The following is a 72,089-nucleotide window of genomic DNA, read 5'->3' as shown; positions in this document are numbered from 1 at the left end:
TCCTTTCTTAGGTGGCACTCCCCCACACCCCTTTCAGACAGGCTTTCTTGCTGACCTGGGATAGACTAGGCTGGGATAGACAAGGCTGTTTGGCCAGCAGCTCCCTAGATCTGCCTGTCTCTGTTTCCTCAGTGCTGAGATTACAGTGTGGGCCTCCATGTGCTGCTTTTATTTTTAAAAATTCATCTTGTTATTGTTTATGTATATGTGCTTATGCCTATGAATGTGTTTATGCATGCAGCTGCAGGTGTCTCCAGAGGCCGGAAGGAGGCATCAGGTCTCCCGTAGCTGGAGTCACAGGTGGTTGTAAGCCACTGGTTATCAGTGTTTGTGTTAGTCAGGGTTTCTATTCCTGCACAAACATCATGACCAAAAGCAAGTTAGGGAGGAAAGGGTTTATTCAGCTTACACTTCCACACTGTTGTTCGTCCAAAGGAAGTCAGGACTGGAACTCAAGCAGGTCGGGAAGCAGGAGCTGATGCAGAGGTCATGGAGGGATGTTTCTTACTGGCTTGCTTCCCCTGGCTTGCTCAGCCTGCTCTCTTATAGAACCCAAGACTACCAGCCCAGGGATGGTACCACCCACAAGGGGCCCTCCCCACTTGATCACTAATTGAGAAAATGCCTTACAGCTGGATCTCATGGAGGCATTTCCTCAACTGAAGCTCCTTTCTCTGTGATAACTCCAGCTTGTGTCAAGTTGACACAAAACCGGCCAGTATACTGCTGGGAGCTAAACTCCCATCTTCTAAAAGAGCATTGAGTACTCTTAACCATCAAGCTATTTTGTTTTATTAAGTCTCACGACAAGGTTTTTTTAGAACATGAATTCTGGGGATAGCACTGGGTTCTTGTGCTTACACTTTACCAACTGACCTATGTCTCAAATCCTTCAGTATTTTAGAGAAAATCTTGGATGAATAATTATTTCTGAGGAAGTGGCCATATGTGCTGCAGGAGTGGGATAGAGAAATAACCTTTATATATTGTTGATAGGAATGCAGAATAACCAGGTTTTGATGAAAATCAGCATGGGGATTCCTTAAAATATTAAAAAGAGAACCTCCATATGATCTGGTCATATCACTTCTGGTTATAGATCCCTTAAGAATCAAAGCTAGTATACTAAAGAGACATCTGTATATTACATTTACTATGACAATATTTATAAGAGCCAACTATAAATCAGCTTAGTTAATGTCAACAGAGGGGTAGGCAAAAAAAACATGATATCTGTACACAATGGAGATTTCTCAAGAAATAAGAAATAACATTGTATATTATATAAGAAATCATACTGAAATAATGCATTTAATGAAGTTATTTAAAAAAGAATGATAAATGGGTTGGGGTTGATAAAGGAGGGAAGCTTACTCACATGAGGCTTGGAAAATAGGCAGGGCCAGACCACACCCTAACTTCTCATCTTTACATGCTGTGCTGACTTTGAGCTCTGTTGGTTAATTCTGAGATGTTTTATGGAAAAGCTGGATGGCAGAAGCGAGTGAGGAGCTGCTTTCTGTATGTTCTGAGTACTGGTGGTGGGCTCCAGGGCCTGGGACAGCCAGAGATGTGTCTGGGATCTGCTCATTCTCTTTGAAGGTGTAGAATAACCCCCAGGTCTGTGGATCCTCCAGCTTCCACCAGATCTCAGTTCTTTCAAGATGGGCTAAGTACATCTCCAGGGCATCTCCAGGGCTATGGGTGGACCTGAAGCTAGGAAGAGACAGACTTAGCCCATCCATCCTTGGAGGCCCCGATTTATTCTCACAGACTCTTGCCCACCTTTGGCTTGCCTTCTGCTCATCAGCTAAAGGGACTTACAGAATTTTAGGAGGCAGCAGTTACTGTTTGTGGTTCTATCACAGTTGTGTGACGTCTGTCCTTTTAACAACTCCTTTATCCTCTGGTGTCATGGTTTTACTTCTCATACCCAGCCCTAACTGGTACACCACAAAAAGGATTCAATCAGCAGCGATGACAACTGAAGGGCTCTATGTGGGAGGTAGTCGCTCAGTACTTTTCCCCCATCCTGTCTGCAGCATGGAGAAAGGCTTTGCAGGGGCCAGTTAGGTCAAGAGCAGATGAGAGGAGATTTATAGTTGAGAAGGCTGATGCCAAGCATAACCAGGCTTCCGTTTTCTTCCTGACCCAGGAGTTAGATTAATTCTCTAGCCTCATTACAATTGGGAGAGGCAGCACAGTGGAGTCCTGGCCAACAGTATGAGTACTGATGTGATGTTTACAGCTTCTGCTCCTGGTAAGCCTCCTGATCTGCAGGATTGAGGCAGTGCATGCAGCAGAGGATTCCAAAGTCCTCTGTAGGAAATGGCACTGGATAGCATGGTCGCCTTCTCTGAGTAGGAGTCTATTCACCAACCCTCCTTGAACTCTGCTGGATGGAGAAATAAATTGTTACTCTGTCCAATCACGCAGACTTCGGGCTTTCAGTAGTAGCGCTCACTATCTAACTAGGATAATATAGAATGTGGACCACGGGTAATACAAGCAGGTACTGACAATGGGAACCAAGGGAGATATTTAAAAGTAGAATCCGTAGTTCTTATTGATCAACTCAGAGGGCTAGCGACAGGGAAGGATGCATTAATGAATTAAGAATGAGGGCAGATTTTTGGTTTAATAACACTGAAGACTAGGACCATTTCTGAGGATAACAGATGCTGACAGAAAAGCAGGTTTGGCAGGAGAATGAAGAATTCAGTCTTGTAGGTGGAGATGTTTCTGTTTTTCACCATATGATTCCTTCTGGGAAACAGATATTAGCTCTGCCTGATAAGAACCTTGCTGAGCATCGCAGTCAGTCTGACATTCGATGTTGTTTCTCTTGAACTTCTTAAAGCCTCCCCAGGATGATGGGGATTCATACAGGTTCACCGTACCAATTTCTAGTTTATAGATGCAGGGCTTCCCCCCAGAGATGGAAGAAGGCGCCCTGTGGCCTCGGTTAGGCTGCCTGCCTCACTACACCCTTTCTAACTCAACCTTTTATTTATTTGATTTATTCATGCATGCAATGTGAACACACCATCCCATTACCCGCTTATCCCCTACCCCCACAGAAGACCCTCTTCTTCCCACTGGTTCCCTCCTACTCTAGTGTTTTATTTTTGTATGTGCAGCTCTTGTGCAGATAGCCACACATGCCATGTGTTCATGGGTCCATTAGCCAGGCCATGTGCACAAGACCGAATTCCACAGAGCTCCTCTCCTGTTCACCCTTCAGTTCTTAAAAAATTTTCTGCTCCCTCTTTCTGTGATGGGGAGGTGGGTAGTACAGACGTCCTGTTTAGGACCGAGCACTCAGTAGTCATTTACTCTCAGCCTTTGACCAGCTGGATCTTTATATTAGCTGCTGCCCACTGCAAAACAAGGCTTCTCTGGCCTGAGAGGATGGCTGTGCTGGTGTAAGCTTACCCGGCTTTCTGGACAGAAGATAAAAGACAGCAAGGTCGAGTAGCCCAGGGTTCTGTCTGTTTGAGTCTCATTGATTGTTAGTGCCAAGAGGGTCTTAGGCTATCTCTAGAGGAAGGGTGATTGCTAACTTGTATGGTCTGACTAATTCCTCATGTCTTTGAGGTTATTGATAATTAAAGTGGACAATAATGATTTCTCATTTATTCTGGCTTTGGATGTTGGCTCGTGGAAGTACGCTAGTGTCCCTGGCCAAATTGGTATTAATTGATTTCAGTTTTTATAAGTGGCCTATCAAGTCTGGATGTAAACCAGAAACTCAGATACGGGAGATCTAAGACTCCATGGCTAACTTCTGGAGCTCTATCTTCCTTTCCTCTTCATGCCTCACCTTCTCTTCTCTGGATTACAGCCCAGGTGGCCGGAGCACACACATTCCTTTATGTCCCCAGTTTGTTCCTACTGTGCTGGTAATGGGAACAATAGTCATCTCTCTCTATTTTCCCTACAAATTAAGCAGCTTAAGGTATATGTGTGTGTGTGTGTGTGTGTGTGTACACCTAGCTCCCTACTTCTTTTAAAATATTTGTGCTCTAGTCCTAATGAATCAGACAGGGTACCACACTATTATGACTCAGTGCGTATTATTTTCATCCCTTTGCAAGCCATCAAATACGGCATATGGAAGAAAAGGTTACAAACCCAGGCAAACAAACCTGTGTTTTCAAGCATAAACTCAAGGGCAAGGATGCTGGAAACTAGTAATTCACAAAACATGGCTCTGGGGGTGCATGGCAGCTGTAGCTGGCAAGAACACGACAGAGATGTTTGTGTCAAAGTAGAGTAAGGGGGGCACTGACCCAGAAAGGACCTTGTATGAAATATCTCTAAGACTTCCAGGGAAATCCCAGCTGAGTCAGGTTCACGAATCACAAATGTAAGAAGCTGTTCTAAAAAAATGTAAAATTTGAGGTTTATTTCACCCCCACCCCATTGAATTATTTTCTATTCTTTTGGCTTTTCCAGGGAAGTCATTTCCATACACACTATAGGGAGAACACGCTTACAGAGCACACTCGGGGTGGTGAGAGGTAATGAAATCTGAAGTGTCAGCAGTTTGCAAGAGGAAGCCCCCACCCCCACTTTCCAAGCTCCATTATTACCTTATTCAATTTGCACTTTATTTTAAAGCAGATGTATAGAAATAAGCAAATTATTAATTCAAGCTTGTCTTCAATTTTGTGCTTGGCCTGCAAACCTCTACCATCTCTTCTTAGTTCCCCAGGCAGACGGCTGAGGGCCCGGTGATAGGCAAAGGTGGGCATATTCATTATTCAATATGAGCTGCAAGCAATTTGATATTTCACAAAAGTGCGTGGCAGAGCTGGGCTTGGGGGAGGTGTCACTCAAGGGAATGTAGTCTCAACTGCTCCCGTTGTCACGCTGAGCGCTGACATTAACCATGTTCGTGTGCTTCCAACAAGAGGCGCGTTCTGCTGAGAGTCCTGGTTTCAGCCAGCTGTTTTTGTCTCTGGGACATGTTCTGTGCTTTGTGTAGGTGAGCACTTCTTGAGCCAGGCCATATGCTCAGCACCACAGGGACTTCATGTGTTCCGTCTGGAGCCCTGGGAATAATGAGACCCCCGAACAGCGAAAGGTCAGAGTCTTCCCGGATAGCAGCCATGTTGGGTGAAGGTGCGGTATGCATGGGCCCAGATCTTGAGGGCTCTGCAACTTCTTAATGAAAAAGTCCTTGGGGTTCATTTGTCTTAATGTTTTCACTTTTCCTGAGTAGAAGCTTAGAACTGGAGAGGTGGGTTGATTTGGCCAGGATCACACAGCTAGCTCGATGCAGCCCGGCGACTATATTGCAAATATTCATATCTTTCTACTGGGTACCCTTCCTGCTAGGACATCAAACACCTGCAGTGGACCTGGGATCTAGGGACTGCTCAGTTTAGAAATTGAAATGACAGTGGTTTGTGAGCCAGAATATTTTTTCAAGGGATCAGTCCACGACATATTTGCTCTTACTATTTCTTCTCTCATATCAGCACAAAGTCTGAGAAACACTTTCCCAACATGAGAGAACATATCTCATGTCTGCAGTGTGTGAAGTCTTGGGGTCTAAGCTGCTCCCTTCCTACCTGGAAACTATCCAAACAGGAGCAGAGAGATTCTACATTGTCTTTTTTTTTTTAAAGATATATTTATTTTATGTATGTGAGTACACTGTAGCTGTCTTCAGATACACCAGAAGAGGGCATTGGATCTCATTACAGATGGTTGTGAGCCACCCTGTGGTTGCTGAATTGAACTCAGGTCCTCTGGAAGAGCAGACAGTGCTCTTAATTGCTGTGCCATCTCTCCAACCCCTCTACACTGTCTTTTGAGGACGTATCTTACTAAATAGCACTGTTTAACCTGGAAATTGGTGTGTAGAAAAGGCTGTCCTTAGACTTGCAGCCATCGTCCTGCCTCTATCTCCCAAGTATTAGGATAACAGACATGTGTCTAGCTAGGAGTGAAGATGTTCCAAAAGGAAATACTTGTGTCTCCCCTTCAGTTATTACGCTTTAAAGACAACGGACTCCAAGAAATTAGAATTACATGTTAGGAGAAGAGAATGTTGGAATCCTGGTACCAGCCTGCAGAGAGACTTGTCTCTGAGGAAGAGCTTTTGTGCACCACCTTGTTGGAGACACTTAGAACTGAACCGATGGTGGGTCAGGGATGGCAGGACCTTGACCAGGGCTGCTTAGGTATCCAACCCCTTACCTTCTAGTTAAATCCAGCCTCATATTAGACACAGCAGGATGCTGACATTGGCCCTTTTATTTGTTCCTTTTCCCAATGTGCCCACATTGAACAAATATCGTTCCTCTGGGTTTTATTATCCCTTGTCTCTTGACTTGGTGTATTAGGGACAGGTGGGGAAGCCTCCTTTGTAAGGGTTGCCTGGGCCCATGCTTTGGCCCAAATAACTGGTAACAATCCCATCAACCAGTGCTTCTTTTGTGTTTTGTAAGACTCTCTTGCCATGGCCTGTTCTTACTAGGTAATAGCTGTGGCCACTTATGGCTGAGAACAGTCCACGTGAACAATGAACAGATTTGGGTGGATCTAGGAGACAAAATATGAAACTCTGGGATACACTCACCACTAAAACTCTGGGATACCCTTACCACCAAAACTCTGCTAGACACCGTCATTTTAAATCATGTTCTTCAGCAGCTAGGGCTGTCTGGGCTGCTGCTGTGACTCATTTTCTTGCCCTAGACAGAAGTACTTAATTAGTAGACAAAGATATAGTCAATTCCCAGGAAGGAATGGTAGATTTACTGGGCTACAGGGGGAGGTTAGCATACTGCCCTGGTAGGGCAGAAAAGGAAATTAAGGCTATGAAGATGGTGGTCCTCTCACAATAGCAGATAGCACATCAGTCTCATAATCTGAAAAAAATGTGGAGACTTAAAAAACCCACTTCCCTGGGGCACCCACAGTCTCTTGTTGTATTTGCTTTGGCTCTCAGTTTTTAGACACATGCACACGTTCTGTGCTTATTGCACACACTTGGTTGTGATTCCAAACGGTGTTCTCCCCAGTGTGGTAGGAGAGACTTTGGACAGTTCAAAGTCCATAAGGAGTCTGTCAGTTAAATTGTCTTCACAGCTACACCAAGATGTTTCCCCCTTTCCTTCTGTCATGGTGCAAGTGGAGATTTCCATTCATAGGTCATGTGACATGCAGCAGATTGGATGTTGAAGCAGGTGTGAGATGCTTTTTTATGAAGACCTTCCCCCGCTAAAGAGTTTGCAAAGATAATGATGCCATTATTCATGCTAAATTTTGTTTTGTTTTGTAAAATGTAGTTATTTTATATAATATGTTACTTATATTACTTATATTAATATGTAGTTTATTACTGTTATTTTTAAATGAACCAACCAACATTTTATACATTTTTGTTTTAATTTCTAATTTGGTAAATATCAGTGAATATAACTTACATATGCAAAAAAATTCTTTGCAGGTCCTCGATATTTCAAAAGTGTACTGAGGCCAAATATATATAAATAGTGTGTGTGTGTGTGTGGTCATATGTATGTCAGTGTATGTACATGTATATGCAGAGAGGTCTCAGATCAACCATGGTGGTATTCCTCAAGAGCTGTCCCCTGTGTTTCTCTGCGACAGAGTCTCTCCCTGGGATTGGGAGTTCACAGGCTATTGAGCTCCAGGAGTCTATTCATACCCACCTCCCCATGTTTGGATGTAGCCACTAAGCCTAGCTCTTCACATGGGTTCTGAGACTAGATGTTTACTAACTGGATTTTCTCCCTATCTCAAAATCATTCTAAATTAACGAGATGTCTTTCTGTCTGTCTCTGTTTCTCTTTCAGACAGATGCTGGGCGTACATCAATTGAGGTTTCTTCCTCTCATGGGAATCACATTGAAAGTATGTATTTCTATTCTAGTAATGTCCTTATTCAGCCCTTCAAACATCTCCTCTACCAGAGCTGTCTACAGACCTCCAGAATTTTGACTTATGCTGGATTTCTACTGATAACCTACACTGTGACTCAACCCAGACTTCAGCAATTTGGGGTTTTTTGTTTAGCTTTCGGGACAGCATTTTTATTCCCTATCATAGGTGTGCCTTGAGTCTGCAGTAGTCTTCCCACCCTGTCTCCTAGGCACAAGGGTTAAAGGGAGAGCTACTGTGCCCAATTGATTTTGTAGTCTTTAACAAAATCCATCACTCAGGGGAATGAAATCTATAACTCACAGTTTTGCAGTAGAACATTCTTGTGTCCAGAATATAGGTCTTAAGAAGGAATTTAGAAAGTAGTTTTTGTAGCTGGCAAGATAGTGCAATTGTTAAGAACAGTGGCTGCTCTTCCAAAGGACCTGGGTTCAATTCCCAGCACCCACATGGCAGCTCATGACTGTTTGTAATACCAGGGGATCCTCATGGAGACATAAATAAAAATAAATAAATCATTAAAAAAGATAAGAGGCAGGCAGTGGTGGGTGTATACTCTTAATCCCAGCATTTGGCAGAGGCAGGTGGATCTCTCTGAGTTCAAGGACAGCCTAGTCTACAGGGTAAGTTCCAGGACAGCCAGAGCTACACAGTATAACTGTCTCAAAAAACAAACATAAAGCCAAGATAATAAATAAAGTAAAATAAGTATTTTTGAATAAAAGACGTACCATGGGAAATAGCATGGTGATTAGATTTTAGAAGAATTTGTACATTTTTTGAGGGGAAAAAAAAGACATAGGACTTTAAAACTCTCTTAAGAAAGAACATTCAACACTCCCTGTTAGAACTCCTTTGGCTAGGCTGTGGAGCAGCCTCTGCAGGAGAATTCCTGCTGGTGTCCATATCAGGACTAAAGGAAAAATGTAGCCATCGGTCTGAACAACAGAAGATTACCTTTTCTGTCTTCTAGGGAGATTCAAGGTATTGATCCAGTTCTGCTGGAAGGCTCTTTGCTTTTTTTTTTTTACCAATGAATTTTAAACAGAAGGCATCATGGTGATTCAAAGGCCAGTGAATTACAAAGAGCCAGGCATTTGGACAAGCATCAGGTGTAGGAAAGTTTCCAAGTTTATGACAGTGGAGCCAGCTCTTTACGACACTGGTCGCAGTGCTATTCAATGTCAGTGCTTTCTTTAAATTGACTACTCTGTGGGTAGCTATAGATCGCCTCTCCCATCTGTCCGCCTGTTCCTCTTCCATGTTGCTTCTGCTGCACAGGAGGTTTGCCGGGAGGTGCAAGTTCAGTGTGCTCATAGACATCGCCAAGAGTAAAAGAGAATGGCTTGTCAATTTTCCCAGTGTTTGCTATCTTGAAAATATTATAAACATTGCAATTCTTACTTTCCATCTGAGTATAACTGTATATTTTGTATTTTGTGCACAATTATTATTTTACTACTAAATCTGGTCAAGGATGATGAAGTAAAAGTGACTGGTGCAAAACTGGAATGGGGAGATAAATTCAAAGCTAGCCTGGGCTACATAGTGAGTATTAAGTCAGCCTGGGCTACAGAGTGAGACTATGTCTCAAACAACAACAACAAAAACAACAACAACAACAGCAACAGAGGAAAGGGGAGGAGAGGAGAGGAAGGGGGGAGGAGAGGAAAGGAAGGGAGGAGAGGAAATGGGGGGAGGACCATAAGCTTGCATAAGGGCATCTGAACCTGCTTGGTAGGTTATAGCTCCGATTAACTGTTTAAAACAGTTAACTCATGCAGTGTGGTGTCAGACTGTGGTTTTAGTATTTTAGTAATAATGATGATGTTGGTTTGTTTAATCATGTATTCTTTGGGATATGCCAAGGGCAATGCTGCCTTGGAAATTATGTAATGAAGATAAGCAAAGAATCTGCTCTTTTACTTACAGTTATGAAAAAAATTGCTTGGGTGGTTGTCTGAGTTAGGGTTTTACTGCTGTGAGCAGACTCCATGACCAAGGCAACTCTTTTTTTTTTTTTTTTTAATTTATTTATTTATTATATGTAAGTACACTGTAGCTGTCTTCAGACACACCAGAAGAGGGCATCAGATGTCATTACGGGTGGCTGTGAGTCACCATGTGGTTGCTGGGATTTGAACTCATGACCTTCTGAAGAGCAGTCGGTGCTCTTCCCCACTGAGCCATCTCACCAGCCCCCAAGGCAACTCTTATAAGGATAACATTTAATTGGGGCTGGCTTACAGGTTCTGAGATACAGTCTATTATCATCAAGGTGGGAGCATGGCAGCATCCAGACAGGCATGGTGCAGGTGGAGCTGAGAGTTCTACATCTTCATCTGAAGGCTGCTAGCAGAATACTGACTTCTAGGCAGCTAGGATGAGGGTCTTAAAGCCCACCCCCACAGTGACACACCTACTCCAACAGGGCCACACCTTCTAATAGTGCCACTCCCTGGGCCACGTGATACATACCATCACAGGTGGGAGGTCATAAAAAAATCCTTTCAATTCCCCCAGTGTATAACTTTATCTTCAAATAAAGTTTAAACCTCTCTTCATTGTTCAGGTGTATACTTCTTGAAAAAATCAGATGTAGGTAAATGCTTTTTTTTTTTTTTTTTTTTTTTTTTTATTTCACATCAAGGAATATTCTTTTGGTTTCAAAGCAATGGAGTCTCCGTTTGTTCTTTTAGAGTAGCTGGATCACAGTAATTGAAAATGAAGTATGATTTGGTTTGCTAGAATATAAATTTTCAGCAAATGCATCTTTCAGCAAAAAAGAGACAGATTGTTATTAATAACACTTGTAATAATGAGTAGTATTTAGGATGAGACTCTAAGGTTGGAAGAGTCCTTGAGGGTATAAGTTATAGCCACTCAATACTTGAATCCCCTCTTCCAACCCTTCAAGGGTCATCCAAGTGGTGCTTAACCATCTTTGGCTATCTGGAAACTCACTGACATTATTTCTTCAACAAATATCAGTTGTCATGGTTCAGATGATCAGAGTCTTAATTTATCATCATAATGTGTCTAATTGCATTATAATTATCTATTATTGAGATAGGAATTTACTGTGATATAAAAATACCCCCTTAAATCAATCACACTTGAACCATAGCATCCTCATTTGCATCCAACATCTTTAATTGGAGAGGACTGGCTGAATTGAGACCAAAGTGTTGAAAGAGACCTTGAGACATCCAGGGGCCTAAATGTGTCACTTTCAGCAGGTTAAGTGCTATGATGGCCCTTTTGTAGATGTTAAGAGAGGCTCCCTTGACAGGGAGAGCTGCTGAGTTGGAGCAAGAACCTAATTTCAGAGAAGTGGGGAGATGGCTCAGTCAGTAGAGTTCTTGCCACACAAATCTGAGGATCTGAGTTTAGATCCTCAGAACCCATGTAAAGAGGGGAGAAAAACGTTGAGCTCGATAGCTTATCTATGACCTCAGTACAAGTGTGGCAGAAAAAAAAAAACAACCGTGGATCCTGAGAGTTTGCTGGCCAGCCTTCCTAGCCAAGTAGGTGGTTTACAGGCCAACTGGGTTTAGGAGATGGCTGGTGTTCACTCTCATTTCTGGGGAAAGAAAGAAAAGGCCAATATGCACACCTATAAATCTGCCTTTTATAATAATGAAGAAACTAAAAAGAACCAATGCCATTTTCTTTCTTGATACAATTAGCTGATCAAACATCTTAATTTGGAGGGATCAGCTGATTGAGTTGAAGACAGCATAGTGAAATCTATGGCCATGGCTAATACCATGGATTGATTTTCTCTGTCATGAACATGTTCTTACGGATTCTACCTATTCTAGGAAATTAACCCCTCCAGTTCCCATTCCATGCATCAAAAACTTTGTGGTGTTTGGGAAGAATCTTACATGGGAGACTGTGGGATGATCCCAGAGGCCTTGACCATCCCTGGTTGGTGGTGATAAATCACAGGGGCAGAATCTTGCTGCTCTCCAGGAACCCAAACTCTGTGGCAGACCCTAGAGTTGATATATGCAACAGGCTTCTAGATAATTCTGAGATTCTTTTAAGTTCAGGGATTAATAATGAAAGACTGTCTCCAGGAGCTTGAAATTCCAACGACCATCTTCTCTCCAGTCTCTAAGAATCCTGGATAGGGAAAAACCATGGTCCAGTGGGTGGATAGTGGTGAGCAGGAGTTAGGGGTAGGGTGGGAGATGGTGGTGGGGAAGCCTGATGGATGTTAGCTCAGTCAGCAAGAGGGAGGGCAGAAGAATCAAAGAGAAACTTTGTGCGTTTAACAATGGAGCTTGGAGCTAGCTCTGCATGAGTGGACTCAGCCTGGAAGCCAGCCATCTCACTTCCCCAGAGATGAAGACGATGATAGTGAGTGTGGTAGAGGATTGTTGGGTTTCAAGAATGTATATGGTATGATGGTTTTTATCCTCTCCCCAATCCAAGAAACAAAACAAAATCCAACCGCTTTGTAAACTAACTGTCAAGTCTGAATGCCGAGTCTTTACTGGAATTTATTAGATGTGAAAATAGCGTGGCTTCGCTTGAGGGGAGGCTGCGTTGGTAATCTGATGGTGGAAAGGTGAATGCTCCAGTTGGGGAGAATTATTTGAATGGACGAACATCAGTCTTAAAGGGAACAGGATTCTAGAGTTGTGCATAATATTGTTTGTGCACTCTCTGTCAGACCTGGGCTTCTTGAGGCTAAAGCTACAGGGATGAGGGAGAGGCCAGCATTGTTCCTTCCCTGGCACATGACCCACAGTCATGAAACTCAGTAAAAACCAATTCAGTTAACTGAAAACACTGGGTATGAAAATGATTATGGATATTCTTTTTCTAGAATTAGGAAGAAAGAAAAAAAAGACTCCATTTTTTTAAAAGTATTTCAACAGTTCTTCAGTTAGATTAGATTTCTCTGAAGCTTAGGATGTTAGCTTCTCCTTGAATTGTGCCTTGCTCCTTTTTCTTAAGATTATGACATGTTAAATGGTGATTTACTCATTTCTGTAATTAGATGTAGAGATTAGAATCCCCTTTATCTTACTCTGCAGTTTTCCTTTATGGGAAATTATGAAAGAATAATAGGTAAAAAGTTCAGAATGGGAGAAAGAATAAACAGAATGCTGAATGGATAATAAAATATTTAGTGCTTTTCAATTAACTGTTCTCACGATTAGTACACTAGTATATTATATCATAAAAATCATGTCTATTAATTTTTTGCAGCCATTATCTTGACTGTGATTTACTCCCGTCAAATCATTAACAATGCCATTAAAAAGGTGGATGGAGATGAATGTCCTGGAGAGAGTTCAGGGATGTAATAGGATGATTGTTCAGGGTCACATGGAGATTGAAAAGCAGAGAATGGAGGGGAAGCGATTGGAGAGAGAGGTGCTGAGAGCAGGGAGAAAAGATGGAGGAGGAGGATACGCACAGCCCATGGAGCAGAGTCAAGTTGGTCCCTCCATGAGAACGTGGGCCTTAGCTGAGCTGCACTGCTTCAAGTGGAAGAAGATGCCGTGTATAAAAAGCTCAGTGACTTGAGGGTGTGGGCTGTAGAGTTTCATTGCTCAGGGAGGGGAAGAGACATCTATGTAAGGAGGAGAGTCCTTAGCATCCTCCCTCTCCCCTCCCCCAACAGTGAAGCGTTTATATTCCAGGTGATGCTCATATGCCTCAAGGGCAGCACTTCTATCCAGCCAGAGAAAGACCCCTGACTCTTCATGAATAGTTCTCTTTTTTTGGGAGAGTGAGGTAAGCTGCATAAGCAGAGGAGTGTTAACCAGGTGAGACTGGGGCACTCTGGTGTTGTAGCTGTGCTGTGTGCTGACAACCTGCAGACCCCATTTCTTCACTTCCTTTTGTTTTGGCTAATCAGCTAGCCAGTCTTGAAGGCTGATGCACCATTAACATCCCATATGTATTTTGCCTATGCATGGCAAACAAGGTTTATTACTATAGAGAACCATGCTTTGGTTATTGTTCTCTAGCTTTCTGTTCCTCTTGCTGGTGACAACTCTAAGGCCTCAGTAGGAACAGAGCCAGTTTGAATTCCAGGCCTGAGGTCTTGATTTCCTGTCTTAGCTGCTGTGAGTGCATTTGGAGATGACCAAAGAGTGTCCTCTTATTTAAATACTGTACAACTTGATGGCGAAAGCCAGAGGGAGACGTCTCTGGTTTTAAACTTTTATAGAAGACTTTTCCCCATGAAAGCTGGTCCCGGGGATACATCTTCATAAAGCATATCATTTGTCCTACTTTTGTAGGCCAGAAATAGAAAAGTGAAACCAACTAATCCATCAGACTGAATTTCTAGCAGCCCAGTTTGCTTGTGAGAATGATTTTTGGCTTGGACATTTTAACCAGGAAACATAACATTTTTCTATCCTATTAATACCAGCTGTGGGTAGTTAGCCAGCACTGATGTTTACTGCCAGATGTTAGCTGAAGCTTCAAAAAAAAAAAAATCTCCTTTAAAAAAAGTTGTAATGGGGGCTGGAGAGATGGCTCAGCGGGTAAGAGCAGTGACTACTCTTCCTAAGGTCCTGAGTTCAAATCCCAGTAACCACATGGTGGCTCACAACTATCTGTACAGCTACAGTGTACTAATATACATAAAATAAATAAGTGTCTTTTAAAAAAAAGTTGTAATGACAACATTTTATAAGCCAGAGTCCATGTGTTTTTTTTTATTATTTTTTCTAGACTACTGCATTTCTGATAATAGTTCCAATTATGAAACTTTATGATATGGAGACCCATTTATTTATGCAGATATTAAGTGTATGTAGAAACATTATAGATAGTACCTAGTATCCATACATCCATTTAATTACTCTGAACTTAGCCATGTAAGTGGATGAATGGGTGATGTCCTGACCACACACATTGCTACCACTTTCTTGGTCATTTTGGATCCTTCCAATGGAATCAGATCATGTCCATTGTTTGGTTTTAGAATCAACAATGAATGACTGTATTGTCATGTTTTGACCATTGGTGCAACTCAGCTCAAATGATGGAGGCCCAAAGGCCTGTCTTCCTTTTCTTATATACCTATTTTTGTTGTTCTTTGTTTTGAGATAGAGTTTCTCTGAGTAGCTCTGGCTGTCCTGGAACTCACTCTGTAGACCAGGCTGGCCTTGAACTTGGAGATTCATCTGCTTCCCCTTTCTTTTTCCTCCCTCCAGTCCCTCTCTCTATACCTATTCTTAAAATGGTATGAGATCTTTCTAGAAATGGGAACTCTTCTTGGTGGAAACTGAGCAGGCTGCCATTAGACAAATTGTAAGACATGTTTACAGGAACGAATGCTTCAGGAAATCAGAGTCCTACCGTGTCCAGAGAGAGGTTGCCTACAACAGAACTTCTCAAAAATCCTTTACTGCTGGAGCCACTGGGCATTTGTGAAGCATCGCTTGCCTCAGTAGCTGCTGACCAGGGGCTCCCACCTCAGCTGTGTGTTGGGACTTTCAGCATAAGAACTGCTTATCTCTAACACTGAAGATTCTGACCTAGTCCTTTTGTGCTGGCATTTGAGTAGCAAATTCTCTTGTTTTTAGATTTTTTTTTTTTTTAATTTGAGGCATGGTCTGGCTCTGTAGCTGAAGCTGGCCTTGAACTTGTGTTCAAGCTTCCTGTGTGCTGGGATTGCAGCCCATGCCATCATACACTGCGGCCTTTGCATTTTTAAAAGATTTGCAATTGGTCATGTTAGTATTTAGAGAGAGTTAAGTATAATTGTCTCCTGTAGTTTGAAGGCAAGCTTAATATTACCTTATTTACATCAGGGTAGGAGACTACAATGAGGGGGGACAGTTGCATTGTTCAGACAAGCATGGGGGGGGGCCTTTCTTCCCAGTTTTGGTGTCCTACTTAATCTCCTAGTAATCTACCAGTGTCCAGCTGCCTTAGTCTGGAGATGGTCAGAGTGGCCTCTAGTGTATGGTAATTTGTCAGCACTCCCAGTGACGAGATCCTGGTTGTTATCCCTATGCCAGGAGGACCATCTGTGGGGACAATCCCTCTTAAGCTCCTTGATCTTTTTTTTTCTGTAGCTAAGAACTGCTAAGCTCAGGATTCACACTCCGCTCCAGGGACAGGGATTACCTCAGTGTGCTGGCTAGTTCTTATTCAACTTCACACACGCTAGAGTAATTTGGGAAGAGAAAACTTCAATTGAGAAAATGCACCCACCACACTCTCGTGTAGACAAGCCTGTGATTGATGTGGGAGGGCCCAGCCCATTGTGGGTGGTCCCATCCCTGGCTGGTGGTCCTGGGTGCTATAAGAAAGCAGGCTGAGCAAGCCATGGGGAGCAAGCCAGTAAGCAGCACTCCTCCATAGCCTCTGCGTCAGCTCCTGCCTTCAGATTCCTGTCCTGCTTGAGTTTCTGTCCAGATTTCCTTCAAAGATGAACAGTGATAGGATGGAAGCCAAATAAACCCTTTCTTCCTCAAGCTGCTTTTGGTCATGGTGTTTCATCAGAGCAGTAGAAATCCACACTAAGACATCCAGCAAGGCACTTGCCTTTAGATAAAAACAAAAACAAAAACAAAAAAAAAACAAAAAACCCTCCCATCCAGGGGCTGAGCTATGATCTGGTCAGGGGTTAGTTCTTGAGAAGCAGAGGAGACATGACATTCTGCTTAAAGGGAGATCTGGGCATCGGGCCATGGTTAAAAAAAAATAGGTTTATTTAAGTCATCTTATCAATACTATGAATTATCCAAAAAAATATTTGAGAGGATGTGGGGTCCAACTGTAAGTGAGACTGCACTGGAAACTTCTATGGCAATGTATGGTCAGAAGTTGTTATCTAGATGTCAAGGTTAAAGAAAAAAAGAGTGGGGAAAAAAAAGTGCTTTTCTAGTTTTCTTTATTGAAGGATCAAGACTTGACCTTACTGTCCTACCCCAGAGTTGGAAGTATCCTTAACTAAACCACTTTCTGAATAGTGTTGAAAGAACACAATACCCACAGGAAGGCAGACAGTTCTGAGTTGACCTGGGATGAATTCTCCATGACAGCATTTAGGCAAAAATGTCACTGGTCACCAGTATGGGAGAAGGGCATAGAACAAGACGCCTTTTATTCAGACTGCTAGGTGGGGCCCACAGCTTCAGCAACTACGGATATAGCACCATGCTTGGAAGCAGCCTGTTACCGACAGCCAAACCCTCTTGTGATGCACGTGTTGCTGCGTGTCCCACCTTGTGATGCAGTTGAGATGAGGGGTTCAGGTTTTGTGTGTGGCACGCATCAGTCACAGAAATTAAGAATTATTGTAAGACATGCACAGGCTCCTTCTCTCATTTTTTCTTTTCTTTTCTCTTCTTTTCTTTTCTTCTCTTTTCTTTTCTTCCTTCCTTTCTTTCTTTCCTTCCTTCCTTCTTCTCTCCCATCTTTCTTTCTTAATTTCCTTCCTTCCTTCCTTCCTTCTTGTCTTTCTTTCTTTCTTTCTTTCTTTCTTTCTTTCTTTCTTTCTTTCTTTCTTTCTTTCTTTCTTCCTTTCCTTCCTTCTTTCTTTCCTTCCTCCTCTCTCTCTCTCTCTCTCTCTCTCTCTCTCTCTCTCTCTCTCTCTCTCTCTCTCTCCTCTGTAGGTTTAAACAGCCTGGAATTTGCTATGTAGATCAGGCTGGCCTTGAACTCAAAGAGGTCCACACACCTCTGCCTCCTGAGTGCTGGGATTAAAGGTGATCATTACCACTGCCAGTCTGCAGATTTTTCCTTATCAGAAGCCTCGGGTTCCTTCCTAAATGATGTGAAAATACTGTGTAGACCCTGTTTTCATCACATCCCAGGAAACCACAGCATTCAATCCTGACCACTTCTCGGGCAGTCTTACACCAAAAGCCACAGCGCTTCCCCTGAAAGACAGTTTTTCTTTATGTGACATAGCTTTCAGTGAAGTGAAGAGATGCGACTGAAGGGGGTGGGGTGGGACAGATAGGCAACAGATGACAGGGTGGGGGGCAGAAATCAACAACTCAGAACCAGATAGACTGATTTCGTGGGGAATGTGAGCCTTATGGTTTTCTCAACCAGCACCCCCTTTCCGTTTCTGCAGCTCCCCACAACCACAGCTCTGAGCAGCGTGGGAAGACAAAGACAGCTGTGCCCGCTGCTGGCAGCCTCAGATGTTCCCACAGCAGAACTACACTGCAGGGTCCCCAGGGTCATCAAATATGCAGAAGGATGTTGGGGTCCTTTGTATCGCAGCCAGAAATGCCATGTGCTCTGGGTTGGATCGCACTGGGCTCTTGTTCCTGCCAGTAGAAGATTGTGAGAAGGGGGAAATGGCTCTTTTATCAAACTGTATGTTGATAGCAGATTACGGGTGTCTTTGTGCGCTATAGAATGACAGATTTTCCAGGTTCTTGTTCAAGAAAAAATGGCTAAACAAAAACTGTACTGGAATAAGAGCCCATCCATTCCAGAAGAAAATCACTGTCTTTAGTTCTCATTGTAATCCGATTTTAAAGGCTGCAGCCTGTCCTCCTTGGGAAGAGCCAAATTCAGCCCACACTGCAAAGCCTGTTGGGTAGTTAGCTGGTTTTAGTTGATAAGCTTGGTAAAACTAAAGCTGCCTTAAAACTCGCTGGTGGCTGGGGATGCCAGGAAATGCCTCTGGGTGGAAGAGCACCTGGCCACACAGCAGATGCCGCCTCCGGTTTCCTTCAAACATGTGACTCCTTTCAGAGGGAGATATACAGCTTTTGCAACTGAGGATTAGAGTATCCATTTTGTGACATTTTTTCCCCTTCTATTCAAACCGTTTTTCTTAAACAAAGCTAAGAGTACTATGTTTTTGGAGTTTTGTCTTTTCTGAATGACTGGAAAGATTCACAGTAGCTTAATATAATTTCATTGCCAGCCAATGGGAAGATTAAGTGGGTTTCCATACCAGCCATCCTTGAACCAGTTTTAGTAAACATTTCCTAAGTGACAAGGATGAGAGAACAGGAATTTGCTCATTAAATTCTCCAGTGAAAAAGCAGGGTGTGGTGGTGGTCTGCCTCTTATTAGAGCTGGTATGAAACGGTGTAAGTAAAACTGAAGAGGAGGAGGAAAGGAGGAAGGAACGAAGGAAGGAACAACAACAACAACAACAGATAAGTGGAAACTCGATGTTTTGAAGGCTGGCTCTATGTAGCTCTTATCTTAGGGAAAGCGTCAGACCACAAGCTGGGACCTGTTGGTTACAACACACCTTAAGATATAACAAATTGTGACCAAGATCCACGCCTTGGAACAAGCAGGTAATCAGTGGTCTTTTTCACACTAGGTCCTCTGCATAGGAGGTGATGAAGACGGAGCCCTTTATGATTCTGAGGTGGGCTGCTGCTTTCGTTAACTCTAGACTGGAGCCTCGACGGTTGCTGGCCTGAGAGGCAGGCTGAGCACATGTGTGGATTTAGACTGAGGATGCCCTCATGGCTTCAGTCCCACGGAGAGATTCCAACTCTAACGAGCTTAGCAACCTTGACCCAGTCCTTCAGCATCCTGAGCCTTCCTTTTCTCAGCCAGGAAAAAGATCTCCTCAGGGAGTAGTGGGAAACTGAACTGTTTTCAGTATCTGAAAAGATGTAAAGAAACCATATTAGTTTCTAATAAGACTATTTAAAAAAAATAAAATCACGCATTGGACAAAGTCCTTTCTCATTATTTCGTTTTATATAACATTAGGACTATGAGTTGTACACATTGGTAGGTCTCACTGAGATGTTCCCATATCTGTGTGTGTGTGTGTGTGTGTATGTGTATGTATGTGTGTGTATGTGTGTGTATATGTGTATGTATGTGTGTATGTGTGTATGTATGTGTATGTATGTGTGTGTATGTGTGTGTATGTATGTGTGTGTATGTGTGTGTGTATGTGTGTGTATGTGTGTATGTATGTGTGTGTGTATGTATGTGTGTATATGTGTGTGTGTGTATATGTGTGTATGTATGTGTATGTGTGTGTGTATGTTTGTACACACGCACTCGCTGCATGTGTTTTGCTCAGTCTCATCCTTTGTTCTTCCTCCCTCTTCTCCTCACTCTCCTTACCCCGCCCCTTCCCCACCATAACCCTCCCACAAATGTCAGACTTTTATTTTCAGGACGTGTCTGTTTATTTCTTTTTTCCTTAGAGTCCACATATAAGATACAATAAGCAATTCTTTTCGTTCTATGTCTGGCCAGTTTTGCTCCAGATAATCCCTGGTTCCACCCATTTTCCTGCAAACAGGGTGATTTCATCCTCCGTGGCTGCTGTGTGTATTTTCTTCATTTGTTCATCTGTTGTTGATACCTAGGGTGGTTTCATATTTTGGCTCTCATGAATAGTGCATGCAGTAACCATGGATGAGTGGGTATCTTTTTTATATCCCAAGTTCATTTCCTTTATCCCCAACAGTGGTGTACCTGGGTTATATGTGTTCTGTTTTCAGGTTTTTGAGGAACTGCCATAATGGTTTCCATAGTAGCTGCACTAATTAATATTCTTACCAGAGTGTTTAGGAGTTTGTTCTTTCTCTACAACTTCACAAGCATTGTTATTTTTAGTGGGCAGAATCCTATAAAAACATAAATATACATAAGAAAAAAATACTTTTTAGTCAAGAGATGGGACTTTAGATTAAGCTTCAACATGGCCCTGAGCTCCAAATACAACTGAGAAACCCCAAGCAGTTGTTTATTCTGAACAGGGAGTAGGGAACACCCGCCAGCAGACAGGCTTCAGCCTCAAGGAAGCAGGCTTCTCACTAGTAGTTCTTCGCCAGCTGCTATAAATGCATTGACTTATCTAATCCTCAAACCTGTACAAGGTGGTGGGTAGGTGGTCAATATCCAGCTTAGGGACGAGAAATGTGAAACACAAAGGTAACACTGATTAAACTCATTATGCAATGGGGCATGACTAATGGTCTGGGTTAGAATGATTTGGATTCCCAGTGTTATGTGGCCATTGATTCCACAGTAATGAGAAAGGTAGATAAGGAGAACAACTCTAGCTTTTTTTATTCTCCAAGGATGAGATCAACGACTCTGGATTAGGGAACCTAGTTCCAGGAAGCCCTCTAGAAATGAGCACCTGTGTGACCTTGCTTAAGTCATTCTATCTTGTTTTTAAAGACATATTTTATTTTTAACTATGTGTATGTGCATGAGTGTAGGTGCCTGTGGATGCCGGGGGTATCAGATCCCCTTGGAGCTTTAGTTACAGGTGGTGGTGAGATGCTTGATGTGGGTGCTTGGAACCAAACTCTGGTCCTCTGCAAGATCAGTGGATGCTATTAACCCTTGGGCTGTCTCTCTAGCCTCTTCTTTTTTGAGTGATAACCTCCACATCTGTGAAATGAGGGTGTATTCCTGCTCCTTATAGAACAGAGATTGATTAATGATTGATCTGCAAGTGCTAGAGTCACATGGAAGATTGAAGTAGGGTGTCTCTCCTTTAGTGACACCTCAGTGACAACAGCTATGTGTTTAACAAGCATTCATTGTGTAGAGGTGAAGGGACATAGAAGTCCTATGTTAATCCTTATGATCTGTGCTGGGGTTTGCTCACTCTATTCTTCGCTCAGGTCTTCTTGACATATAATAATATCTCTAAAAGATTAACTTATTTGTCTCTAGCTGTACACATGTGCATGTGTGGGTATGTCTGCCTGTGCACAAACATGGAGGCAGAAAACAACACTGGATATTTTATCTCTGGTCATTCTCTGCCTATTCCTTTGAGAGAGAGAGAGAGAGAGCCCTTCCCTAAATCTAGGGTTTTCCATTTTCTCAGCTATGCTAGAAGCAAGCAAGCTCTAGAGATCCTTCAGTCTATGCTTCACACTGAGAGCTGGAAGTTACAGGCATGCACTAGATGCCTGACTTGTCGTGTGGGTACTGGGGTATGAACTTGGTCCTCATGATTGTATAACAGTGCTCTTAACTGCTGAGCAATCTCTCTAACCCCATAATAGTAATAAGCACCACGTCGACAAGGACCTACGTTTATCTCTATCCTAGTTCTTCCCATTTTTCAGGCCAAGTATTTCCATTTTCTTGCTTCTAGTCCATTTTCTCACGATGGCCATGTTTTCCTTGTTGTTCAGTCATTTGCACAGTGTAGTGATCTGTGACTGTTTAGGTGACTGGTATGAACCCTGGCCAAAGGTCTTAACTGCCCAGTGGGCAAAGCCTATTGAGCCTCTTGTGCAGGAGCTTTCTGGAGTTTGTGCCAAGCTCTGGAGCAGATTGTGAGAGGCACATGTTCATTGTAATATCTGAGTGTATTCTGACTGTGTGAGATGAGACGGGCAGGATGGAAAGGTGGGGCAGTTTCTTATGCTTACATACCGAGAACATGGTAATGTCTCAAAAGACATGCCCTCAGCTTTCTGTGTGATGAATTATAGCCACACGAAACCTGGCATCTCAGATCATAGGTGAAAAACTAATTAATGCCAACCCAGTATTAGAGAATTTACGTTGAATGTGGAAGACAGAGTCCCTTGCTTGCTGTATAAAATATCCTTAGTGCTTCATTTCTCTACTAGGTCAACAACAACTGATATATCACACCAGGCTGCTACATCAAAGCTCAGATGGAGGAAGAGCCGGGTGCTGGGATGCAGAGGGATAGAACACATAATCTGTATGCAGATAGAAGATTTTAAGGAGGGGTGATCAAAATAGAGTGCACCAAAATCCAATGACTCAGAACATAGATCTCTTTCAAGTGAACAAAGACATGAAAAGAAAAATTCAGAAATGTATCTATTTAGAGAAAAGACATTAGTTTTAAAAGGGTGTGATGCATTGGATGGGATTTATTTCAATAGGAGAGCATTTACCCAGGTTGCCCAAAGCCCAAAGTCCCATTTCTAGCACCATACTGACCCACCCAGCCAGCCACCCACTCACCCAGCCAGTAAGGTGCACTGTAATAGGTGGCCTGGAGGGAGCCTATGACTCATAATACAAACATTCCATTCATAGTAAATTGTAATTTAATGATGGCGTTTTGTGGCTCTATTTCGATACACATTTTGTTGCAGATCTTCAGAAATTATTGGCTTATTTGCTATTGTCTGTACAGGTCTGTGGATCTAGAAAACACTGCCACGTTCTCCATCTTTGAATGTCTTTAACATTGTGTGTGTCTCTTCATACAGTTTGAAAGATTTGTAACGATTTCCATACTTGTTATGTTATTGGGAGAAAACTCACCTTTACACTAACTTCAAACATTTCAGATCTATAGAAAAATTCAGTTTTAAATGATTCTGGCATTTGCAAGATGTGGAATTTTGGAGTCTAGCTTTGTCCTGTCTGGTTCTTGGAAAAATGAAGTTTGTGTACAGAGAGGAGAAGCCATTGAAGAAGTGCCTCTCTGAGGGTGAGAAGATCTGAAAGAAATACCTAGATGGGTCCTGGTGACAGTAGAAGAAGCTCCAAAGTGGGGACAGGAGACCCAGGCAAAAATCAAACCAAACCAAACCAAACCAAACCAACCAAAACCACTGGTTGCTTCCGATATCACATCAGCCAGTTCTCCTTCTTGATTGGGAAGTGAATTAATCTTCATATTGAGGATGGCTTGGTTTCCTTTGCAGTGCCTTCATTCCACCCACCTCAGCTCCATGAAGAAGATGGACCCATCCCTTTCAGAGATGGTGATGTCTACAGTCTGGGAAGCCGCTGTCCCTGAGGTGTAGGGGTTCCTTTCTTCAAAGAGAGGTGGCACCCTCCTTACCTCCACCTCCTCCTTTAGGCTCAAACACCTTTGCCCTTCTTGAGGACCTGCACTTCTTAAATGTTTGAAGCTTTCTCTCCAGCCCCTCAGCCAGAGGGGTGATAGCAGACGCCTCTGGAAGACTTCCTTCCTCTCCTTTCTTCCCCTTGCTTGCTCTTCATCCCTCTTCTCCCTTAGCCTTCTTGATTGCCAACTCCTGCCACATCCAAAGATTGTCTTGTTTTCTATTGCTTTTATAACTGCCCAAAGGGCTCTGAACATCAATAAGCCCTTTTACTGATTTCTTTGGGGTGGGGTGGGGGTGTAGATGAAAGGAATTAAAATTGTGTGTGTGTGTGTAGGGAGGGGGATGAGAATTGCATCAATAAAGAGGAGACCACCAAGCTGAAAAAAAATGTGGGATGTTTGGAAAGTTACTTTCTTTCCCCCAAGCCTGTTTCTTCTGAGGTGAGCTGAGTAATTATCTGTGTGCAACACCTGGGAAAATAAATTAATGCAGTGTGCATAAAAGTACCCGGTGCTTCAGCTACTATCTACTGTTTCTTTTTATGTCTGTTTTTCTTAGCTTTGTGAGGTCTGGAGCCAAGTATTGTGTTTCCTGTAACTCATAATGGAATATTTATTGAGCACTCAAAAAATACTACTGAATGAGAGAATCTATTCTATGTTAATACCACAGACATAAAAATAGCACTTTCTTTCTTTTGACTTTACCTTTATTCTGGGGCACTTGATTATTTTATTCGCCCTTGATAATTCTATTTTACAGCTTCCATTTCTCTTATATCACATAAAAGTAATATCTGGTAGGAATTGCTGTAATTGAAGGTTAGTTGCCCATCCAGTTATGGACCTCATTTAAATATACACTCAGTAGTTACTTTGGCTCAAACTGGCTTCGTATCGGTGTAGTAAAAGTAACACTGCATATGTGTCTTAAAAAAGAGCCAAAATATATTCGTCATAGTGATTGCACCCTCAATAGGAAGAAAGAGGCAAAAGCAACTGGGGAGTCACAGTACCAGCGAGGTACCAGGCAGCTAGGAGGATGCTGTGATAGCCTGATGCTGTCATAACACCTTTGTAATTTCACCCTCACTATATCCATTCAAGCCAATAGGGAAAATCCATCTGTGATGGGCATGATAGTTACGTCCCAGGATGTCTACAGCCGATCTCTGGAAACTGAAAACACAGCTTACATGAAAAAGGAGACTTTGTAGATGTGGTCACGTTCTTAAAATGAGAACGTTTATCCTGGATTTTGCATGTGGTCCAGCCTAGTCTCATGAGTCCTTCATAGTAGAACCAGTCTCTGTACTTAGAAGAGTAGACACACAGCAGCAGGAGAAAGATGCAGCGCTACCTACCATCTTTGTAGCTGGAGGAATGGGGCCATGACCATGAGGGACCTCTTTTTTTTTTTTTTGGCTTTTCGAGACAGGGTTTCTCTGTATAGCCCTGGCTGTCCTGGAACTCACTCTGTAGCCCAGGCTGGCCTCGAACTCAGAAATCCACCTGCCTCTGCCTCCCAAGTGCTGGGATTAAAGGCGTGTGCCACCACCGCTCGGCCATGAGGGACCTCTTGAAGCTGGAAAAGGTAGAGAAGCTCCCTGTCTGGGTTTGCATAAAGAAGTATTGTTTTGTAAATCTTTTGATCTTAGGTCATGAAATTTGTGCTCTGTTTATGAAACACACAACAGGAAGACCATTATACAGGCCAATGAGAGGGAACGAGAAGAGAAAATTAAAGACAGCTCTAGGTTAGTTTAAATTTATATGTGCACATAAAGAAGTTTACTATTTTTACTAGTACTCTCCTTATCTTTGTCCCTTTCTTTCTGCTTTTTTAATGGAAAGGATTTTTAAATTGGCATTTATGCCTGTGTGTCTACATGTTTGTGTGCTACATTTGTAAGTGCCCATAGAAGCCAGAAGAGGGTGTCAGATCCCCTGGAGCTGGAATATAGGTAGTTTGGAACCACCTGAATTGGGTACTGGGAACAGGGACAGAATTCAGATCTTCTGGAAGAGCAGCAAATGTTCTTAACCTGGAGACTGCTCCACCCCCACCTCCATTTTCTCTCTTCTTATTCCTTTCTACAGAGTCTCACTCTATAGCCCAAGACGTCTCAAACTTGAGACATTCCTACCTCAGCCTCCCAAGTGCTGGGATTACAGGCATGCATCTGTTTTCTTGATTCCACTGAACAAATAAAAATCAGTATTTAAAGAGAATCTGTTTGAAAGGTGTCAAATGTAAGTTTACATGGGCCTTAGCTTGGACATATGGAAAAGTTTACCTAAGGTTGAGCCAAAACAAATGCAGCCAATATTGAATGAGTTCTTTCTCCTATGGGGCTCCTGAACCTGATTATAGTTCCTGATAGCTATTTCATAAGCTGTCTATGGGTATGAAGTAGGTGTACAAGCCCAGAGTTCCTCTGTAATTCTAGGCAGAGGGGATGGTGGCATGGCAGGTGGATTTCAGGAAGTGTTCCTAGTGTGTGGTTTAGAAGGATGAGTGGGAGGGACTGGAGAGGAGATGAGGAGAAGGAAGTAAAGCCCTGGAGTAGCTCTGAGGAAGCCTGGGAAGTATTCCAGTGCTCCAGCAGTGGCTTCTGTCTGTCACCTGAGTGCTCTCCTCACTGCTATCATAGTTGTGTGGAGTTAGGGGGTGGGGAAAAGTTGCCTTAGAAGAGAGTTTTGTCCTTTGAGTTTTCTATCTACCTTGATATACTTGCTTCTTCCAAACACAGAGAGAAAAAATAAAGACACAAAGAAAATAATTTTGCATTGTTCTGTCCAGGGCCTGGGCTTCTCCAGGGACAAAAGTGAGTCTGTATTTAAGCAGGAAGCGGATCAATGTGCTTAACGGGATCTGAAATAATTCCCGAGACAAATCTTCAAATGTCATTAGGATGTCATTACGGTGGCTAGAATATCTGTTGTGTATAAAGGCAGGTATTTAATGAGGGTTACCAGACACTTGAAACAACCCAAGGCAAAATGATGGGATGAGCTACATGCAACCAGTAACCCACCAAGTCTCCAGAGCAGTAGAGCCTCTGGATGGTTGTCCTGAGTTTCGGCTGCAAAGCGCTTGTCTGCAATATTTTAAAGACTTAATAGGATTTTATTTTAAAGCCATGACATTAGCACAGTTAAGCCAATCAATGTTTTTTAATAGCCTTTTAAAGGTGCCGTTTTAATTGTGCTCGGTGGGAGGGAAAGGCACGGAAAGACTGGAAAACATCTAAAAATGGCTTAGTCAGATCTTTGAAAAATATTTGCAAGTGCAAATTTCTGCCTTGGTTTGATTGCTGTAGAACCGGGGTTAAAGGGTAAGGTTGGAAGGGCTTATTCCCCAGTGAAGAAAACAAAGACTTCACTCCTGGGTAGATCAACTCAGCTCTCAGCCTGGCAAAATATTTTCCGTTCAGAAGGGCAGGCGATGTGTAACTTCTTTTTAACAGATAAATACTTTTATCCAGAACTTTCTCTGCCCTCTGGCGCTCAGGCGACCCAGGGAACACACATCACATTCCTGCTAACAATTGTTTGCCTGAAGGTTTGCCAGGGGCTATTTTGGTTTTGATGGTGAGAATCTGCCCAGACATCTGGATGAATAGCAAGAATGTACCATTAACTTCTCAACTGACTGTTGGCACAATGTCCATGCCACGGGTGCTGGTGCCGTGGCCCCGTTCCCTTTCTCCATAACCTCCTTTTGCATGGTGCTTCGTTGCAGAATGGATGATTTCATATATATCACACTGTTGGGAGCCCCACGCTAGCTATATGAGACGAGGGCGTTATTATTAGTTTCTGTTTTATAGATATAGAAAGTGAAGCTGGAAATGCAGAAAGGTTTACCCAGGGTCAGTTTAACAAATTCAACCAACATTTCACAAGTACTGGAGAATGCTTTATACATCCCAGGGGGCTTTCAAAACTCATTCCCTTACCATCTTGCTAAGAACCCAGTAAGCCTTACATCTACTGAAGCTTCCCACTTCTCCAGCACTATTTCCTTAACACTGTGCCATCTTTCACACGGCATGTGTAATTACCTGAAAGCTTTACCTCTTGAAAACCTTTTAATGCAAGTACTAGTTTGTATGGAGTTAAAACTTAAAGACGTGGTAATGGACAGATGATTTTGCAGGATGGCATTAACCACGTGGGCATTTGGTCTTGCCTTATGCTTTATTTGTTTATTTTTTTACTTCAAAGGGGAGTAAGTAATTCAGGCATTTTATTTTTTAAATCAAGTATTTCACTGTAGTGTTTGATCACACTACTGTGTAGTGGGGTATTGATCTGATGTGTTCCATTCTGGCCAGAGGTTATCAGTGTACACACGCCTTGACACAGACTGAACAAGATGAGGAGAAAGGCTGGGCACAGGGCAACTGACTGAGTCGCTATGGATGCTCGTGGCTATCCTGGGGCCACAACTGGAAGTTCTGATGATTTTTGATTTAACTAGTCCTGTTACTGAGTGACATGCTTGCTAGTTGTAATTTTCTAGAGAGAATTTTTTTTTTTTTTGAAAACTCAAACTTCCTAAGTTAAAGTAAGAGGTACAGGTCTCTTCTCCTATACTTCAGTGTTGATTTCTTGTCTTTAAAGAATAATACAGAAAGGGCCTTAGTAGTTAAGAGCACTTGCCACTCTTATAGAAGACATGAATTCTATTTCCTGGGACCACATGACAGCTCATAACTATCCATAGCTCCAGCTCCAGGGGACCTGACACTCTCTTCTGGCTTCTGTGTGCATGTGGTGCACATGCACACATGCAGACAAATACTCATGCACATAAAACAAAATAAAAACTAGAAAATACAGAACAACCAGGAAGTCGGATTGATTGCCAAGGAGAGGACGATATGGAAACCAAGGAAACAAGCTATGTTCAGCAGAAGAGTGGGGTGCACAGAGCCAACCCGGAAGAGTGGGTGCCCTATCACAGAAATGACCCTGCTCCTTAGCTCGGTCACATGGTTCTTGGGTATTTAGTTTGTTGGGACTCAGTTTCTACATGGTAAAAGTGAGCTGAGAATGTCTATTTTAATTAATCTTTTAAAAAAATTTAGTGTGTGCGTGTGCACGCATATGTGGATGTCAGAAAACAGCTAATAGATGTTGGTTCTGTCTTTCCACCATGTAGGTCCTGGGGATCGAACTCAGGTAGTCAGGATTGGCAGTAAGTGCCTTTATCTGCTGAGCCACCACATGACTCCCCTCAAACCCTGAGTCAGTTGTCATTTGCCATTACATGAAAAGATGTTATGTGAAGGGATAAGCAGAGAAAAAAAAAGTATGCAGAAGTTGTTCAATAATGGTAACAGCTGCTATTACTGTTACTGAAGTTCTTAAGACACCTGCCTTCTCTGTTGCTCTTTTTGTAATTAATAATTCGATGTAGGGACAACACAAGTAGGAAGCCGCTGCTTTTTTTGTCTTCCTGTATTCAACAGACTTTTTTGAGCGCCCCTTGCATATTAGGAGAAGAACAAGTGCTATGCCTCCCCGAGGCTTTTCAGTGGATAGCAATGAATCATGGGCCCATGCAGAATCTGGCAGTATACGGACTTTGTAAGTGGAAACAGCAGGTCAGGGGCAAAAAGGCAAAGTCTGTCCTCATGTGATGAGAGGCACGGAGCCTGGAAGGGTGCACTGTGGTCTGTGAACATCATTATTAGCAGGTTGGAGACATACTGGAGAGTGTTCAGAGAAAAGCAGCAAGGATGATAAACGGGCGGAAAGACTGATTTATGAAGACTCACACAACAAAATATGTATTCTTGGATCAACAAAGACTTCACAAGAAACGTGATCACTATCAATGAGTCTCTGAAGGCTCCGGATACCCCAGAGGGTTGCAGGGTTTCGTCTGATATTTGAAATGGTGACAGAGAATCAGTGGTTGGCAAATTCTACCTGTGGATCAGGGAATATGAAGCCAGCAAATCCATCTCTGTCTCACTGACAGAAAGCAGCTTCAAAGGACAGCATCCTTCAGCTGCTCTGACTCCTATCTCTACTTCTGCACTTGTAATTATATAGAGCCACTTGTTTTCTGCTTATGCGCAGTGATTTTAATGTGTGTTTCCTATTTATATATACCTTCCCTCAAGATGTCAAGAATGAAATATTTCATTTTTTTTTTAAACCATCCACTTCAAAGGCTGGAAGATGAAAGCAGTTGAGTTCTGAACAAACTTTAAAAAAAATCAGTTTGTCTGCTTAACCTTTGCTGAAGGTCATTGTCATCACGAAGGGTTCTCTTCCTAGGAAAAGCCAAATGGGTGAGATACGTCTATAAAACTATCCTTTCCTGCCATATTTAATAAAAGTTTTATAAACACGCACTACTCACAGATGATAGAGTACAAAGCTTTCAAAGGGTAAAAACTGAAACGCAGGCCAAATGCAAGCCCTGACTGCTTAGTGTAGTCTATCTTTGCTATGGGATCAGTGCAAAATGAATAATTCCATGGGTCTGGACCTGGAATTTGGCTCCATAAACCCTTAGCGGAGCAACGTCTATAGACTGACAAGACTTTGCTTACTCCGAGCAGTACCCCTTGTAAGTGCTGAGAAAAGCCACAGGGCCTGATGGTAGCCTGGCATCCAATCTATTGGAGTATCTATCTGTGATGCATATTCCTTATATTCCTTTTATTTTTTATGATACGTGGGCAAAGATATCAGTTCTGGATTATGAATGTGGTCAGGGAGGGACCAAAGGTGCAATGGTGGTGGGATTTGGCCAATCTTCTGGCCTCAGTGGGACTTGGGACTTGTTTGTTGGGATAACTAGGGCCCAGGTCTTCTGCTGTTAGGTGTGGCTATGGATAAAGAAGTTGAAAGTCCTGGGGACATTCACTGCCATGATGAGAGTCAGCAGGAGTGGGGCCTGTGCACAGACAAGGAAAACCACAGGGGCCCTAATGACAGTGACATATGCAGACTAGCTTCTATGGAAGAGACTTTACCAGTCTCTGGCCGTGTTAGCTATTGGAAAATACCATATCTGTTATATTTATATATGTATAGGCATACATGTATATATAACATATATGTGACACATATAAGATATATACAACACATATGTATATATTCATGTAGTATAACACACATATGATAACATATATTATACATATATACATCACACACACACACACACACACACACACACACACATATATGTCTGCTAAACAGTTTTACCTGGGTCTTGGTCCTTACATGATATGAAGAATCTCAGGTAATATTTGAATAAGAACCAAGTTGAAGGGGGGCAATTAGGGGAAAGAGAGAGAACATAACAACTGGCAAAAGTAGTAGGGGAAGAATATAAGCAGGTTATAATTATATATATATATACATATATATATATACACACATATGTATGTATATATTTGTGTGTGTGTATGTATGTATGTATGTATACGTGTGTGTGTATAAGTGAAAATATCATAACAAAACTCACTATTTATGCACAAAATAGAAAAACCAAGTTAGGTAATAGATATTACATGTTCCAAGTGTGGAAGGGAGAAGACTATGGGGGCTAGAGAGTAGTGAGGGTGGTGGGGGTGACATGGAAGGTGGGAGGAAGGAGAGGGTGGGTGGTGACCAACACTGGTGCCCACTGGGTGCTAGAACTGGGATGGGCTCCCAGCAGCCTCTCTGTTGAGTGCTGCACAAATGAAGACGCTAAGACTCAGGCTAGTTAAGCACCTTGTCTTAGTTGTCCCATGGGTGAGGGGAAGACCTCAGGGTCAGAGCCTATGCTCTTGCTGTAACTCCAACCACCTTTGGCAGCTTTAGGTTTAGAGCGCCTGGGTGCTGGTGGCAGGTGTTCCATTTTCCCCACAAGTCACTTATGTCCTAGGTTTCAGCTATGTGACAGAATGGTGACAAGCGCCATCCTCCAGAGCCATTTTTAAGACAAATGTACAGGAGGCATCTTGTAGGTTGGGGTGTGCGAGGTGAATCTGGGGTATTGCTCTTATGGGAGGAAGGCTGCAGAGAGGTAGAAAACAGGAAACACTCCTGTTTTCCTAGGGCTGGCTTAGGGGGAAATGCTGAGATCAACCTGGGAGAGGCATGGAGCTGGGGGTGGGGCATGAGCCTTCTCCTGCTGAGGCTGTGCTTGGGGGGGCGGGGGGGCTAGGGATAAGCCCAGGATAGTGCTCCTTGTTAGCAGCGACTCTCATTTATCCATCTGTTTATTAAAGGAAAAAAAAATCTCCTAAGTCCATTTATCCTTTCCCCTGTCTAAGACCTGTTGTTGGGCTGTCACAAGGGTTCAACTGGTAGAGATGCTTGCTATGCAGGTCTGATGGCTTGAGATTGACCCTTGGGTGCCAGCACAGAAAGAACTAATTCCAAAAGTTGTTTTCTGACCTACACACTTGAACCTGGACGTGCAAAGACATCTCTCTCTCTCTCTCTCTCTCTCTCTCTCTCTCACACACACACACACACACACACACATCCAATAGTAAATTAAGTAAAAGTTTACAAAAAGACCCATTGTTGCACCACTGATTTTCCAGTGGATAAATTTTTACTAGCTTCCTCATATACAATGGATTTATTTTCCTTTTTAACACATATATGTACACACACACACACGGGCACACACACACACACACACACACACACACACATATTTTTTTTTTTTGGAAATAGGGTCTCATTATGTAGCCTTGGCTGGTGTGGAGCTAGCTATGTAGACCAGGATGGCCTTGAACTCACAGAAACCCTCCCATCTCTGCCTAAGTGCTAAGATTAAAGGTATTTATCACCACCTGGCTTTTCTGTGCTTTGAGATAAGGTCTAGCTATGGTGCCAGTGCTGAGCTCCAATTTGTTATCCTTTGGCTCCAGTTTCCAGAGTGTTGGGTCTATCATGATCTAGGTATTTTTACATTTTACTTTTACAGCTCATCTTTTTTTTTCTCTACTGTAATAGAAGCTCCAGGGGATAAGTTTACAGTTGTATCATAACACTTGGAACGGTGTCTACTCCAAACATGGCATATGCTGAACAGATGATTATCTAACTAAAGAACAAATCCCCTATGAGCTTATAACATATGGGCCCTGCCATGCATGGACATTATCAACAGTATATGGGCCCTGCCATGCATGGCTGCTATTTATCATCAATGTATGGGCCCTGCCATGCATGGCTGCTATTTATCATCAGTGTATGGGCCCTGCCATGCATGGATGTTATCATCAGTGTATGGGCCTTGCCATGCATGGATGTTATCAGTGTATGGGTCCTGCCATGCATGGATGTTACCATCAGTGTATGAGTCCTGCCATGCATGACTTCTATCAGAGGGAACACTTAGTTTTGGGTGTCACTGTACACAAAGAGCCCAGACATTGTCAGTTCTCTCCTTATCCTACCACACATACAGCCTCATCCAAGAAAAGGGCCTGGGGATCACATGCTCTCTCTGAACTCTTCAATTCTCCTGCCATGGATCTCCATCTGTAACTTTCTGTTCTCTTCCCAGGTTGATGATTTCATCTCAGATGGACTCTGACAGTGTTAGTCCTGCCTGTTACTTGGAGAAACCGGCTGCCTTTTCTGTTTTGTTGATGAAAATATGTAAGACGAACATCTCTTACCAATGTCTATTTTCTCATGAAGTCTAACTTGGACCACCACAGTTCCCAAGGCTGACTCTCTCCCCACATTCCAAAGACAGTTCAAATTACAGAAGAGGCAGGGAAGCCAGGAAGGATCAGAGAAAAGAAGAAAAATTTATTTTATCCTGATGAACATGGATTCACTATTACCTGAATAAAAGAAAGGGTTTGTATACACTGGACTCTTGATTCTCCATTTGGACTGAAAAAACATATTGTCAATAGTTGGCTAATATTGAGTCATTAATTTTCTTTTTAAACTTTTTGTGGGAACATGATTTAGTGACATCAGTAAATAATCATTAAAGATAGATTGACAAAAAGTTTAAGTGTTGTAATTCTAGAATATTATACCAAACAAATATCATATAGCTATTTATATCTTCCTCTGGTAACTTAATATCACCTAACCACTAAGTGATTCTCATGGTCAAATTATATCCCTCCCTGATTTTTGACACAGATTCTTGCTATGTAGCCCAGGTTGTTTCACAATCTCACAGTCGATCTTCCTGCCTTAGCCTTCCAAGTTCCATGATTACAAGAGCTTACCATATGGTACAAAAGGGGAACAAGAATGTGATTCAATTCTATTTAATTAAAATATATTTTTAAATGTTAACAAATTCAGATAAATTAAAATCATGTAACTTTTCTCATCATAATGCAATAAAAGTTTGAAAAAAACAAACAAACAAACAAAAAAAGAGCATACCATAGCCCAGCTTGAATCCCTTCCAAATTAAAATATTTATTGTGATCAAAGGGAACTATAAGACTAAGAAGGTGATGTTAGCTGAAAGGTAGCTGGAGATAATCAAGTTATAAAGCCACAGACTCAATGGAATTTCCATCACAATATGTAGCAGAGGATGGCCTTGTTGGACATCAGTGGGAGAAGAGGCCCTTGGTCCTGAGAAGGCTCGATGCCCCAGTGTAGGGGAAAGCCAGGGCAGGGAAGTGGGAGTGGGTGGGATGGTGAGCAGGGGCAGGGGGGATGGGATGGGGGTTTTCGGAGAGGAAACTGGGAAAGGGGATAACATTTGAAATGTAAATAAAGAAAATATCTAATTGAAAAAAAGCCCAAAACAAAGAAACAAAAACAAACAACAGGGTAAGTGACAGAGGGCAGTGCCATTAGATCCCATGAGCATCTTTGCCTGTCTTTTCCTTTTATAATCTAAGCCTAGGAGCCTTCTCAGTCCTGCCTGTACACTGGACAGGGAACACCCTCGATGGTTTCTTACGTAGCTCTTTCTGGGTGTGGAAAGTACTGCTGCTGTAACACCCTCTCTGTGGCACCGTGACTTGGTCTTCCTGGGAAGCCAGGGCTTGGAGCTTCCGGTGTCAGGCGTGATCAGGAGTGAAGAGCCCCGTGCCAAGCAAGGACTGTTGGTTCGATTGCTCTGGGCATTTACCCGGGCTGCTGAGCCTGCAGGAAATCGCACCATGTAGGTTTCCTAGAAGCTTTCCGTGCTTCGTGATCCTGGCTGGAAGGAAGCCTGGAAGATCTAGACAGGAGAAATAAGGGGACGGAAGTTGTCTGCTAATGTGCGCTGGTGGTGTTTAGTGGAGGAAATTTCATTTGGTAGTTGATTTGAGTTTTAAATTGACCATTAATCTTACTTTATGACTTTTAGGGATAAAAAAAAGAGCAATATTTTTCAATCACATTTTATTCAATGTGTGCCCATGCCACAGTACTAATTTCCAGGTGGAAGATTGACTTTCAAGGACAACCCTTTTTCTCCCTTACTTGACAGATTGAGCTAGTTTTAATTCCAAAATTCCAGAAACAAACCTGTGCCACAAGAGAAGCCTGGTTTTAGATGAGAACCAGGGTCTTTGAAGATTAACTGGAACACAGAGGTTAAAATGCAAGTTTGCTATTTTTTTTTTTTTTATTTCAGGAGAATCAAATTCTAAGCAGCCTACAGGTCAAGAAGGTCAATATTATTCTGTCCTCAGGATGCTACCTGTAGGTAAAGTTATTTGAAGCTCCACCGACCCTGTCTTATCCTTGGAATTTTTCCGATGACTTTAATACAGACAGGAGAGTTGACAACAACAGAAACTAAAGCTGCAACAGTGTGATTTATTATGGAGCACAGTTATCAGAAGAGACAAAGCCAGCATCGATGGAGAGCAGCCACACAAGATCCACCCTTGCCTCAGAGGCAGCAGAGGGCTGACGTCACATAAACGGCCACAGAAAAGCAGTTAAATGATTTTCTATGTGTTCTTCGGGGAGGCTGTATCTAATCTGATGCAGTTGCTCCACGGGAGCCCTGCTAATGACATCTCCACCAAATATCAGCTCAATAAATTGCTTCCCTTCATTAATCTGATTGTCAGTGTCTGCCTTAATGGTGTTTACCCAGCAGAAGGGCTAAGGGAGATAATAAAGACTTTTTTAGTGGCATATGAGGGCGGAGTAGATAGAGTGGCTATAGTGGGTCTCTTGGTTCTGGTGGATCAAAGTCAATTTCTTTACTTCCGGTCACTCTACAGTTATTCTGAGTGACCACTTTATGCCTGGTTTCATGTTACAGCTCATATACCAACCAACACAAAGCTTCTAGGCAACTGAAGTGGGACACAAGTCATCACCCACATGCACAACTGACCGTGATAAAATGTTCTAAGGGAATGATGTAGCTCTCTGAAAGAATATAACGGGAGATCAAATTGGGATGGAGATGGACCATTTTTCTTCCAGAAAAATCAAGACTTTTGGCTTCAAAGTCTTCAACTGAAATAGGATGACTTAGAAGTCACAGGAGTCAAGGCAGAGAGGAGAGGGCGCGGGGCGCGGGGCGCAGGGCGTGGGGCGCGGGGCTCAGGGCATTTGAGAGCAAGAGAACCTACAGGACCTTCGCATCAGCTGCCGGGCCATTTTCTCTGTTTGTTTCAACTTTGCAAGTTGAGTTTAATTCAAGTTCAGAGTGTTGAGTGTGAGTGAAGCACACAGTGGTGAGGTACAAAGGCAAGACAAGAGAGCAAAGAGTTTAACGCCAGTGTGCACAGACGGGAAACGGAACAGTGCTGTGAGAGCCAGGATCATATGAGGGTGGAGTAGATAGAGTGGATCAGGGGCTTGAGAGCCAGGAGAGAGCATCCTGGAGCCCCAGTGCGTGCTGCTTAAGAAGAGTGGTGTCATTTGTTTACTTGTGACAGTATCTCCATGTATATATAGCTCAGACTGTCCCCAAGCTTGCCAGCTTCCTGACTCCACTCCACCACCCCCAGTCTATAAGTCTGTTATTGAGGCTTCATGTATTAAGGCTATTTCATATAGAGACTTGGGTCACTGACTCTTACATGTAAACATGCTTCTTACAGGCAAAAGCCACGTCAACTGTACATCACACAGAGCAATCTTCTTTATTCAATGGATTATGTAAAAGTCACCATCCAGCAGCACCCCTCACACAACACCTACAATGATATTTAGCCAAGATTTGAGCATCTCTTGGTCCAGTCAAGTTGACATAATCACCTCCCATCACATTTATCTCCCTTCCTCAGCCATCCACAATGTGGGTCCACTCTCACATGAGGATGTTGGGACCTATGTCCCAGAATAAGCTTTGTTGCTTGTTACTTTTTCAGTGAAGATTGAAAGACTTAGATCGACCACAAAGTGTTTCCTGATTCCTCCAGTTAGATGTGTAAGGGTAATATATGGATAGTCGTGGCTCTCTTTAGGAGTGCCGAAGTAACTGAACACTACCTCTGCTGACCATAAAATGTGCATGTGACCATCTCACAAGAACAGAAGTCCCCTCTCCCAGCTGTTGCACTAGCATTCTGACTAGCGTTCTGAGCTCATCAGTGACAGCAGAGACCATTTGTGTAATAGTCATGTGTGAACGACAATCCACACACAGTATCTCTGAGCAGTGGTGTGATGTTTAGGTAGTTCACCTCTATTTCCAATCACATAGCCCTATGATGAGTTGTATGTGTCTCTTTGGGTATGACTTGGAGCCCTCACTAGGTGGGTATTTTCCTTGTTTTTTACTTAAATCTTCTGGTTCATCTAATCAGGAGTCCTGGGACTTCTTGGGTCCTCTTGTCCATAACATCAAACCTTCCAAAACCTACGAGTTATAGAGTCCAGAAGACAGAAATATCTGGTCCCAAGTATCTCGACTGGTTCTAGCAGCAGCAATGTTAATCCAAGGGCAGAAACAGAGCATTCAAGAACAAACAGCCCACTGGAGCGAACACTGTCTTTGCTGTTTCTGCCTCCAATTCATTGAGCGTGGGAGCAGATATAACGGGCAACCGAATACATCATCACAAACATTCTTCTCCTCAGAAGTCACATTTATTATAATTTTTTTCTGTGTCAGGCTCCAGGTTCTGTCTGTCCAAAACCTCATTTAATTCTCACAACTGGTCCCTGAATTGAACAGCTCAAAATATGGATTTGGCCAATTCATCTTCATGGTAGATGGAAAAATATGATATATTCAAGTTTTCAAAAGGAAAGTGGTAATTTTTTTTAAAAAAATAAATACTGATTTGTAATCCATCTTGTTCTCCTCTCTCCCTCTTTTAAGATTTTACTTATTTATTTTTTGTATGTGAGTACATCATTGTCCTTAGACACACAAAAAGAAGGTATTGGATCCCATTACGGATGGTTGTGAGCCACCTTGCAGTTGCTGGGAATTGAACTCAGGACCTCTGGAAGAGCAGTCAGTGCTCTTTACTACTGAGCCATCTCTCCAGTCCAGCGGTGGTAATGCTTTTAAGGAGAAGGTAGATCTCTCCTCTACCTGCTTGCTTGCCCATCTGCCCCATCCCATACCCCTTATTTACACTGTGGTTGTGTACTGGTTGGTTTTGTATGCCAACTTGACACAGGCTGGAGTTATCACAGAAGGGAGCTTCAGTTGGGGAAGTACCTCCATGAGATCCAGTTGTGGGGCATTTTCTCAATTAGTGATCAAGGGGGTAGGGCTCCTTGTGGGTGGTGCTATCCCTGGGCTGGTAGTCTTGGGTTCTATAAGAGAGCAGGCTGAGTAAGCCAGGGGAAGCTGAGGCCCTCCATGGCCTCTGCATCAACTCCTGCTTCCTGACCTGCTTGAGTGTCAGTCCTTTGGTGATAAACAGCAATGTGGAAGTAAGCTGAATAAACCCTTTCCTCCCCAACTTGCTTCTTGGTCATGATGTTTGTGCAGGAATAGAAGCCCTGACTAAGACAAATTGGTACCAGCATAGTGGGGTATTCCTGTGGCAACCTGACCATGCAGGTTTGCATTACTGGGACTATCGATGCTGATTAGTTGGAGCTAAGAAATTAGCAGTGATTAAGAAGAGACTAGCATCACTGAGGTGACATCTTCTGGGAAGTGTTTTCTGAGAGCACAAAGAAGCTGTGTTCCAGAGATAGCAAAGGTTGTACCTTGTGTGCAGCAGGACTTGATAATGTGTAAGAGTCACCCAGGTGGTACTGGTTTTGAAGGCATGAAAGGGTCATGAAGAACAGCTGAGGCTCAGCACAGTGAGAGGCCGTGGAAGGCCATTGATGAAGGGGCAGCCTCGGTTTGCAATTGATCGCCCAGGACTGAAGGGGTCATGCAAAGGAGATGAGGCTTGGCACCATGAAGACAGTCTATGAGAGGCTATCAGTGAAGCCTAGTTACAGCAGAAGACAGCAGTGTTTTGGAAATGTCAGTACAATACAATGACCACCAAGGACAGCAGCAGTGGAGTACAGGCATTTGGAGCCTAAAAGACAAGGTGTGTGCTACAAAGGGCAGAGCTAGAGAAGTGACCTAAGCCCTTACAGGAGCCCAGAAGATTGTGAGTGGATCCCAGACATTGTATGGTTGGAGTTTGATTTTTGTTTTTGATTGTGACTGTGCCCTGATATTTCTCCCTCTTGAAGGAAGAAAGTATTTTAGTGGAGCCCACAGTTAAAAGACTTTGAATTTTAAAAGATATTGGACATTTTAAATGGATTGAACTTTTAATATGTAAAGACTGTGGAACTTTTAAAATTATTTAGATCTTGGGGATGAATAAGAAAGTAAGAATTGAGGCTTAATAGTGATGTATTTGTGTGTCAAGTTGACAAGGGGTCAATTGTACTGGCTGGTTTTGTGTGCTAACTTGACACAGGCTGGAGTTATCACAGAGAAGGGAGCTTCAGTTGGGGAAGTGCCTCCATGAGATCCAGCTGTGGGGCATTTTCTCAATTAGTGATCAAGGGGATGGGACCCCTTGTGGGTGGTGCCATTTCTGGGCTGAAAGTCTTGGGTTCTATAAGAGAGCAGGTTGAGTAAGCCAGGGGAAGCAAGCTAGCAAGGAACATCCCTCCATGGCCTCTGCATCAGCTCCTGCTTCCCGACCTGCTTGAGTTCCAGTCCTGACTTCCTTTGGTGATGGAACAGCAGTGTGGAAGTAAGCTGAATAAACCATTTCCTCCCCAACTTGCTTCTTAGTCATGATGTTTGTGCAGGAATAGAAACCCTGACTAAGACCACCAGTCATGGCCACCAGCATAGTCTGGGGTCTGTGACAGGCATGTTACAGTCTCAGGTTTACAGTGGTCTGAAAGTGTGTTCATGCAACCTTTCTAAGTTTTTGCTCTTGTGACACATTTGATAAAGTGCATGGTGCATTCAATAACTTATTGTAAAACTGGCTTCCTGTGGCTAGGGAAATGATTCAGGGGATAGACCACCTGCCTTGAAGTTCTGAGGACTGGAATTTAGATCCCCAAACTCAGGAGGCAGAGTCGGGGTCCCTGGAGCAAGCTGGCTGGCTAGACTAGCTGTCATCTCTGTGCTCTGAGACTTTATTTCTGTAAATAAAGCAGGGGATGGACTTCCAGAAAGGCACCCAGCATCATCTTCAGCCCCTCACACTTATGTACATATGCCCACATGCATGTGAACATGCACACACAAACATGTACCATATGTACAAAAATAAGTAAATAACAAAAAATAATCATTTGTTAAACGGTTTTCCCTTACTGTGTGGGGAATTATGAGCATGTTTAAGGCTAAGCTGTGATCTTCAGTGTAAATTTGTATATATTAAATGCATTTTTGGTTTGTGATGAGTTTATTGTGGTTTAATCCCATTCTAAGTTGAAGAGAATCTATACATCTCCCAAACATTTTCTGAGGTTAACAATGTCTGTTAGCTGCAAAAGGATAAACATCTCATCCATGTTTTAAGCTCATTAGAAACATATGTACACACACACATACACACAAATGTGTATACACACATATCTTAGTAAATATCTGCTAACTAAAGAAAAGTATTTGATCGAATAGGAGATGGAAAAACTTGAATTTTCTGAGACTGCTTTTAAGTCTCTGTAACCATTGGCTAGTTATCTACTGGTTCTACTTTACTGTGTTTGGTTTGCTTGTACAAGAAATAGTAGTCAAATACTTCACAAAGCTGAGAAAGTAAATGGTGCCCTGCAGATCTAAATATTTCTCACTGATTCATTGAAGGTGAATAAAGCAAAAGTCTCTAAGTGACCTCAACATCCTGCTATGTGTTCAACTGTGTTCTACCACAGTGGATGCCCCCTGCAAAGCCATATGCCCTAAATCTTCCTTGACTGTGCACTCACATTGGTGATGACTAAGCCTGTGAATGTCACCAAGGGATTTTGAACATACTTGGTGTCTCTCAGCCCAGGAGAAGTGGCTTAGAGTCCTCAGTGCCAGTGAGCTGTCACCCTCCCTGAATGTTTTACGGGCCTTTTAAAAGGGTGAGTATGCAGGAATGATACTGGGGCACTTGTCAGTGTCTCGGGGAGCTACTTCTTGGACTGAAATCAAATTGCAATGGCTTGATGCAGCCTATGGAGGCTTTAATATCAGCCCAGTCCATCACCCACCGAGAGCACTATTAATAACCGGGTAAAAGCCTTTGTGTATAAGCTGATTCCATTTACAGTTATATCATGTCAGACAGATGTCAGGGTTCTATCTTGTCTTAGTCATTATGATGGCTAATATGATCCATACAGGATAATAGATGGGGAGGGAAGAATTATGGAGTTAAAAAATCAATCAATGCTTTCTCATACATTTCTGGGCTTTTGTGGCTGGTTAAATCATCAAAGACTCAAGATTGATTTTTTCTTTTTTTTCTTTTTTTTCTTTTTTTTCTTTTTTTTCTTTTTTAGCTTCTCATAGTGTGCTACTTTTCCCCTCCTCTCTCCTTTTCCCTTTCTATCCTACCACCCCATCCCTGCCCCTTAAACATGTAGACAAGAGTCAAATTGTTCCTCTGGATAAATACAGAGATGCACTCTGCCCCAGAGGGAAGATTTATCACATGATGATGGCAGAGCTGAAAAGTTGTGCATGCTACTGTACAGGACAGGCAAGATATAGCAGATGATAAGCAAGAAGCAGTTTGTATTTTCTTTCAAAAATAAAGTCATTTTTACTTGATACTCTGTGTTTTATTTTCATCAGCTAACACAGAGGCTCAGTTTGTTTCTCCAAAGAAGATCTTCCTGTGATGTTTATACAGAGGTGTCTGTTAGCACGTGTCGATGTACACATTAGCAGGTCCTGTCTGTGGCATTGAGATGAATATGCTGCAGATCTGTCTGCATATTCGCCAAGGCCCTAAGACACTGCAATGACAGTGCAGATCAGCTCACAGGGGAGCCATCCGTTTACTGTTCCTGAGATGTTAAACTGCTCCAGATAAACACTATTAGAAAGCAGGTAATTAGATTTGAGCAGGGTATTCAAGAGGGCCAAAGAGAAGGGACTAGAACTGAATAAATGGTACCAGGCATATGGTGGTGCATGCCTGTTCCCTTTGGCCAGTGGAGGGGCCTTCTGGGTGGTTGAAAAACTGGAAGAGGTGTGCCTGAGGCTGGCAAAATGCCTAGCACAGCACAGAGCTGTCTGCTTCTGCAGATGGAGAGCACTTCTTTTGGAATAGCCTCAGCTACTTGCATAGTGTGTTTTCTCTTCCTTTGGAGTGTAGAAGCAACAGCCTTAGGCTACTGGACAACCCTTGGAGTGTTCTTTACAGTCAACCATCACATTTACAAATTGCCTTTTTAAAAACTCAGATTATATTGATTTTACCATATAGTCTGTCTCCTGCTATGACCCAATTTGATAAATATTCCAGTTCATCACAGTCTCTTCATCCTCATGGCCACCACCCTATTCCAGGCTGCCATTGTCTCCTGATTCACTAACCTTTTTCTCTCTGGTGATTTTACAGCCTATTCATCAAAGTATACCAGCCAAAACAATCTTAAAAATTGTAAATCAGATCATGATATTCTCCTGCTTAAAACTCTTGGATGGCTACCCAGAACTTTTTTTTAATCCAAAGCTCTCACACTGATTTAGCAAGCCCTCCATAAAGTAGCTCTTTCTAACCATTCTGACCATATTGACCACTCTTCCCTCAGGACGGTGTCCCAACTGCCCTGTTAGTCCCTAGTCACACAGACACTCCCATTTTCTCCTCCTTGAATGTTAATTGGTCAGCTTTTCTATGATGAGAATATCAGAGTTTAACTGTGACATCTAGTCACTTTCCATGACAACAACTGATTCCAGTATTCTAGATAACTTTCCACATTCCTTCACTTACCTATTCTATCTGCCTACCAATCATTTGTCTGTCTGCCTGCCCATTATATATCTAGCCATTCTCATCCCAGATCAGTCCTATGTTACCCCAGTACCCCCACCCCCAAACACACATACACACAAGAAGGAAAGCTCTATTGGAACACAAGCTTGTGTCTTTTGTCCTGAATTGCATCTCCCATTACATCACATGGTACTTGATACATAGACACTTGGTACCTACAGCATGAATAAAGCAATGGACAAGATGAGAGGACTTATGAAGGAAGAAAGAGTGAGCCATGTTTCTACAGAGACTGGAGCAAGAAAAATAGAATGGCAAGAATAGAACTTGATATTTAGTGGGACCAGATAAAATGAAGTTTTGGAGATGGATTCCAAAGTCATGCCAACGTTGGGGTTCCATATCCAATATTCTCCCGCACTTTCTTTCTTCCCTCCATTCCCTGCTGCATCTCTTTGTGCATGTGTGTCTATCTTATGTGACTTGTTTGAAAGTCTGATGATGCTAATAAAGTTGCTTAGAAAAAATGTTTTTACCGAACAAAATAAAATATCTAAAATACAAAGTAACCGATTATATTAAGGATGCTTATAGAGGATATGCTGAAGTTACAAATTATATGTATTAATAGACTAGCAATGTGAGGTAGTTATGAGTATAAATGAGATACCTGCAAAAAAATGATGCTGTGGCATCTCCTTTGTTATATTTGGTCACAGTTTAGGCAATGATGCATTTACTTAGAACTGAATGGAAATGGTCTTTTCTTGCTCACGTTCTGGGATGTTCTGACTCTGTGCATTGGTTCAGTGTGGCTTTGTTTAAAGTTGTGTTGCACCTGGGGCAGAAACAGAGGCAGGTTGGCAGAATCTGCACCGAGGCAGGAAAGTGATGGTCTGCATGCATCAGCCGAAGCACAGCTCTATGAGAACACTTGGATGGTCTGCATGCATCAGCCGAAGCACAGCTCTATGAGAACACTTGGATGGCCTTGCATGCATCAGCCGAAGCACAGCTCTATGAGAACACTTGGGTGGCCTCAGTCTTAGAGATTGGGGATCTCAAAGGAGTAGAGGAGCTAAGGTTGCTCCCTTGATCCAGATCCAAACTTTTGTCTCTTTTAAGAGTGAGCTTCTCGAGCTTCTGGGCTAATCCACTTATCAGTGAGTGCATACTGTGTGTGTTCTTCTGTGATTGGGTTACCTCACTCAGGATAATATTTTCTAGTTCCATCTATTTGTCTACGAATTTCATGAATTCATCATTTTTAATAGCTGAGTAGTACTCCATTATGTAGATGTACCACATTTTCTGTATCCATTCCTCTGTTGAGGGACATCTGGGTTCTTTCCAGCTTCTGGCTATTATAAATAAGGCTACTCTGAACATAGCAGAGCATGTGTCTTTATTACATGTTGGAGCATCTTCTGTGTATATGCCCAGGAGTGGTATTGCTGGGACAGAATACCCAAGATACTAGTCACAAACCACAAGAAACTCAAGAAGAAGGAAGACCAAAGTGTGGCTACTTTGATCCTCCTTAGAAGGGGCAACAAAATGCCCATGGAAGGAGTTGCAGAGACAAAGTGTGGAGCAAAGACGAAAGGAAGGACAATCCAGAGACTGCCCCACCTGGGCAAGCCCTCCATATACATGAGATACCTGCATAACAGGTATAACAAGGAGAATGCAGTTAGCCCGTCCACTGGGACTCCAGATTGCCACAGCATCATCTCATGACCCATCCTATATACAGTCACCAAACCCAGACACTATTGTGGATGCCAACAAATGCTTGCTGACAGAAGCCTGATATAGCTGTCTCCTGAGGGGCTCTACCAGTGCCCGACAAATATAGAGGTGGATGCTTGCAGCCAACCATTGAACAGGGTCCCCAGTGGAGGAGCAGGAAAAGGACCCAAGGAGCTGAAGGGGTTTGCAGCCCCATAGGAGGAACAAACAATGCAAACTAACCAGTACCTAAGGACCTTCCAGGGATTAAACTACCAACCAAAGAGTACACATGGTAGAACTCATAGCTCCAGTTGCATATGTAGCAGAGAATGGCCTTGTCAGTCATCAATGGGAGGAGAGGCCCTTGGTCCTGTAATGGTTCTATGCCCCAGTGTAGAAGAATGCCTGGGCCAGGAAGCAGAGTCGGTGAGTTGGTGAGCAGGGGGAGTAGGGAGGGGATAGGGGATTTTCAGAGGGGAAACCGGGAAAGGAGATAACATTTGAAATGTAAATAAAGAAAATATCCAATATCTCCCGGAAACACCCTATCACATCCTCCCCCCACTGCTTCTATGAGGGTGTTCCTCCACCCACCTACTCACTCCCACCTCCCCACCCTCAAATCCCCTACACTGGGACATCTATCGAGCCTTCATAGGACCAAAGACCTCTCTTCCCACTGATGCCTGACAAGGCTTTCATCTGCTACATATGCAGCTGGAGCAATGTGTATTCTTTTGTTGATGGTTTAGTCCCTGGGAGTTCTGGGGGGTCTGGTTGGTTGATATTGTTGTTCTTTCCATGGGGTTGCAAACCCTTCAACTCCCTCAGTCCCTTCTCTAAGTCCTCTATTAGGGACCCCATGCTCTCTCTGCTAACATCAGCCTCTGTATTTGTAAGGCTCTGCCAGAGCCTCTCAGGAGACAGCCATATCAGGCTCCTTTCAGCATGCACTCCTTGGCATCCACAGTAGTGTCTGGGTTTGGTAACTGTATATGGGATGAATCTCCAGGTGGGACAGTCTCTAGATGGCCTTTCCTTCAGTCTCTGCTCTACACTTTATCTCCATATTTGCTCCTGTGAGTATTAATAACCCTATTAAAAATGGAGTACAGAGCTAAACAAAGAATTTTCAACTGAGGGATATCGAATGGCTGAGAAGCACCTACAGAAATGTTCAACATCCTTAGTCATCAGGGAAATGCAAATCAAAACAACTCTGAAATTCCACTTCACACCAGAATGGCTTTAGTCAGAATGGCTGAAATAAAAAAAAACTCAGGTGACAGCAGATGCTGGCAAGGATGTGGAGAAAGAGGAGCACTCCTCCATGACTGGTGGGAAGAATGCAAGCTGGTACAACCACTCTGGAAATCAGTTTGGTGGGTCCTCAGAAAATTGGACATAGTACTACCTGAGGACCCAGCAATACCACTCCTGGGCATATACCTAGAAGACGATACAACATGTAATAAGGACACACACTCCACTATTTCAGAGCAGCCTTATTTATAATAGCCAGAAGTTGGAAAGAACCCAGATGTCCCTCAACAGAGGAATGGATACAGAAAGTATGGTACATTTACACAATGGAGTACTACTCAGTGATTAAAAATGATGAATTCATGAAATTCGTAGGCAAATGGATGGAACTAGAAAATATCGTCCTGAGTGAGGTAACCCAATCGCAAAAGAAAGCACATGGTATGCACTCACTGATAAGTGGATATTAGTCCCAAAGCTCCAAATAAGCAGGATACAATTCACAGACCACATGAAGCTCAATAAGAAAGAAAATATTTAATAAGAAAACAAGAAAAAAAAAAGAGTGAGTTTGTCTTTGGGAAATTGTGAGACAGTCCTTTTCTGTTCAGATATTTGGGACTTCCTGTTTCTCAATAAAGAGAAGCTCAGGAGGTGGCTTGATATAGCATCTCTCTGCTTCTCCTGAATCATGTTTATTCTAGAACATATTAACATGATAGAAGGGAATGCTCTGCAAAACATTGTATGTGTATCTGACATAAAAGGATATGTATCTGACATAAGAGATTTAGGGCAGTACTCTGGAGCACTACCTTTATATATAGAATGTATAAGCACTTACAGATGGGACCCATTCATCACATTTATGATCTATAGACTCTGCCCAAAGTAGTTTCTTTTCTTCTTCGTTGGTTTGAGATCTGTGAAGTACATGTGCAATTGATCAGAGTTGGTTATATGAATGGGTTGCCAGTTCCCACTATAGAAAACACCAGGGCAAGACACACTCCTATTAAAGATGTGTAGCTTATTGTTTGCATGGATGTCCTGAGCTCCATATATCAGAGAGCTTTAACAGAATGCAAATTTCTAGAATGTGAAATGCTGAAATTAATGGTGGCCCTTCTCCAAGTATTTTTGTCCAGATTAGCATTGAAGTTTATAGTTTGAGAAACTGAAATGGTCACAAGTTTAGCTCATGGTAGATTTGTTTTGTTTTGTTTTGTTTTGTTTTGTTTTTTTGGTGTTTGGCAATCCAAACCAAACCAAACCCAACCAGGATAACTTGAACTTAGTTACTGGATGATTCAAAGGGTGGTAGAGCCTGGTGTATTGAATCAAAGAGGCAAAAAGCTTAGACATCCTTTGTAGTGTCCCCCCCCCCCATGTGGTGCTCATCAGTTGGTTGGGAACCAGGAAGGGTTTCTAGGGGTGACTAATTCTAATGCAATTGTGATAGATCTGGGCTTTGCGGCAACTTTTCAAGTGGAGTTGAATGGCTTTGGGTTGTTGAAATAAATCCTACAGTGTAACTTGTCAGACGACATCTTATTTTATTAAGCAGACAAATTGGAGTAGAAATCAAGAGCATGGAACTCCTTGCTAAAATAAATCAGCAACGATTCCCGGCGGGTTTGGAGTAGAAATGGGGGTAAGTCTTACAAGTCTACCCTATGACATCTGACAATCAAATTAAACCCAGCTGTAACCTCTACCACCGTAGCTTGTCCCTTCCACCCACTTCCAGATAGCTACTCTACGTGATTCTGATAAGTAGCACATGGTCTCCTGGTAGGGACTCACCAGAATATGCAATGGAAATCACAAAGGTATGTGTATAGGCTGGGTCTTTTTGCTTTCAGTTTGGATAGACAGTGTGGTATGCTGGGAGGTTGTCACTTTTGGGAAAAGTTCTTTGTCACCTGCTCTACTCCAGCCCAGCTGGCTGGTATACATTCTCAAATGGCCTTTCAGGCTTTAGTAATAAGAAATGGTCACAATGGGATGTGTCGGGACAATGAGAGTTTGATTCCCTTGACCGGAAGTAAGAGCTAAGCTTGCTGCTGAGGCTATGGCTCAAGTTTGCTACAGCTAGCATCGCTTCCTCTGTTTCCACTCCTGGGTCAAATGCTTATTACCCTTTAAGGCTAAACTTTTATAAGTAATTAGCAGTTGAATCTTCCCTGGGCTCAATTCTCTTATCCATTTTCTAACCAAATTCCCATTGAAATCAACCACTAGGCTTATTGATTTAATTTAAACTAATTTAATTTTAATCGATGGTTTGCAGTTGCCTTCACTGGAAGTTTAAATTAAGAAAGCCCCAAATGAAGTAAACAAATGGATTTGCTATTTCACAAATATTTACCTTTAAAATGGTTAGTCTACTTGTGCCCATAAAGAAAATGAACCTCTAAATTTTACACAGCACAAGAATCAACCTGGTAATCACTCAGAAAGAATCAACCCTATGTGTGCCCCCTGCTGTCTAGAGTCCTGTTCTCCCTGTTGAGAGTGATTGGTTTAAGAATGATTTCCCACAAGCTGCCATATTAAACCTTCATTCACCTTGGAAATAAAGTCAGGGTGGGAGCGTCTTTGTCCAGAGAGCAGAATTCTGACAGCACAAACGTTTCTTTTCGAGTTGCTCACCATGACAACCATGAAGCCCTCATTGGCTTTAAAGACTTAGGAATAATTCTAAGACTGGACTTGCCTGGGGTACACCGATCAGAACTGACCAAGACAAGCCCACTTTTAAAATTCTGTGTGGCTGTCCTCCCTTTTGTTTTGAGTTTAAATGTCTTTCATCCTGGCCAGAGCTGCGGCCATTTTTCTCCATGCTTGACCCAGCCATTTATCCCACTTTCGTTTGGCAGAAGAATAGAAAACAACATTTGCAGCATCCCTAAATTAATTATACTTTTCTCAAGCTAAAGGACTGTGACAGAGCCCCAAAACAGCAACTGAAAACTAATTCCTTAAAAGAATATGAAAAAAGGAAGTTGTATAAGATGGGGTAATTAATCTTGCAATAAAAATAATTGTTTACAGTTAAAATTAATGTAACATGCATTCCTCAGCAGATAATAAATTATGGACTTTCTCATTAGCATTTGAATTGATTTCCTCTAATTTCTGAGGAGCACATGAGCATGTGACTAGATTAAGTTTAATTGGACTACAGCTGGTGCTGATTGTAGACACAGAGGGTGGGGGCTTTGCTGACTGATTGGCTGTCTTTCTTTGAATTTTGTATCCATGGTCTTTCTCTTTTTTTTTTCCCTCTTTTTCCACTGTTTTTACCCTTTACAGGTGATACATATGGCTTTAAAAAGCAGTTAAGCAGAGATAGGATTGTGCTTAGGATAATGGCTGCCCATGAATTCCTATCAAGAACAACCCAGTTTGATATATGTTTATCACATTTGATATTTATTATTACTTTTCTTATATAAGAATTATTATTATTATTGTTGTTGTTGTTGTTGTTATCACCAACAATTAGCTAATTAGCTTTTTAGGCATTCACTATGTACCACAATTCTATTAAGCACTTCGTGTGCAAATTTTTGATCTTCAGGGCAGTTTCTCTGTATGTGTGTGTATATATATATATATATATATATTTTTTTTTTTGGAGTATAAACTAAGGTTCAGAGGAGTAAACTAATTTATTATCAGAGGAAACACAAATGGGTATGGGACAGTTGAGATCAAAATGGCCAACCCCCAATTCTATGAAAGCATACTCTTAGCTACTTATTACTCCAATTACTTAAAGAATCAAGTGGTTTAATTGTTCTGCTGGAAGAGAAAAGAAAAATGGCTTACTCTGTAGTCATGGCTAAGCATCAGGACAGGTGGAACAGCATCTTTAGGAGATGGCAAGCAGCTAATCAGGGGTTAATTTACAGCTGATGAAGAACTATGTGGTCACCATGGAGATAGGCAGGGCCTCTAATAGGCTCATAATTAGAAAAAAAAAGCATGAGTCCAATTAATATTGGTCTATTATTGGGCTTGTGTGAAGAAACCAATATTTCAGAAAAGGCAAGAAGAATTGATAAGGCCTCAGTTCTGTTCTTCTGGGGTGTATCTGATTATAGCTAAGAAAATTAAAACAAAAGAATAATTGCAGATTTTTAGCTTTATAATGCAATGTTTTCTCTTAGAATAAATTTCTCACTTAAATGAAGTAGAACTATTTAAAATGATTTGAATAAAAAACTCCTCCAGGGAACCAGTGGGACTTAAGTGGTATGAGGCTTTGTGTCTTCCACATGTGAGGCCTTAGCACCTACAGGAATGGTTCAAGCCTTTTGTGATATCTACAGACAGGAAGAACAGCAACTTTGAGGGAGGGATTCTCTTAGCAGTTGATAGACTAGTATTTAGTGAATTTAATGGCTTCTTCTGGGCTACTGTGGGTACTGAGTCTACTCTGTCTTGTCACATTGTTGGTTATTTATCATAGACTATCTCCTGAACACAGGGCCCACTTTAAGTGTAATAATTACAGGGAAGTATAGGGATTATTTATCATTATAACCAAAATTTTATTTTATTTTGGCTGGAAGGATATATACCTCAAAAGACGTTGCTTCCCTTTTCTTTACGTAGTTTGAAAAGCTGGAACTGCCATGTTGCTTGCATGGGAGCTCTTTTGTTTTGTTTAGGTCTGGCCTGCTGGGTTTTCTTGGGAATTGCATGCACAGGCATGGGTTGACAGTTATTTGCTGGAGTAGAGGGTAACTACTGAAGAAAATGATTGGCTACACCACTGAAGAAAACGATTTTCCTCACCCTTCAGAAGTCATTGACTGTCAATAGCTTCTCATGGGGAGAAGGCTTCCTGAACCCTTTCCCTATCCATGATGCAGGGTTGACAGACCCAGTCTTCTGCCAGTAACCACAGTTACTGTGACATCATAGGCGCAGTTGTCACGTGACACCCAGAAGATGGTGTTTCATAGAACTGCTTCCAGTCTGGCTCTTACATTCTCTCTTCCCCCTCTTCTACAATTACTCCTGAGCCTGGTGGGATATTCCTGATAGTTGTCCCATTCAAAGCTGAACACTCAGTAACTGCTTATTGTCAGAGCTTTGGCCAGTCATGAATGTCTGCACTATCACCCACTGCAAAGAGAAGCTTTTCTGACAGGGGCTGAGGGCAGCTCTTATCTGTGGATATAAACACAGTGTTTTCTATTTTTAGGAAAAAATGGATATTGAACTTCTGCCTTGTCTTCTTTGCCATATGTATTTATGTTGTACTCTGTGGGTTATTCATGAATTTGAATATTGATATAGGTAGCTCTATGGATACATGAGAGGAGACTGAGAAGGTGTGCTCTGTCAGGTTACATTTCTGCTATTTTGGAAGGGAACATTTAGTCAAGAGAAGAACTCTAGAATATTGAAAACAGAATCTTGTTTTTTTTAAAAAAAAGAAACACACTCACATGCACATCTTCATTTTGAGTCTAGTCCCCGCCCCCCCCACCCCGTCTGCTTAAGTATTACCATAACAAGGAGATAACTTAGGTGAAGTGTTAGTATGTTAGTTGAATACATGTGATCCATAGAAATGCCATGGAACTGTCCTGCTTACAGGCCTATTCTGAACCATTGGCTTTTTATACTTTCATATATATATTATTATTATTATCATTATTATTATTATTATTGCTAAATTCTTAAATACTTTTCCTCCCCTACACCCTATTTGTTCTTCCCTTGGTTTTAGCTGCTTAAAATCCATAGTCCATGTCCCTGGCCTCCGCTTTATCTTAAGCTGAAATATAGCCCCCCACAAAACAAAGCGCCACGTTGTTGTAGGCTTGCCTTCTCACCTCATTATGGTCCAGCAGAGCATGATGTCACACTTGACCTGGTACCAGCCTGCCCATAAATGACACAGCCTGTTCCCCTCTTACTTCCTGGCTCAAGCACCGGGGAAGGGGTTTAGTATGAAATTCATGCCGTGATGACAGATTTAAAAGTTGCTACAAACTCTAACAGACAGCAAGTGTGGTTTGGAGACATACATGCAACAAGCACAGCTCTCTTGTATTCTGAAGTGATGACATTCTTCGTTTAAGGAGTTACGTTTATATAGCTCATTATCGTAGCCTGTCTACGAAACCAGGGTGGTAGGGCGAAGGGGAAAGAAGCTTAAATTGGATATGAAGACATTTACCAGAAGAATTTCCCCAATGTTAATGAGCAGCTTAAGTGCTGCACACATGTGTAGTAATGTAATTGGGGTTGATGCCTTCTGGGGACTTTGAAGCATTTCCTGCTTTTTTTGCCCATTGTATTTTTGGGGGTCGAATGAGCACCTTAGATTCCTAACACTTTGGCTCTGAAGATCCACATGGTGCTACATTGTAAATCTGTAGACAGCCAACAAATAGAGGTCCAAGCTCCAGCTACTCTGGTTTGAGTTTTTCAGGCAATTAAATGAATGGCACTTTCTAAATGTGTCTGGGGGGAAAGTGTAATGTGTTCCAGAGAGAATTTACTAGAATGGGGCAAGGAGGTATTGCCTCTCCACATGAGGGAATTTTCCTGGAAAAGAAAGAACAGTTGCATCTAAATGTCTTGAGAATTTCAGCGAGCAGCACCTATCTCCTAGGACCTGGGACAGTCATAGTCCGAGCCCTCCCTGGGAACAGGCGCCCCAGTTCCCACACGGAGTGAGCATGCCTGGGAACAGAGAGGTTGTGTGTCTGAGTATGTTCTCTTTGGTTGCTTTTCAACCTCTCGGGGCATAGTCATGTCCCTTCATCAGGTGAGGAGCAAGAAACCTATCCAAGAAGGCAGATTATCTTCTTGTGAACCATCTCTGGGTTTCTGCAACCGGGGAAGGACCACTCTAGGAGGCATGGGTGTCAGGCTGGGGTACCTGGCCATTCAGTTGCTGCCCAATGCACCAGTGGGTGGAGTTTCTGGTAGCTTGTGCTTGTTATGCCTCCAAGTCTAGGTGAAGTTGGTTACGACTGGCTAGAATGTAAGAGAAGTTGTATGGAGCAGAGGGAGGTCGTTGATTTAGCAGAGCAAATTTAGCAGAGGCATGGGGCTGCTGGCCCGAAGAGTGATTCTGGAGAGACGCCTGAAGCTTCCTGGAGGCCTTCCTTTAGTTGTTTTGCTTGAGAACAAGAATGGGTTTTATAGTGGAAACGTCCTAGAAAAAGCAGTCCTTCCCCCTGGCTTATTTCTTGGAAGGTGCAGGCTTGCAGTTTTCATTCCTGCAAGGTTGTGGAGCCATTGTTTGAGAATGAACACAAGTTGAAGGGAGCGGTCGTAAAAATGGAGCTGACTCTTCATTAACCCTTTAGCTCTTTGTTTCACTTTGTATCCTTAATGACCTTGGGAAGGTTGCATTGCAAACACTCTTTTTCTTGGTTTGGCTTTAACAACTCCTATGTAGCCAGAAGCCTGAGAATGTAGAGTTAAGAGGACGACGTTTAAATATCTATCTTCTGGGGGCTCTACATTTGGCCCACACTGACGGCAATACAAAGAGCAGACACAGGATCATTCTGCAGCAACCTCGCTTTTGCACACTCATCGGAGTTCAGAGGTACAATTCAAATGCCTGACGAATCTGTAAACTCAGCCTAACGGTTAAACTCCACCCGTAATGCCGCTTATGCAGCATGGCGGCTAGCTACCACTTTCCTCATTCTGACCAGTTATGTATGTGTCAAACCTCTTATTAGGTGAGAGCAGGAGGAGGTGGCAAAGAAACCTGCTGTGGCCTCTGGTGTGAAGTAGGATGGGCAGATGTCATCTCTGGCTCTGAGAATTTAGAAGGAGGGTTCTAGTCTTGGGATTGCTGAAGAAAGCCACCCCCAGGCTTCTACTGGGGGTGTTCATACATACTAATTCGTTTAACTCTTTGGGCACCTTTGTCATTTACTCAGGGAAGACACTGAAGCTCCAGAAAGGTGCAGTCAGAATCCAAACCCATGTCAGAGGATTTCAGGTTGGTGAACAGCATTGCACATGAGAGGTATGACTTGAATGTGAAATGTTGTTCTCTGTGGGTCTGTGAACACGTGGTCCCAGCAGGAGGAACTTTTTAAGGAGATGTTGGAACTGTTGGGACTAGAGGCATGGCGGAATTCTGTCATTAGAGGAAGGCTTTAGAGGGGTCTAGCCTGTCCTGATGTCCAGTTGTATTGTGCTTCCTGATGTGAAGAACTGGCTTGACACACTCCAGCTACCAACTACGGAGTTGCTCTGCCAAGCCTGTCCTGTCCTGGCAGACTAACTTCTGGAACTGAGAACCAAAATAAATCCTTTTTCCCTTTAAGTCGTATCCATCAGAACAGTGAGGAAGGTAGCTAATACAGACAGGCCTTAAAAGATGAAGGCTAGGAGAGGTAGAAACTGCAGGAATCCCCTGAATTATGCAGCACTGTGGCTCTGACTGGAGTTGTGAGTAGTACGGAGGTGGCAGGGGATGGAGGGGTGAGATGATTGGATGATAATCAGGACAAGGATGGGCTCCTGCTTAGGAAGGCTTGTAAAATAGACGGTACTGGTCAAAAGCACCTTCCATTGGCCAGCAAAAGTACAGACTCTGTCTGATTGGTTCACTTTGGGGTAGTGACTACCTAGGGCCATCTTTGAAACACCATAGGCACTCCAGAGGAAGGGAAGAAGGGGCCATGGACCATGTTTTCCCTGAGGATAGATTTGCTGCCCTGTGTTGTGGGGGTTTTGGTCAGGGTTTGTGGTGCTGTGATAAAACACTACGGCCATAAACAATCTGGGGAGGAAAGGGTTTATTTCAGGTAGTAGTTCATCATTTTAAAAAAAGGAGGAACTAGGAGACAGGAACTCGAGCAGAAGCCATGGAGGAACAATGCTTACTGGCTGGCTTTTCGTGGCTGGCTCTGTCTGTCCTCTTAGAATACAGAATCCCCAGCCCAGGGATGTCACTACCTACAAGGGGCTGCCCTCCCTCATTGCTGGCAATCAAGAAAATGCACTGCAGGCTTGCCCACAGGCTAATCTGGTGGGAGCGTTTTCTCAGTTGAGGGGTTTCCTCTTCTCAAATGACTCTAGCTTGTATCAAGTTAACATAAAACTAGCCAGCCCAAGAGGGAAGGCTAATCTTGACATAGATTTTTAGGGTAACAGGTAATTAGTAGAGCCCAGAGGCCAGAGTTAAAATATCATAAAATTTAAAGTCTGCTCACATTTGAATTAAGAGAGGGTTCAACTTAGCATGTAGGCATCCACATGCTCAAACTGTCTGTCTGTACAGATTTTCATTATTTGGCTAAATTCAGGTTTCTTAAAACAACACAGCCTGTGGTGATAACTAATGCCCCTGGACAAACCGTGTGGAATGACTGGAGATGAAGGACTTAATTGCTTGTTTAATGTTTCCAGCAGATGCACAGGTGGACCATTTTGATGCCGCTCAGCCTTAAAATCCACTTTCTCCTACTAAATGCCAGGCTATTTTGGCAATCAAGGATGATAATTATGACAGTAGCTGGTTGCACAAGCTAGGCTGTCAGGGTTCAGAGCTTTATGCGATCAGTCAGAAATTTGGGGGAAGTAAGTGTGGAAATTTAACCTTGGTCCCTAGGGCCAAGAAAGGTGGCTGGGGAGCAATGGTTGTTTTCCAAGTGAATGAATGATTGTAAGAATTTAGTCAGTCTATTTAAACTTGACCTGGTTCTTAGATGGAAATAATAACCTAAAATCACTTATTGACCTGCCTGAAAATTTTCAAAGTTCTTCTTTGTACTTCCCCCTCCTAAATATAGGTCCTTATTTTATAGTTAATTATTTTTTGGCTTTAATTCTGTACTGGGTTTTCATGTACACACCATTTCTCTTCCTTTCTGTGGACCTTGTAATAGGTCATGTTCATGTGGGTATGTGATAAAATCCTAAAAAAATTTTCATCATGATTCATTGTCGATTAGTTTATTCAATAATTTGTTCATTTTCTGTTTTTCAATTAAATTTAAATTAAATTGCTTTTAAAAAATATTTTTCAAAGTAATAGGTTTTCATATGGAGTTTTCATCAGTATTGGTCCTTTCTCTCTGCCCCCTTTCCTCCTAACTCTCCAAATTCTTACTGATTCCTTTTCCTTATTCCTTCTTTCTAAGATTACATTCCATTGCTGACCCTGTCCAGGACCATGGTCTGGAAGTAATGAGTATTGTTAAGGGGAGGCGGGGCTCACAATCTAGCGACACATGGACTTTAGCCTTTATCAGCAGCTCTTAAAGCAACTTTCATATTGAAAAACCAACCTTCCCACCTTTGACTTGGGGAGATTAAGACTCAAGGCGGGAAGAGCTTACTCACCCCTCAAGGAGCTGGAACTTCTCTTTGCATCCATCTTCTGATTTCTTCCTTCCTCTGTCTTTCTTGTTCAGTGACTCTCCAAGGCAGTCGGCTGTGCTGGCTCTCCCACACATGGTTCTGTTGGGAGTTGGCTCTGCTGGGCTCCAGCTTCTGCTCTTGGTGAAACTGTGGTTCTCTTTCCTCATTCAGCCAAGCTGTTTTTAAAGCCCCACTCAATCCCATTGGCCTGGCTGAGCTGTCTCTTGTCATGGTTTCGCTAACTCTCTCTTTCCTAAGAGGATTTTACTTCTTCATTGTGTTTTCCATTGTAAACATTGAATTATCCTCCCAAACCCCAGTAAGTCCCTCCACCCTTCCCATGGCAAGTTCTTTATAACTTTAATTCTGTTTGTTTTCTATGGCTACCTCATATTTCTGAGCTCAGGTCGGACCAGAACAGAAGTGGCTCCAAGCTATAGTTGTGAATGTTGTGACTGTAGCACCGTCTGGTAGTATCTGACTTTTTTTTTTTAACAGTGCTTATTAGTAGGATACAAATAATAAGTATATGTATGCAGACACTGAAGCCAAGGGATTTCCTCATAAAGCTAAGAGCCCCTCCTGTTTTTGTTAGAGAGAACAGATCTGTTGACTCACTATGCTCAAATTATTTCATTATTTCTGCTGTTAGTTTTACTGACTGAAAGGAAGACTTGAAAGTTGCTACGGGCTTTCGTTAATGCGTTATTTTATGATCTCTAGAGAAGGCTTCAATGCTTGAAGGGAGCTGAAGAGTCGTGGTGAAGTCAGAGGGAATTTGCATAGCGTAGAATCTACCTTTCTGATCATGGGTCTAGGTGAATAATATGTGGAATGAAAAGCTCCAGGGGTCAAATACTGGCTCATGGTTCACATCCACAAGTGTGGGTGCATGGGTGTGAGTGCGGGTGTGGGTGCGTGGGTGTGGGGTTCCCGGGTGCGGATATGCGAGTGCGAATGCTTGGGTATGTGGGTGTGGGTGCGTGGGTGCGAGTGCGGATAAGGGTGCGTGGGTGCGTGTACGGGTGTGGGTACGTGGGTGTGGGTGCTCAGATGCGGGTACACGGGTGCGGATTCACAGGTGCGGATGCATGGGTGTGCGGCTGTGTGGGTGCGAGTGTGTGGAGATCATCTCATAGGCTGTGCTGTTCCTGTCACGCTTCCACAAAGGTAGCATCTCCAGCAAAGCACCAGAAAACTAGAATGCTTTCCCTGCTAGAGGACGTGAACGATTTTTAGTTGTGTTATCCCACATGTGGTCATTATCGGAACACGGCCAGCCAGCTCCAGCCAGATCTCTTCTCACAGCCTGAAGCTGTGATGCATGCGGCTCATTCTCCAGCAGCGTGTGAAATCATTTTCTTGACAAATTGGGTTTAACTGTTGTGATTATGTTGTTGCAGGTGGTAAATACAGAATAGCAAAAATGCCATCGGCTCATTGCTATAGATAGGATTTTTTTAAAAAAGGATTGATTATTTTCTTTTCAGAAATATTGATAAAGTTAATTTAAACAATCATTCTTTTTTTTTTCTAGTTGTGAAAAGGTCTATGTTGTATAGAGTTTAAAATGTATTTTTCTAAAAGTTCTATTTTCCAGGGATATTTTATAAACTGGAATTTATAAGTTTTATAAACTACCCAAAATACCAAAAGCAAATACTAACAAAGGCAGAATCATAAAGGCAAAGACTGGTGGCTTGATGTTTTTAGAAACCAAACTGTAGTAGAAGCACATACTCCATAAACAAAGGAACGAATAGAGTCTGTTACCACTCACTGTGAGAGGACTACATCTCAGACATAGAAAGAACTCCCATAAATAAAAAATACCAACAGGGCAACAGAAAAACAAAAATGACCAAATTGCATAAGGGCATATTAAAAACTATGATTATGCAAAGAACCACAAATTGAAACACGGATACACATTTTCTTCTATGACATGAAGAAATGTTGAAAATGGTTAAAATATGGAAACACGTTCTTGTAAATTTATGATCATGATAGAAATTGGTTTAATGTGTTCTATTGACAATTTGGTGGCGTGACTTTAAGATATATACATGCCTTAGGAATTCCACTTCTGGAAATTTACTTGATGGGACCACTTGAATAAAAATGAGAAATGTGTGTACAAGTGTAGTCGGTATTCTTTATAAGAGAAATTGCAACCAGTTCAAATCACATCTGGTAGGGCTCAACTCTGGGACCAGAGGCATGGTATCTCATATTATTAGTACTTTCAACATGAGCATGGACCTCTGGCTTCCTCAGACACATGCATCCACATATACATGCATGGGCAGAAACATGTGCATAACACACACACACACACACACACACACACACACACACTCTTAGATTTGTCTTAAGGACAGTTTAATAAAATACAAGTGCCACAGGCCAACTCGACAAGCCTATTAAAAGGAGTCTTAGAATATTTGCTGAAGCTCTTAGGCTTTTATAGTTACCACCTGGGAAAATAAATGTTTTGTGCAAAGAAATGGATCTTGAGGAAACCCAAGACATAGATATGCTAGAGGGCAGGCTATAAGTCTGGACTGCAGTACCCCTGGAAGGGGCATTTCCGAACAAGTGTATGTAAATTGAAGCTTACAAAGTAAGCCATAAAGGTACGTCATGGAGGGTGGTGCTACAAATAGAGTCAGCAGAGTAAACGTGGGGAGGTTACAGTGGCCTCCCATTATTCGGGTCTTCCCAGCTCGTTCCAAAGGTGCTGTATACATCCTGCAATCATACACAATTGCAAGGCTCTGCCCATCTGCACGAGTTAGCAGAAGTGACAAGAAGCAGGTGGAACTGCACGATGTGTACAGCCAAGCTTGTTTGATCTCACCAGAAAAGAATAGCAGGGGCATTTGGATTATAAATAGACTGATTTTTAGATTTAATTTTGAAGTTTATTAAACTATGATGGTGAGAGAGATGCCTCTGTTTCTTCATACGTAAAATGGGAATAACATACACCTTGTGAATTTGTGGTAAAGGGTGACTGAAGCAATGGAGAAATGTTTTATGGTGCCTAGTGGAAGTAGGCACTCAGTAAAACGTAACTGTTATGAATCTGTGTAGGCTTTTTTTTTTTTAAACCTACTTTAACAAGGGTTCTTAAATGCTTCAACCACCCTGCCAGCCCACTGACCAAAGGTAAGGAAGAAGAAAGGTTAATAGGAAACGAGGGATGTGGACTTGTTTAGAGGTAGTTCTTTGGGGAAATTCCAAACACAAATCATCAGCAGTAGTCCAGTCCAATTGCAAAACCCCAAACATGAATCAGTAGCATGACTCGATCCCGAAGAAATTGTGAGGCTCTGCTTATCAGCACAAGTCAGCAGAAGTGGCAAGAAGCAGCTGGAATACCACTCGAAACTGTTTGGTGCATTTCTCTCTACAAAGTCTCAACAAGCAAAGATCATCGAAGAAAGCAAGGCCAAATGCTAGAGCATCATCCACTGTCTGTTGGGTTATACTTCCAGTCTAAACATCACGTGTCCTCTTACGCCTCTGCTCCAGCAAAACACACATGCAGCTTCTAGAGAAGCACCACCTGTCTGTTCTCAGCAAGACATCCTCCTATGTATCTGCTTCAGCTAAACATCTTCTCATAAGACGGTTTCCAGAAAAACATCACATGACACAACCAAGTCTTCAAAGAATCAAAAAATTTCCACTTCAAACCTGCTTTCAAGAAGTGCTTTAAAAATATTCCGTTTTATGTGTGTGGGTGTGTGGCCTCTAAGTATGACTGTGTACCACTTGATTCAGTGTCCAAATTGGCCAGAAGAGGACATTGGATTTCCTGGGAAATTACCATGTGGGTGCTTGGAATAGAACTCAGGTCCTTTGGAATAGCAAGCAGAGTTCTTAACTACTGAGCTATCTTGCCAGCCTGCTTAAAAAGAGTTTTAAGGGGCTTAATAATGCTCCTTGGAGTTGAAGTTTCTCCAGTGTTTCTCCCTATCCTGTCTGTCTGTCTATCTATCTATCTATCTATCTATCTATCTATCTATCTATCTATCATCTATCTATCATCTATGCTTTTGCAGCACTGATGCTTGAACTCTAGTTATTATACATCCTAGACAAACACAAACTTTTTTCTTTTTTGGTATAGAGTCTGAGATTGTAACTCAGGTTTGACATGGACTCACTGTGTAGCACAGGCTGGTCTCAAATTCTCAGGCTACTGAATATTGGGATTACAGGAGCGAATCAACAGGCCTGGAATTACTGTTGTTGTTGTTGCTATTGTTGTTTTACTAGGATCTTGATAAGTCAACTAGATTGGTCTTGAAGTTGATATGCAGTTCAGGCTGGCCTTTCTTTTTTCTCAGTCTCCTGAGTAGCTGCTGTTACAAGCTTGGGCCACCACAACTAGCTCTAAGGCACCTACACTCCTCCCTTTTCTCGTTTTCCCCCATGCTCCATGTCCCCTTCCACATGTGTGTACAAGTATGTATGTATATGTACACGTGTTTGTGTTCTTGTGTGTATGTTTGGAGGCCAGAGGCTGATATTGGATATCTTCTACTTCTCCCCACTTCATTTTCCAAACATTGAACCTGGAGCTTGCTGATTCAGCTAGCCAGGCTGGCCAGTGAGCCCCTTGGGATCTGCAGGTGCCACGCTCATCTTGTGGTCCTCACCTCCGATCCTTCTGTAATTATATTCTTCTGTGCCAAGTTTGGATGCTGGGACCTTAACGCAGAACTTTATGTTTGTTCAGGAGGTACTCCACTTACTAAGTCATCTCCCCACCCTCATCCAATTCTTAGACACTATTTCAAGGTATAAATATTTCATGGGCAATCAGTTGGTTGTTACTCATCTCTGAATTAGTAACATTGGGATGTCTAACTAGAGTCAGGGAGAAAACATATACCAGCATCACTCAACAAAGAAAAAAATAATTGGTTTATATAGATAAGCTTTAAAAGCCAGTAAACTGGGCCCACCATTCTAGGCAGTTGATTAGGGATGTGTTTCATAGCTTGTTCTCCCTTGATAGGTCTCTGGGAAGTACAGAGTTCCCATGCCCTGGGCCAATGTTGCTTTGGAGCATTTTTTAACTTTCTCTTGGTTGCAGGGATGATTGACAGCACCTGCTTTGAATTTTTTCCAGATCTAAATGCTTTCTGCTCTATGGTATGTCACAAAGCCCTGGGGATTCAGCAAAAACATTTTTCATGTCCTGAAACTAACCCTAAGCTGAGGGAGGAGAACAATTCCCTCTAGTCTTGCTGCAAGAGTTCTTGTAATATGACCCTGTATGGTGGAGTGGCTAGATTGCCTCTAGATTTCTTCAGAGATGCCAAATCTGCCACCTGCCTGTGCCATTTCTATCCCTAATCTCCCTAATCAAGAATTGGCTCTGGGGACCCCTTAGAGGGGTTATTTTCAAACTCTCTGCAATCCAGCTTAATACCCACCAACAGCTTTCCATTTCAAGTTAGAGTGAAATCTTGGCTTTTCTATTTGGTGAGCAGACGCCCTACTTTGTCTGGGATTATCCCACTTTGTGCCTATACCTTTAACAATTAGAAAACTTCCTCTTTAGCTCCCAGATGTAGTCTTTGGGTTTATACATATGCACTGCTATGAAGGTCTCTAACCTGATCTCACTAATGTCCCACTTGCCTTGGAGGACTTTGTGACGACTTGATTATTCTACACACACAGCTGTCTCTTTTTTGAAGTCATCAGTCCTATTAATGTTCCAAGACACTAGTCATTTTGGGTTGGTCAGTCCCCAGATATTTCAATGAATTGACTGTTGTCATTCTTAACTCAAATGTTACCTCCTCAAAGATACCTTTACATCAATCTAAAATAGCATTCTCCACCATTCACACCAATCCCTTCACAAGGCTTTTGTTTCTTACCATGATCTCAACAGTTCTCCTAATTTATTGAATTGCCTGTTTTTATTCCCTAGATCAGTAAGTTTCACGAGGTCAGGACTCTTGCATGCCATGTTGATGGCATCCTTATCTTTGAGGAGAAAGCTTGTCCGATATATAGTAGGTGGTCCATAATAGTTGCCAAATCAAGACATTGCAGCACAAATCCAACTTTTGTCAAAAAGGAAGGGGAAATGAAATGCCGCCAATAGTTGGTTACTTAAGATCCATTCTTTTAAAAATAGCTCTATTGAGACTTACTTTACATAGCATACAAATTCATTAAAGTAAAGGATTTTTAAGGATATACATAAATGTTTGCATCCTATGTCAACTTTAGAACATTTTCCTTATCCAAAATAATAACCCCCAAAATATAGCCAATACTACAAGTTACCAATAGAATCCAAGACTAGACAGTCAACCAATCAAATTTCTGTCTGTATAGAGTTGCTCACGGTGGACAATTTTGCTTAAATAAAATAGCACCAGAAAACCAATGAGTAAATAAAATTAGGTAATAAAAAAGCTTATTAGCAGTGGGAATAAAGTTAATTAATATGAACGGCTTACTATTTTTTTCTAATTAGAGAATAGCACTGTTGTTTTCATGTATTTCACGGGAACACTCCCACCCACTCACCCACACGCCCTGCAGCAAGCGCACAAGCGCCAGTGTTAACAATGAGCATTAGCGATACATCAGAAATGATGTATTAAGCAAAACCAAAGTTAATATTTATGATAGCAGAATTTCTCTCTTAAGCCCTCTTTTCATTGCTATAGATATGAGCCCATTTATTTGGCATTAACTAAGAAATGGGTCCTTTAGAAAGGGGAAATGCATGCAGGTGGAAATTTTTGTATCTTTTTGTCCCATTCTTATTATTCAATATAGTTACAGGAAGCCCTTCATCTATTCTCTTACAGCTTCCTGTATTTTCCAGTGTTTTCCCCACACCACATCTGTTGCTTCTCATAAACCTATGAGAGAAAGGCAGAAATGTCTTCTGAGCCGCCATCTTGATTTCCATCCGTGGTAATGTCACTATAGTGGTTCTCAACCTCCCCAATGCTGGGACCTTTTAGTAGAGTATGACCCCCAACCATAAACTTATTTTCCTTGCTACTTCATAACTGTACTTTTGCTGCTGTTATGAATCATAATATAAATATCTGTGTCTTGTGATGGTCTTAGGCGATGCTTGTGTAAGGGTTGTTCAATCCCCAGATTGAGAACCACTGGGTCAAGGTTAAGTGTTACACTGTTGTTTCTTATGCTACTTAATAATGCTTCAGAATTATTAGATGTTGCATTATATATGTTTAATCTGAATACTATTGGGGTCCAAGTGATATATATTTTTGGCCCCACCACTGCTTTTCTTTTTCTTTCTTCCCTTCTCTCTGTTGCTTATTTTGCATCTTTAATTTCCTTGTTATTGAGGAGACTAGATCTCAGTATTTACTTGAATTTTTAATTCTAGTAGTTTTTGTCTTTTTAATGTAGGAAAGATTAAAATGCTTGTAGTCAGCTTTTCCTTCCGTGTTTAGGCCTCCTGAAGGAGTTGAACTCTTTCCAGAGAACAACGCTTTAAAATTTCACTGTCACCAGGAAGAAAAGTATAAGGAGCTTAACTAGCTGTCCGCTAGGATCCCCTCTGTCTTTGGGGTTCTCTGAACAGATTTTATGACTTTCAAACTCTCGTCTTTCGGTAGACTTGCCTATTTTCATCTTATGTTTGAAAACTCCTGGCAAGAAGAATAAACTTGCAGCCTGCCTTTATGTGCGGAACCAGCGATCAGAGCACGTGTGTGTCTACGGAAAGCAGTTTCTGTGAGACACAGAGGGGCGGGACTGTGTAAGCTCCTGATTCATTACACCAGGGATTTTGTCAGGTCACAAAGTCCAGTGATTTCCTGGGAAGGGACACCAGCTTCAAAACAAACAGGGCTTTATTTACTTTTTTCTGAAATAGTTGTATTAAAATGAACTTTTCACTATTTCCTGAACCTCACTGTCTCACCTGGAATGGGTGTGTGGTTAACCTGCCCTTGAAAATTTACTACTGACAAAAACTAACAAGAGCATCTATTGAAATAGGTGTCTTACGGTATCACTTATTAAATGTAATAAAGGAAACTGATTTGATGCATAGCTTATGCATACTCTTTGCATAGAGGTGAGTGAGAGATTTACCATTTGGTGTAAAGATATTTACATCTGTTCATCAAAATACGACTCCTTCTGTAGACTTCGAAAGCCGTGCCTGTAATATACATTATTATGGTAATTTAAAAACAGAACACAGAGCAGGAAGAGAGCATGATAAATGCAGGGCATCCGATCCTCTACAGCTCTAGTAAATTCTGTACCTTAGGGTACACCGAATACATTTTGGGTTTCTCATGCAACAATCATTTTGGAAATGCGTCAGTCAACCAGCGTCTTTTACTCATTATTATTTAGCCTAAAGATCCGAGGAATCTGTTTTTATTCTGTCATCAATTTATTTCCAAGAAATGCCGCAGCCTTTGTCAGCTTGAATGAACATTTCCTGTCTTCCCACTTACAATGACTGCCAAGCTGGAGCGAGCCCCTTGCTACCCTCGACTCATCAGCTCTTTCCAAGGGTCGTCTTTCTTTTCTCCATGGAATGTATTCCCCTACAGATTAGTTTAACAGATATTTCAGAAGCATCTGAGATGCTGACAAGAACTGCTTTTACACCGCCCCCCTCCTTCCCCAAGCAAAAGATTAAGAACATCTTTCAGGTTCCCTGTATTTTTCTAAGCATTAAATCGTTTCATCCAAATCCTGGATAGCCTTCGCTGAATTACACAAAGGGCATGTGGTTCCGACCTCAGCAGGAACACAGGCTGCCGCCTAGCTGTCCGGGCGCTATCCTTTCCTGCAAAGGTGAAATGATTTAGAGGCCTAGAGAAACTTAATTTTTCTTGATCACCATGTGCAACCCGGAATTTTAATGGCAGGCATAATTAATTCTTCTGATGTTAATCATCAGGGCTGGGCTCCACAATTATCAGCCTGGTGCAGCTGGGGCATGGTGCAGACATGAAAAATTAGGAAAATGAATCAGTAATAGGGTGGCAGATTTAATCTGCATCATGAAAACAAAGTTAAAAAGAGGAAGACCGGGAGAATTCCTGCTGAAGCTTTTGTGCCAATGCACAGTGACAGAACTGAAAAATGTTGCCGATGTCCAAAGTGATTGGTAATTACCAAGCCATTGAATTTTTTATTGTCAATTTATCATTGCGCCAGAGGTTAAATTTAACATCTTCTTCTAAAGCCATCACTCTAAGAAGGCGGCCTGCACGTCATGTGGCTCAGAGTCAGCAAAAGGTCAATCAGGTATCTCTTCTGTTTGCATGTGTCTCCAAACCCTCTTTCCTCCCAGGCCACTTCAGACTGCCTCCTACCTGAGTGTTAGTACCTGCAACTTCCAGATAAGCATCAGATGCTGTCACCCCCACACCCCCCCACAGCCCCCCCACACCTACACACACACACACACACACACACACACACACACACACACACACACACACACTTCTCTCTGTATTGGTATTTATTAAGAACCCTGGTGTAAGAAAAGAATTATTTCCCAAGTAAGAAAAGCTCCATTAGTCTAAGCCCCTGCCGAACCTTAAGGTGCAACTAAAAGAAGATGCCAATCAATCTTTCTCTGTCGCCCTGTCTGTCTCTCAGTCTCTCTCTTTGTGTCTCTACATCTTTCTCTCTTGTTAGAGGCATTAGAAGAAATCGTATGACCCTCATTAAAGCAAAATAAAAATTACACAATTTCAGTGGACTTAGATTTAATTTTTTTCTTTTTGCACAGGATGTCTTTTTTTTTTTTTTTATTAATAGTTGAAGGGAAAACCCATAGTTTAAAAGGAAGGGGATATTTATCCACATGAATACCACACACTTGAAATAACTGTGTCTTTAAAAAGCATTCGGAAGTGTTTGACAGATCCGGAGCAGATAGTGAAATTCCACAGGGGCAGCTTCTGTCCACAAAGCGGCTTGAATTCTTGAATCCATCTTGAATGTTACTTGCTTCAGTGTTTCTGTGGCTTGCTTGTGCTTGCTTCCTCTTCCATGTGCAATTTGAAATATAGAGCAGTTTCTTATTAAGGGAATGATACGTATTTTCTAGAAATTAAAAATAGAAAGAGCCTTTGGGGAGACTTGAAAAAAAATCAATGTGTGTATTAATTACTGCAATTCATTATTCAAATAAAAGTGGGCTCAACCTCTCATTGGATACAAATTTCGGGACAGGAATGTTTGCAAAGACAAAGGCTGAATTCTGATCATGTTAATCTGCAGATCAAAGGCTCTGTGAGTCTGCGCCTGGTGGAAGCTCCTCCGGGGATAGAGGAACTGGGCTCCATCCCAGACTGGGGCAATGAGTTATTACCGCTGAATACAAAAGCTGGCCACGTGACTGTCACCTACCAGCAGTGGCAGGAGTCCTCCTGCCTAGGTTTCCTGAGACCTTGCTTTTCTGAACCCTCACTTTTCTATAATTAAATCTGAACCATAAAAGCCATACCTGTCAAATGACCTCCAGCTGCCCTCATAAACAACACTGGGAATTTTGCTGGTAGCAGGCAGGCTTTGGGAAAGAACATTGGAAAATATCCTGTTTAAGTGCCCCCAGCCTTCCCTCTCACACTGAACTATTTTCTTCTTTCCCCTCTTATTTTCCCACACTGATCTTTATGTTCCTCCATTTTGGAATTTAAGTAGGGAACTGGAAAACACATGGCAAATAAAAAAAAATATAATATATTGAGAAGATTCTGGTGTATTTTTCTGAATTAGTAACCTGTCCTTTTAGGAAGAAGAGAAAGTGGATGGAAGGAATGTTAATTTTTCTAACAGCGTTTGACTGCCTTTTCTTAGATCATGTTTTATGGCTGGAGGATAAATTACCACGTGAAGGTTTCTGTTTAAAACCTGAGCGTGTTGAGTATGATTTGAATCCTGCTGTATTTTGCATAGTCGCCTCTCGCCTGAGCAAGCCTTAATGCAAAGGACAGCAGCTCAGAGGGTAGCACATAGGAGCGAGTTCTCAGCTATTGGAATCGCCTACTATTTTAATTGGATTCTTTCCAAAACTGCAACTAATTAAGAATCAATTCAGGACCATTAGCAAGTGGGACAAGCTAGCTGGTGCTGCATATTTCAAAAGAGTTAGTTTTAATGAGAGGTGTTACTAGGTGGGGGAGCGGGTGGGGGTGGGGGGTTGAGAAACAGATTAAAGATAGTGTAGGGACCGTCTTTGGCTACCTGAACGACTAATGGTACATGAAAAGATGCTGAACTTGTAGTCCTCTGTAATTGCTCTACCTACTGTTCTTAGAGAAACTTTAAACTCACAAATGCAGGCATTTAGGGGGTGCACCAGAGGTTCAGTAGCTATTTATAAATGTTACAAATGGTTGGCTTCAGTAGTGGAGCGCCCTTCTCGTTGGAGAACCATATGTTGTCTGCTTTCAGTCGTGTTAACCTCGGTCCCACCAATTCGCTTTCTCTTCCCTGGGCTTTGTGCTGGCGCACATCTGTGGATCAGACTGCAGTGCCTGCAGATGGTGTTTTTTAATTTGTTCGAGGGTTAGCTGTGCCATATTTTTGACAGCTGTTCTCCAGGTCCTTTACCACAGAGGAAAACTTTGTGAGAACCTGGTATTGGGGAGGGAAATCTGATTCGCAGGCCCTCATTACTTGCTTCTGTTCTTCTTTGGATCACGGTATCCAGTCCTTTGTTATTCAGAGTCCTGTGCTGATGCTCCTCTCCAGAGAATGAAGGTGAAAAGTTAGTGCTCCGTGAACCTGCTTTGACCATTACATTTTGAATATATGTGTGGTTTCAATGGGTAGCTGGATATTTAATCATTAGGGAGGGAAGGCAATAAATCAAATGTCTGAACTTGGATGCATTATCTGATGTGCTTGATTTCAGAGTTAACCTTCTTCGTGGACTTCTGTCGTGAGAAATTACCTGGACCAAGTTTCTTCATTTGAAGCAATCATAACCCAACTTCGGAGCTCTTATGATTGTAAGATAATGGCAATAAAAAAAAGAGACAGTTGGCTTCTAGAAGTAGACTCAGACAATAAAAATATATTACTCTTTGGGAAAATAATTTAACTAAGTTTGGGTTTGATTACATGTTTGAGGTGGGGTAGAGTAGAGATTGAAAAGGCAATTACGAGAATATTGCAGACTTATGAGTTTAAAAGATTCTGTAAGGTGTGTATGGCTGAAAGGCTCATGAATGTTTATTGGGAATAGTTTCTTTCTGCTTAAAAATGTTGTCAAGATAATGGAGTAGCCCTTTTGAATCAGCACTGTGATCTATAGTTGGGTTCCAAATGTGGGGAAATGTTTCTTGTACGCACTGCTATCCACCCACAGGCTTCCATGACTACGCCATAGCTCCTTTCCACATCGAATCAGTCACTAAGATGAGTCAATTTTCCCTCCATTGCTCAGTTGTCATCTTCCTCCTCCTCTTTGCTTCTTAGTTTAGTCTGTATAACTTCTTTAAAATATTTTTATTTATTCTCTGAGAATTTCAAATACATTTACAGTGTATTTTAACCATATCCACAACCTACTCCTCCTTGATCCCCCATGATGTCCCATTTCTTACCTCTGTTCCAGCAAAGGCCCTTCACCTCATTTCTTCCATCTACTCTCACTTCTCCAATCCTTCCCCTAACGCACTGGGCTTTCGCTGCTGTCTGAATTGTTACATTATAACTTAATTATCAATTCACTCACCTTCCCCCATCTTAGGCTGTAATCTGTTTATGGACAAGAACTAAATCTTTCATACCTATATATCAGGCCCTAAAGAATACATACAGTAGGAGATCAAGAGAAATAAACTGAATTACCTCCTACCATATATTACCCTGTCCAAGCTGTGATCATATAGAGGGAATGGGACTCACAAAAATCTGTGTCTCTATGAACTTCAGATTCATGTCAATGGCTGTGAAAATGAGCAGGTGAGTTCCAAAGCTTGCTTGTCTGGATAGGTGCTGTGTGAAAAGTTTAGGTCTTGTTCAGGCTCTCATGTGGAAGGAATCTGAAGTGCTGAGGAATCCTGCAACTCCCAAGTTTAAAATCAGCTTTGCACAACCACATATTTCAGAAGAGCAGATAATTTAGGGAAGTTGAAGAATGAAATTCCCCTGGGCCAAGAGTACGTGCTTGCTTGGCTGTCAATTTTTCACGGTTTCTTTGGGCCCATGTTCTAGGCTGAATCTATGACTTTCTTTGGCCATTGGTTTAATGCCAAATGTAAAATAGTCAGAGATGTGAAAGGGCTCTGGAGCTTGCCCATTTTTTGTTGCAGATAGGACCATGAGTATTGCCATCACATGAAGATATTTAGGCTGGGGTATTAGAAGCTGGAATATACATGGCTTGTTTACCCTCCGGGCTCCAACCAACTCCAGACAATCTTCTGGGTACATGAGGAAGCCATTATGTTTTCTCTGGCACCCAGCTGACTGTCAAACTGATCAGAACTGCTTTGGCATGAGTCCAAAGCCGCTAGTGCCATCTCAGATCAGCAGGCTTTGGAGCTGACCAATGGCTTGTGAGAAGAATAAACAAATATTGCTTGAGGTCTCTATATTTTGGGTGATGTTATTCAGAAGAAGGTTAAATAATATGAGGTTTCCAAGTAAGATCTCCATTCTAGCTGGCCATAAGAGTATACTACATTAGAAGTCACAATGGAAGAGAAAAGTGGTGCAAAAAACCTAATCAATTTTAAACCTAGTGATGTGTGACGTTTTTGATCCTTCATGTAACATTCAAGTACACCATCTAACCTGGCATGGGCAAGTAGTGAAAAAGCCCAAGATGTGGTGTGTTGAGGTGGAAATCAATGAACAAGAAAACCCCTTCCCAGCAGTTTCAGGGGCCCATTTTCTCTTTGCATCTATCTGTTTTTCTAGTCTGGATTTCAAGTCCCTAAGGTAGTCCTAAAGGCTGCCCAGAATCCTTTCAGTGATTTCTTTCCTCTCATTAAATGAAGTAGTTACTTAAAACCAAGGACAGTATATTGGGTGACACTCCATTATTATAGTTTTAAAAGAGAAATTGGGGTCAAGACTTCACAAAGCAGGCTGGCTAATCACATTAGTTGAGGTTCAGTTACTGAAATAAAGAATCCTCTCTGGCTAGTTTTAGCAGGATAAGGAATTAATTAGCTTGCAGAATTATTGGGAAGGTTGAAGAAAATAGATTTGAGTTGAGCTTTCTAAAAAACTCTCCTGGTTTTCTACATATTTATTTGTATTCCTTGGTGTTCATCTCTCTACTAGAGTGTAAGGCTCAAAGAATGGCAGCCATTGTTATATTTTCTTCCAAACCCCAAGCACCTATAACAGTTTGGCACCTGTAGGCTCTCAATAACATGGTTAAGGTAATAAATTTTAATTCCAATAGGGATCACTTTGGAATGAGAGAACTCAGAGGCCTTTTAGTCTTTTCCTGAAGGACTGAATAGTTTCAGATTGGAAGAGGAATTAAAGAAGGACACACATGCATTATGGGAGGAACTTGGGAATGTATTAGACAGATTGACTGATAGACATGGTGGGGGCTCTGAAGAGGGAAAACCCAGGCTCATGTGCCAGAAGTAGGAGGAATCTCTTCTTATTTCTTTCCAAGGTTGGGGGTGGTTTCACAGTACAACCCTGCAGCCAGACTCTCTGATCTTCAGGCCAGAGGTAGAGGAGCTTGTAGGCAGGGGATGTGTGGCCTCCTACAGCCATTTTTGTGTAAACTCACTTTCCTGGGTGAGAGGCATGGGGAGTGTGCTAGCAAAGGTCTCATAACAACTCACTGTCAGCTCAGTAGGTGCCTGCCAGAGTCTGTGAATGAGGAAATGTCTGCAACAGATATTGTAGCCCAAGCAGCAGCTGGATGGAGTCTACCATTACATTCCTACAAAGACTACAAGTTTTGGGTGACTTTTTCAAATTTGGAAATACTTGACTTTCTATCAGAGGACTTGTAGGAATTTTGTCAAATTGGACCTTACCATCTATTAAATGGATTTATTACTCTTTCAAGACAATGCATCAGTGAATGCATCAGTATTTAATGGGTTCAAGTTTGGCCATCTTTTATCAGAGAGGAATAGGAATAATGGACTTCTGTGTGTGGCTGGCAACTTTTGACTAGGGTTTCATAAACAGAGGAACAACTTACAGGGCTTGAGATAAGGCTGGGATGATTTAAACATTTCGGTCGGTTGGACCAGGCAAGCCTCAGCTATAAAACCAAAGGCTTGCCAATCATGAGGATTTTCTGACAGATTCTGGTAAGGATCTGGGAAAACTTGACAAATAGGTACTACAGGGGAGAATACATCCCATCTGGGCCATGTAGGAGCCTCCAAATTACCACTTTGAGGGCTTAGCATAAGCATACAGAAGACACTAGGGTCTACTTTGTTAGGTAGCATAGAGCCTGACTTATTTATTTATTTATTTACTCATCATAGAGAAACAAGTTGATCTATGGAAATGAAAGATCCAGATTGTACATAGCATGCCATGCAAGGAGCATCACTAATATTTTAGAAAGATTACTGAAATGACAGCAGGCATTTTAGGGACATCAAAAAGCAACAAAAGGACCTCTGGCTCTGTGCCCTACTCCCTCATCTGCTACCACTTCTTCCCCCTTTCCATCCTTTCTTTCCCTCTTTTCTTCTTGACTTTATCCTTTTGTTAATAAAGAAGCCATTTCTAGAAATATATCTTTA

General features: G+C 42.1%; 3 long non-coding RNA genes across 4 annotated transcripts; 1 reads left to right on the top strand and 2 right to left on the bottom strand.

The window, feature by feature from the left end:
• Positions 1-18,644: 18,644 nt before the first annotated feature.
• LOC116090335 lies at positions 18,645-34,852 on the bottom strand. Its single transcript, XR_004118654.1, has 3 exons — positions 34,593-34,852; positions 20,419-20,486; positions 18,645-19,501 (listed from the first exon to the last, which is right to left on the bottom strand). It is a non-coding gene; the product is annotated as an uncharacterized LOC116090335 (long non-coding RNA).
• On the top strand, positions 34,543-37,883 carry LOC116090334. Of its 2 annotated transcripts, none has more exons than XR_004118653.1 (2): positions 34,543-34,933; positions 35,256-37,883. It is a non-coding gene; the product is annotated as an uncharacterized LOC116090334 (long non-coding RNA). The 2 variants fall into 2 exon arrangements; XR_004118652.1 differs by having other exon boundaries at positions 34,565-34,796.
• A 5,712-nt stretch (positions 37,884-43,595) lies between these two features.
• Positions 43,596-49,948, bottom strand: LOC116090336. The gene is made up of 3 exons (XR_004118655.1): positions 49,801-49,948; positions 46,808-46,886; positions 43,596-43,804 (listed from the first exon to the last, which is right to left on the bottom strand). It is a non-coding gene; the product is annotated as an uncharacterized LOC116090336 (long non-coding RNA).
• Between the last annotated feature and the right edge of the window lie 22,141 nt (positions 49,949-72,089).

The sequence above is a fragment of the Mastomys coucha genome, unplaced genomic scaffold, assembly GCF_008632895.1.
Source record: "Mastomys coucha isolate ucsf_1 unplaced genomic scaffold, UCSF_Mcou_1 pScaffold15, whole genome shotgun sequence".
NCBI lineage: Eukaryota > Metazoa > Chordata > Mammalia > Rodentia > Muridae > Mastomys > Mastomys coucha.
Note: the sequence above shows the minus strand (reverse complement) of the source record. Positions and strands in the feature narration are given on the sequence as shown.